General features: G+C 44.7%; 2 protein-coding genes across 5 annotated transcripts; both read right to left on the reverse strand.

Moving 5' to 3' along the window:
• Positions 1–14,919: 14,919 nt before the first annotated feature.
• LOC147019751 (bone morphogenetic protein 2-like) lies at positions 14,920–36,260 on the reverse strand. Of its 4 annotated transcripts, XR_015061507.1 has the most exons (4): positions 25,980–26,378; positions 24,800–25,788; positions 23,775–23,918; positions 14,920–21,177 (listed from the first exon to the last, which is right to left on the reverse strand). XR_015061507.1 is itself a non-coding variant. In XM_085894431.1 (3 exons), the coding sequence occupies exons 2-3, from the start codon at positions 26,347–26,349 to the stop codon at positions 24,854–24,856; spliced, it is 1,305 nt and encodes a 434-aa protein (XP_085750557.1). In that variant the 5' UTR covers positions 26,350–26,359; positions 36,139–36,260; the 3' UTR covers positions 24,682–24,853. The 4 variants fall into 4 exon arrangements, 3 of the variants coding, with proteins under 3 accessions (XP_085750557.1, XP_085750555.1, XP_085750556.1); XM_085894431.1 differs by lacking the exons at positions 14,920–21,177; positions 23,775–23,918 and adding an exon at positions 36,139–36,260 and having other exon boundaries at positions 24,682–25,788; positions 25,980–26,359; XM_085894429.1 differs by lacking the exons at positions 14,920–21,177; positions 23,775–23,918 and adding an exon at positions 26,980–27,101 and having other exon boundaries at positions 24,682–25,788; positions 25,980–26,359.
• A 22,661-nt stretch (positions 36,261–58,921) lies between these two features.
• LOC147019752 (uncharacterized) lies at positions 58,922–61,775 on the reverse strand. The gene is made up of 2 exons (XM_085896699.1): positions 61,033–61,775; positions 58,922–60,936 (listed from the first exon to the last, which is right to left on the reverse strand). The coding sequence occupies exons 1-2, from the start codon at positions 61,228–61,230 to the stop codon at positions 60,001–60,003; spliced, it is 1,134 nt and encodes a 377-aa protein (XP_085752825.1). The 5' UTR covers positions 61,231–61,775; the 3' UTR covers positions 58,922–60,000.
• Between the last annotated feature and the right edge of the window lie 10,314 nt (positions 61,776–72,089).

Genomic DNA, 72,089 nt, shown 5'->3' on the forward strand with positions numbered 1-72,089 from the left:
TGATTAGGCAGGTAAATGGAGATGAACACCTGGTCCTGAACAAAGCCACAAAGGTTGGTCACACCTGTAAAACACAAGGCCAAAAAAAAAAAACCACAAAAGGGAAAGGTCTTCTTTCCCCATTTGTGTCATTGCCATCTGGACCGTCTTTTTGGTGTCATTCCATCGGATTCCTTCAGGGTGTTCTACACGGGGCCTCAGTACATGGAGTAATAGTTCTGAAGCACGTGTGGATTCCAAACACCGTGGATCATTACATAATGCAGGGTCGAGGCACCCTACCCTCCCACTCTGTCACTAAATTGACAGCAACAGAGTTCCCTTTACTGCCAAGCTTTTCCTGGAGGGAAAGCAAAGTGTTTTTCACAGCTCTCTACTACACTTTACATTGCTTTAAAAGAAGGTTGAAAAGCTCAATTTAAAGCAATTTTGCTCTGATACTTCCCTATAAACAAGATGCGGTAAAAACAACTTCTAATGCCTTGGTCTCTTTCGAAACAATGTCTAACACTCAAAATAAAGCCTGCATTTCATATCCGTAAAGCAATGGCACAAGCAACGGGTAGCTTTCCAGTCTCGTAACAGGCATTTTCTTGGGCGTGTATAACAGAACCTTATGACACAATGGCAAATTTTCAGAAATTTTTGGCAGAAACTTTGATCGAAAGTCACGCTTTTTGCCAAGCTCTAATTTCTTACATTGATTTTACTCAGCACTGTTGTTATTGCAAAAGCATCAGCGCACTTCAATTTACATTGAAAACCCCGATGAAAATAATGTTAACAAGTTTTCAACTCAAATGTGTTGAAGTTCTTGTTTGTGGAGGCACAGTTAGGGCGAGCATTTATCCAAAGCATCTCTCAGTGGTTGATCTGCAAACACCACTTGTGATACAAACATCCACAATGAAAGAGTCATATTGTTTCTCTGCCGAGCAGAAGGATGACGTAAATATGGCGACAAAGTAAGGTGGGGAGTTTGGCAGGTGCAGTACACCTGGAGAAGCATAACACAGGCATCCAAAGGTGAGCTCAAAGTGTACAGACCACACCTGTAAAACACGAGCAAAATATGTGTGTGTAGGCATGACAATCTAATAAATAAATATCATTTTCTGTGTATCTGTCTGTCTGTCTGTGTGTCACAATAATCATGCCAAAACTACTGCGTCAATTGCCACCAAACTTAGCACATGGACCAAGTTCTACCTCCTGGTTTCATCTGTAGTCGCGGGGGTCCGGGAGGGAAGGTTGACAAAAATTATCTATGTAAATGTGTCATGTAGCGCCACCCAGTGGTGATGGCAGAGGGTACTACTGTGTCAGCTGTGGAGATAACTTGCATTTTGCACTGTACACGTCCCCAGAGTGGGAAGCCCCAAAGCCAACCTCCACTAACCAGTGGAGGCAGGGGGAGGGGGAGTCTGGAGGGAGGGGATGAGGGTGTGAGTACGGAGGGAGGGGTGGGGTGGAAGGAGGCAGGGGGAGGGGTAGGATGAAGGAAGAGAAAGGATGGGTGGATGGAGGGGAAGGAGTGGGAGGAGGGACCTGGCAATGCTGGCCAATCCTGCTGGTGTGTAATATATTTCTTTGTATAGATATCTTAGTATCGATGCAGTTAGGGATATTTTATCAACTGACTGTGCATGTTCCTATTCACATTTTTTGTATGATCCATGAGGGCATGTGATTTATGTGGATTTGAATAGTATTAGTAATAGTGATATAAGGGATGTTATGAAAATAGGAGCCAAATATCGGGAACCAGTAACTCAGCCATGGAGTTGTATTAGATCTTCCATTGTTGATTGTGTAATGTACTGAATGGAAGATGCTTAGCAGGCAGACACGAGCGGAGGAACAGTCGAGCCGGGCTGTGTTGCACAAGCGCGAGTGCGGGCGTACTCTGCCCGGCGGCTCTCCTTTATTACGTATGCACACGCACAAGCCGCGTTCGACTACTGCATTCCTACGACGCCTCGGGCGGCGCGCACACCTTATATCCCTTGCAGATACGATGACCACTCCGACCACTCCCACACCACCATGCCCTTCCCCGTAGGCCCGCAGACTCCACCACACTCCTCCCCCCTAAAACTATGATTATTAAATAATCACCATTATAAGAAGCATAAACAACACGAAGGACTTCGGTATAATAATCATGAAAATAGAATGAAAACAGCGAAGTATAACAGCACACCACATCATATAATGCGTGAAAGCGGGTTAATGGAGCCGCCCCGACCAGATTCCGAAGACACAGCACCCCCCAAACTCTGGCCGTGTTACCGATATGAAGCAGCAAGGCGAAAAAAACACAGCAGCCCTACCCAGCGGAAACGCCCCCAGGTGGCTCATGCTGACATGGCCCTCGCCAAGGTCGTGGCGATCTTTTGAGCCAACCTCCCCCGGCACCATCAAACGCCTCCGGCCCACTCCCCCCAGGCAGACCCGACGCAGATAAAGATTCCGAGGCCGGAAGCCCGCTGTCTGGAAGCCGTGGCGCCAGCGGCAGCCTTGATCGACCTTGGCCGGGGGCGCTGAACAGCGCCGCTGGCTGTACGCACTCAATGCTCCAAAACAACTCACGCACCACAATCAGTTGAGACGCCAACGCCCGTCTAAACGGCCTTGAGCGAACACAGAGAGCAACCAGAGGTGGGGGTAACGCCGACCAGGGCACCAGTCTTGGTTCCGAGTCGATCTCCGAGACCCACACGGCAGCTAGACGGGAGCAATTCCATTCAAACCACACTTCAATCATAGGCTCGTTATAAATCACTACGAACATCACTCGAAGTATTGCAAACTCATTTTTTCGTACAGCGCGGTCTTTTGATAAACTCCCAGCACATGACAAAGCAACTACCTGCGGCCCGGGACAATGGAAGGCCAACCCAACCTTTTTATTCGCCCCCACATCACATTGATCATAATACCAACCCCATTGACTGATCTCCGCCAAATCCACTTTCACACGAGAACTGCTGGCATTTATTTCAACAACGTTAAACTGCATCACTAGAGCAAGGAAAAACACATATGCCATGAACAACAACCCACAACCCACATCACGAGTCCGTTTCTTGGTTGTCGACTCGATGTCGTGACTCGCGACTCCCTTTAACTCCACAGGCTCACCGCCACCTGTTGAAGCTGCCTGAACAACACCGACGCGCATTGCCTCACGAATGCTGCCGAAGGGCGGGAACTCATCGCGAGCGAAGCGCGGGAACTCATCACGAGAGCAGATACGGCTCTCGCCGCTCCCGAACCGCACATCACCGCCGCAGGCAGCAACGAACGGTCGCTCCCGCTGCATCGACGCGGCCCCCGCCGCCAGAGCCTCGCCCTCGGTACTCGACGAAGGCCTCGAAGAGAGCACTGGCACATCTGGAGGTACGAACCGGAGATCCAGTCCGAGGTGCGCCAGCCAGTCCCGACCCAAAAGGGCGGGCCCCTCCCCTCGTACAACGAACACCGAGAGCCGGGCGTGTCGATCTCGGTAGCGCACTGAGACGTCGGCCCTCGCAAGCGGTGCAATCGCTTCACCGGTGTACGTGTATAACGACAAGGCCGTCTTGACCAGGCGAATACCGCGAAGACCACGAGCTGCCTGCTCACCCATGACCGACACCGCAGCCCCGGTATCCACGCAAAACACAGTCGGTTGGCCATTCACTTCGACCTCCACCGTGAAAGGCGTCGTCATCTCCGAACCAACGGAAAACAGACTCAACCGTGGTTGCATCTCCTGCTCCGGCTCGCCGGCATCGTCATGCCCCGGTTGCAGGCTGATCTCCAGGTCACTGGGGTCCTCCCGCACCTCGTCATCCAAGACCCCAACGGAGGCCCCCGCCATCCGACACACACGCTTCAAATGTCCCACCTTGTGACAATGCAAACACACGGTGTTCTTATACGGGCACATCTGTCGCAGGTGCGGACCCCCGCACCCCCAGCACCCCCGGAAAGCCCCTTCGCTCCCGGTGCGACCGTGCTGCGGTGCCCCTCGTACCGCACCGCCAGGCGCGCGTGCGACCTGCGGCAATTGAGCCATCGCTCGGACTCCGGGCTGCACGACCTGCGGCACTTGTGCGGTCACCGCGTGGACCTCGGGATTAGCCGACATGCCCCAGCTGGAGCTACTCATTACGTCCTTGCCAGCAATGGTGCGGACATCCGTGAGTGTCTGCTCGACAGACGAAGCAGTCGCGACCGCCGAGTCGAATGTGATGTCGGTCAACCGCAGGATGGCTGCTACCATCTTTGCGTCTCGCAGACCAGAAATAAAACGATCTCTGAGCCGTGCCGGACGCTCCTCTGTCGTGAATTTGCACGGCACAGCCGAATGCTTCACCCGTGCTACGAAGTCCGCAACGCGCTCCTCGCCACCCTTAGCGAGATGATCGAACTGGAACCGCGCGAGATGTAACGACTTCTCTGGCGCCAAGTGGGTCTTCATTTTCGCCACGATGTCCTGAAAGGATAGCACGTCATCACTGGGCCTATTTGGAGCCACCAAATCACTCAGCAGCCGGTAGTGCTCCGTTGATAGCGAGGCGAGCAAGATCGCCTTGCGTTTCTCTTCATCCTCTACATCATTCGCACGAAAGTAGCAACCTAACTGTTCAGAAAACAACTCGAACTCATCTCCCCCGAACACGGGTACGCGTCCGTGCGCCGTGCCCCGACCTTCTGCCATGCTCGTGCTGGCGAGACCCTTGGCTCCGTAGCTTGGAACCGCCCGGGTTACTTGCCGCCCTGCACACGCCGATCCGAAGATCCTCGTCAGCCAACTGTAATGTACTGAATGGAAGATGCTTAGCAGGCAGACACAAGCGGAGGAACAGTCGAGCCGGGCTGTGTTGCACAAGCGCGAGCGCGGGCGTACTCTGCCCGGCGGCTCTCCTTTATTACGTATGCACACGCACAAGCCGCGTTCGACTACTGCATTCCTACGACGCCTCAGGCGGCGCGCACACCTTATATCCCTTGCAGATACGATGACCACTCCGACCACTCCCACACCACCATGCCCTTCCCCGTAGGCCCGCAGACTCCACCACAGGTGTTTCTGAATTTGTTAGTAAAATATGTAAAACGTTTAGGTTATCTCCAAATGATTTTAGTATATCATATAAGCCTGGTGTTGGCTTAGTGGTTAGGGTGGCAGCTTGGGATCCTAGGGTCCTGAGTTCAAGCCCTGTTGGGCTGCTGAATTAATACACCAGGAGGTTGACTCAGCCTGTCATCCTTCTGAGGTTGGCAAAATGAGTACCAGTGTACTGGTAAGGGGGACACACTGCATCAGTGGATCAGTGGCATAGCCATGTCTCAATCAATGATGCAACCAGCAGCCACAGGCTGCACTCGATAGAGAGAGAGAGTCTATGGTATGACAGGGTTGTGGAAATTTTGGACAACAGGATTAAGTTTTTCAGTGGTCGAGGCTTGTTTTCCCAGGATAGATCAAGACCATTGTTGAGTAAGCTGGTCAATTCGTAAGGATATTCAGGATCTGCATAAGAAGTATGCTATGGCTCTGGCAGATAAAGCAGCTCATAATTTTGTGGTAGTTTGTAAAAAGTTTAACATTCTGGTTATATTCAGGGAGTTAGATATTGATAGTTATTTTCACGAGTATAAGAAATAGCACATATGCTCCATGTCAAAAGCCTCTCCAAGCCATTATAGCTAAGTATCAGGATGTTTTGAGAAATAATTTTAACATTAAATGTAAAGAGGTAAATTTATGTATTCCCCGTTTTTTTCTGGATCCCTGAGCTTCACAAAAACTCCTGTAAGTATATGTTTATAGCTGTAAGTATATGTTTATAGCTTTATAGCTCGGCAATACACTTTGAAACAATTGTCAGTTATGATTAACTCAGGTTTACGAGTGGTTAGGGAGCAATTTCGGAAATATTGTTTCGCAATGAGTAAAAATTCTGGTATTAACACTTTCTGAAGTATTAGTTCCACTTTCGAGTTTTTAGATAGGATGAGGTTCCTCAATATTAAGTCTGTTGATGTTTTTGATTTTTCTTCCCTGAATACAAATTTGGATTTTGCACTGGTTAAGAATGCACTTTTTTGTGTTACTGGCATGGATTGGTTCGCTATACTCGCCTTTCCACATGTCATGGCAAATATTGATGTCACAGATTTACTGTTTTGGCATGATTTACAACAATCATAATACAAACATTTATTTTCAACAAATTTATATGTAACTAGACGACCCGTGAACCCGTAGGGTTCCCGTTGTGACAGCGATTGATAAAAAAAATCATTTAAAAAAAGATAGCTCCAGCGAACTATACCACCGAGGTTGTTTGCATTGATCAAATACTCCCGAAGAGTACTTGACTGAATCAGGAATTGATTTTTTAATAATTTTTTTCGTTGCCCAATTTGAACGAAACTTGATATTGCACGTCAATGTGAAAAAAAAAAATCGGAGAAAAAAAAGTGGAATAAATTATTGTGCGTAATCTTCTAAACACAATTTTATTTATTTATGAACACGGAAGTATTAGATCAAATGGCGATGTTTATGTTATACTTAAAAAGAAATCGTTCTTTGTCTATACCAAATGTTTGAGAATTTTTAATCAATCATTTCAAGAAAAACAAAAGATAGCTCCAGCGAACTATACTGCTGAGGTTGTTTGCATTGATCAAATAATCCCGAAGAGGACTCGACTGAATCGGGAATTTATTTTTTAATAATTTTTTCATTGCCCGATTTGAACGAAACTTGATACTGCACACCGCAGGAGAATGGTGAGTAAGCCTAAAATTTATGCACTATCGTGTACCATTTTGGCTGTATTTCGGGAACATCCATACATCCATCCATACATACAAGATGAGAGCTTTATTAACATACCAGACAACCCGTGAACCCGTTGGGTTCCCGTTGTGACCGGTTGATGAAAAAAATCATTTCAAGAAAAAAAAAAGAAAAAAGAATAAGATAGCTCCAGCAAACTATACCGCTGAGGTTGTTTGCATTGATCAAATAATCCCAGAGTACTTGACTGAATAGGGAATTGATTTTTTAATAATTTTTTTTCGTTGCCAGATTTGAACGAAACTTGATACTGCACACCGCAGGAGAATGGTGAGTAATGTGGGCTGGAAATTTTTGCGCTATCGTGTACCGTTTTGGCTGTATTTCGGGAACATACATACAAGATGAGAGTTTTAGTAATATACTAGCAAAGTACCCGCCCATGGGCGGGTACAGTTATCTGTTGAATGGCGTTGGTCCCGTCTCGATCGGATGAAATTGAGAAATTGACATTATCTGGTGACCTTGACCCCGTGACCTTTGACCTTGATCCCCTTATGTCTGTTCCCAAGGATCACATATGCCAAGTTTCATCTCATTCTATCCAATGGTTTGGCCATCTATAAAGAACAAACAAACATGAAAAATTGATGTTTTAGTCAATTTATGACATCATAACTCGAAAACCGGAAGTCGGAAGTGAATGTCGTCAATGAACTGTGTCATTTAATTCTGATTATCTGTCGAATGGCGTTGGTCCCATCTCGATCGGATGAAATTGAGAAATTGAAGTTACCCGGTGACCTTGACCCCGTGACCTTTGACCTTGAACTTGACCCCCCCCCCCATGTCCGTTCTCATGTCCCAAGGATCACTCATGACAAATTTCATCTCATTCCATCCAACGGTTCGGCCGCCTAGAAAAGACGAACAAACAAACAAACAAACACACACACATACAAACATATTCTATTTTTTTAGTATAGTAGATAGATAGACAGATAGATAGATATAACATATTCGTGATATATTTATTTGAAATTTAATTTGTGATATAACAAAGTCCAAGTGGTCTAAATGATCAAGGGTCTAAGCTGTCTAATCTGTCTGAAGGGTATAAGGGGTCTAAATGGTGTTAAGGTCTAAGGGGTCTGAAGGATCTTAGGGGTCTTTTTGGTCTTCAGGGACTTTTGGGTCTTCAGGGTATTTTTGGGGCTTTGGTGATTTTTGGGTCTTCAAGGTCTTTTGGGTCTTCTGGGTTGCCAAGGTCTTTTGGGGGTCTTCAGGGTCTTTTTGGGTCTTCTTGGGTTTTCAGGGTACTTTTGGGTCTTTGGTGAATTTTGGGTCTTCAGAGTCTTTTGGGTTTTTTGTGACTTCAGGGTCTTATGGGCAATTTGGGTCTTTGGCTACTTTTGGTCTTTGGTGACTTTTAGGTATTTTAGGACTTTTGGGTCTTAGGGGTCTTTGAGGTCTTTTGATTCTTCAGGGTTTTCTGTGATTTGTTGGGTCTTCAGGGTCTTTTGGGCCTTCATGGTCTTTTGAGTCTTTGGGGGTCTTTTTGGGTCTTTGGTGACTTTTGGTCATTGGTGATTTTTGGGTTTTCGGTGACTTTTAGGCCTTCAGGGTCTTTTGGAACTTTTGGGTCTTCGAGGTCTTTTCGGACTTCAGTAACTTTTGTGCCTTCAGGGTCTTTTTTGTCTTTTGGATCTTTTGAGTATTTGGTGACTTTTGAGTCTTCATGGTATTTGGGTCTTCTGGGATCTTCAGGGTCTATGGTGAATTTTGGGTATTCAAGGTCTTTTCGGACTTCAGGATATTTTGGGTTTTGTGGGTCTTCAAGGTCTTTTTTGGTCTTCAGTGTCTTCTGGTTCTTCGGGGTCTTTTGTGTCTTAAAGGTCCTCAGGATCTTTGAGGGTCTTCAAAGGTCTAAGGGGTCTCGGCAGTCTAAAGGGCCGCAAGGTACATTCCAATAGTATGTAAATAATAGACATACTGTATAGTCACATGGCTGAACGGATGGACAGACAGAGGGATGGAGGGACAGAACGAAGGACGGACGCACGCCGGGACTGAGCTCCTTTCATATATACTGTAGATTACCCCGGGCATGTGAGGTGAAAAGTGGGCTCAAGTAATTGGTTCATGTCCGTCCGTCCACCTGTCTTATCCATTTATGATCGTCAGTTTATGATCGAGGAACAACTTAATTTAAATTGAATGTTACATTTTGAACACAAATCGGAACATTAATTGGAAAACGAGTCTTTAGGTTTCATGTACTTCGTGGCAGTGAGGAGTGAGATAATTATTTTACTCTGTCTGCCTGTCTGGCACTCAAACACAATTGAAAACTAGAAAGAGCAATCAGAGACTGCAGACCCTCGCCAGAACTTGTTTTGTGCGGTGTTTGTGTGGTATTGTGTGGAGTGTTTTGTGTGGCGTTTGTGTAGTTTTGTTTGTGTACTGGTGTGTTACGTAATTAATAAAAGACATAATGAGAACTGACACTTTATAACTGTTGGCAGTAATGACCAGGTACCAAGACGTCCCGCTTTGAGTGGACACCTGACCGTGACCCATGACATTTTTTATTACTATTCAAATGAATTCACAATGAGATTAAAATAATTTCAATTTGGGTCATATGGAAGACCAAATAGGTCCAGTACTACATTGGAGTAATCAGAAGGAACCTGAACAAGCAAAAAGCAAAAACGAAGTCATCAGGAGGGAGCTGGATCGGATTCAAATTTCAGCTGCTTTTCCTCTACCCTCAAACCCATCCGAGCACAGCCAAGTGAACCTTATTCAAATAAATAAATTTTAAAAAGACACCAGATCAAAAAAACTAAATGATTCTGGCTGTCAGACCATGTATCCGATCAAGTTGAAATTTACAACCTGTATTCTTCATCACTGCTAGATCATAGTTGTGAAGTTTCATGTCGATTGATTAAGCGGTTCCAGAGAAAACATTATTTAATATTTTATTCAATCCAATATGGCTGCCAAACCATGTGACCTATCAATTATTCCTTGACAAACTTGTACACCCATGGCTTGGGGAACATATGTGTGAAGTTTCCCCTCGATCTGTGCAGCTGTTGTGGAGAAAAAGATTTTTTTATACGTTTTAGGGTAAATCCAATAATGCTGCCAAACCATGTGACCTATGATGTCAATGTCATGTGTGTAACCCTTTTGTTCCTCATGGAAAGGCGGTCATGCATGTAAAGTTTTTCCTCGATCTGTTCAGCCACTACTCTTTCTTCCTCAGCGCTCGCTCTTCTCCTCAGCCTCTTTTTGCCTCAGCAGCACTAGCTCTTCCTCTGCTCTTTCTTCCTCAGTGCTCGCTCTTCCCTTCATCCCCTTTTTGCCTCAGCAGTGCTCGCTCTTCCTCTGCTCTTCCTTCCTCAGTGCTCGCTCTTCTCTTCAGCCTCTTTTTGCCTCAGCAGCGCTCATTCTTCCTTTACTCTTCCTTCCTCAGTGCTCGCTCTTCTCTTCAGCCTCTTTTTGCCTCAGCAGCGCTCATTCTTCCTTTATTCTTTCTTCCTCAGCGCTCGCTCTTCTCCTCAGCCTCTTTTTGCCTCAGCAGCGCTCATTCTTCCTTTACTCTTCCTTCCTCAGTGCTCGCTCTCCTCTTCAGCCTCTTTTTGCCTCAGCAGCGCTCATTCTTCCTTTACTCTTTCTTCCTCAGCGCTCGCTCTTCTCCTCAGCCTCTTTTTGCCTCAGCAGCGCTCATTCTTTCTTTACTCTTTCTTCCTCAGCGCTCGCTCTTCTCCTCAGCCTCTTTTTGCCTCAGCAACACTCGCTCTTCCTCTTCTCTTTCTTCCTCAGCGCTCACTCTTCTCCTCAGCCTCTTTTCTCCTCAGCAGTGTAAGCGAGCTCTTACTCTGCTCTTTCTTGCTCAGTGCTCGCTCTTCTCTTCATCCCCTTTTTGCCTCAGCAGCACTCACTCTCTCTCTCTCTCTCTCTCTGCTCGTTCTTCCTCAGCACTTGTTCCACTTCTCCTCTGCAGCCTTTTTTTAGTGCGTGCTCCGAGGAACCGTTTCCCTCTCATTGGAGAGAGAGAGCCACATCTGTGTCATGGACCTACGTCATCGAGCAGGGCGGCGTGCATTCTCGGGGGAACTAACCATGCCATGTGCGCAACTGGGCCAAAAAGACATACCTTCGCCATGGTGCCGTGAGACTCACAAACAGAAATTACCCGCTTGGACAACACAAAAAAGCTCTTCACCCTTCATCCAACGCATTGAATCACACACCCACCACACAAAGGGAGGGGCTGATCTAGTCTTACACGATGGAAATAATTACTCTGAGGGACCTTTATGTTGGGTGCATTTACCTTCGGAGCCAGTTTCTCAAAAACTGCAACAATATTGTCAAGGGCTGGGGTCTGGTGGCAAGAACGACCATTAGGTGGAGGAAGTTACGTCGTCTCCCAACAGACTCTGGGAATTGTAGGCCGTCGCTCACAGATGATTCCGTGACACGGTGGGTCGCTCAACAGACCGTGGACGCCAATACCTCAACCGCATAGCGTAGGGTCTTCCTGCCAGGTGTAATCAGTTTACCTAATTAACCACGCAGTTTCGACTACCGGGGAACCACGCCCTCAGTACGCCTTGCCCGAACCGGATCACTCTACCAACTACGGTAGAGTACCAACTACCAACTCCGGATCGGATGCAGCCGAGCGGAACTGCCAAGGACGTACCGGCTAGAATGAACAGATTATCGGGGATAAAGACCCGGCGAAACTCAGATCCAAACCATGCTGGACCAATGAAGGAAAAGACAAAAACGAATTGGGAACATTTCTACCATCATTTATTTACACTAAGCAAGGAAAGTCATGTGGCACAGGAACAAGTTTATTGGTGTGTTATGCAAGGGAAAGGGGGGGAGGGGGGGAGAGAGAGAGAGAGAGAGAGAGAGAGAGAGAGAGAGAGAGAGAGAGAGAGAGAGAGAGAGAGAGAGAGAGAGAGAGAGAGAGAGAGAGAGAGAGAGAGAGAGAGATGGATGTAGTGTGACAATTTTTACAGCAATTTACGAAAGCGGACACAGAGCAGACTTAACGCGAGAATAATAAAAGCAAGAATTCCAATAATCAAAGAACTTATAGTTTACTTATGACAGGTGCCACACACTCAGACAACATAAACCCAATTAAAAGAAAAGGGGACCTTTTGCAGCCAGGAAGGGAGGGAGCTGAGGTCACAGTTCTCGGTACCTGAGAATTTCGGGGGGATGGATGCTCCATGGTGCGGCACCTGACAAAGGTTGAGTTGTTCAGCCACAACCGTAAGTGTGGAGTTAGTGTCTGTGAAGGAGCTTGAGTGGAGAGCGTGGGCCGCTGAGGTGAGATGTGGGTAGACACTTCGCAACAACGCCAACGAACCCACCGAACTCTCCGACCACCAAAGAACTTCCTTCTTTCTTACTCAAGACCATTCTACCAACTCAACCACACAACCCTGGTCTGAGGATCGCTTCGTACTTTATAGATCCCCCTGGGAGGGGAGGGGCCTTTGTGAAGCTGACATCATCGTCCGTCCCGATTGGACAGGGCCTTCATGGGGTCCGCCCTTTCTGGGTTGGGTTTCGGCCAGGCAGGCAAGCCCACCCACTCCACACATGTCTGGACCCACCAAGAAGGAACTACTGCAAGATTTTGCCTCTAAAAATGAGTCTCTGGTTAGGCGAGTAGGTGGTGAAGCGCTTGTCCAGCCCAAACGAGAGGAAGGTACTGTGGCTCCAGCAACAGGGGAAATAAAATAAAAGGGGAGAAAATGATTTATTAATCTAACTAAAAAAACATCGCAATGCACCCCTTTGCTTTCCCACTACACACAAGGGAGGAATCTCTCTGCACATATACGAATGGCATAACTAACTTCGGGACAACTGTATGTTTGTATGCATACGGTTCCTAGAACTGTAACAATATATTTGTGTGTCATTCAGGCCTACCAGTGGTTCCCTGGTTATCTTATCCAGCTGCTACCAGGTGAGCATCCAGGGTATTGCCCCTATGTTTAACCATTTACGACTGAGAAAGGTGTATAGATGGTGGTGGAGAGAGTTTGCCCCACTATTGTAACTTTCTCCATAAGACTGAAACAAAATTTTTGTTTGAAAAACATAAATGGCTAACACTTTCAGAGAAGCAACTAAAGGCACAGGTTTATTGTATTTTCATCGATAATCCAATAAGCAGAGCATCATGGGTAAATTCAAAATGGCGGCAATGAAGTGTTCCCCAAATTTTGCCTTTGACATACGTTTCTTCCAATTAGTCATCGCAAAGTTCATGCACAACGTTAAAATTTACCAAAAGTAATTGGTCATTCTGAAAAGTGCCCACTTCAGTTGGTCATTCTAAAATTGCTGATGAATTTGTTATTAAATAATCCTGGTAGAAAAATGAAACACTTTACTGATGTTTGCCAATAGGATGAGACGATATCTTCGGAACAAACAACAATAATTAGTTGGCATTTGATACTAGAATTGGATGCAGAGGTGTAGTAAGGATAGTTTCTGCTCATTAAGTCTACTGATAGCAAAAATGTGTATCCTGAGGGAGCCTCCTAACTCTCCCCCCTCCCCTGGAGATCAGAATCTTACGCTCACACAGGATTAATTTAAACACGAGTTTATCCTTGAAGTGTCCTTCACTACAACTGCTTAGAAAGTTTCATTTTAACTGTCTTTACAACAAACCAAAAAGTACTTTATTAATGCCAGTACAGGCTCCATTGATGGAAAACAATATCTAATTAGAGAGTTCATAGAACACCTTAGTCCACGCAGTCTTTTGAAAAAAAGGGCATGGGCAGGGTCTGTGAGCACAAAATTTGATTGGTTGAGATGATGTAAAATGCCACAATATTTTGTTCAAGTACGACTAACCTGAAGGGTTTTGAAAGTGCTAAAAGGGCGGTTTGTGTTCAAGAGTGTTCAAGTATGTCATTCAATTGAAATAAAATTACGATTTTGAAAGTTGTAGAAAAAAAACTTTTTGAGGAAGTTTACCGCCATTGATGCAGTGTCTTTTTCACCACCTTCTTCAACACATTGTGTTAATTATTTGAGTTTGTTTACATTATACCATCCTGAAAACAGTAAGTTTCCTGTTTGGAATGATTTTCAATTTCGTTTGACTGTCGGACAGACAGACAGACAGAGTAAAAAAAATTACCTTACTCCTTCCTCTCTGTGCATGCGCAATTGGGACAAGATGCCATACAATTTGCCATATTCAGAGCCAATGTATGCTGAGACAAAGATTCATTTTCCATTTGATGTTCCAATTTGTGTTCAAAATAGAATATTCAATTGAAATTAAGTTGTTTCTCAATCATATACTGATGTATGTAGACAGACAAAGTGAACCAATTGCGAAATCAAAAGCTTATATTTCACATTTACAGTTACAAAGGTCAGTGCAGGGGAGTCCAGCCTTTGTGCACTTACAATTAATGTGTCCTCTGACATGTACCAACACTTATTGAGCTCAACTCCCTGGCTGGCTTGTTGTTCAACTCCCACTGTGATACACCACTCGCTTCACGTGTTGAAATCAAGCATCCTGTAGAAATAAATAACACTTCAAAGTTACCGAAAACAAGTTAATATGTGCCATTTATAATGGCTATAACATGGATAACACAAGTAATTGTTATCCATGTAGATTTGGAATGCAATAGAGACAAGATTTTGTTGTTATAAGTAATATTGTCAATGATTGTCGCTGGAGGTTTTGTCATGTTACCGCAGTGGCCTGGTGAGCATGCTGAGTTCTTGTCAAATATGATGCTTTCAATAAGCTGTTAACAATTCAAGGCATGGTTAGTGCTTTAATCCAGCTACAACCTTCCATGTAATTTCTGAGTAGATTCCATCTGGCTATTTCTTGGTGTAAGTGCCCCCAGCATAACGACAAATTTATCTTCCCCTCGAGTGTCTGACCATGTCCACTGAATGCACTTGGGTCTTTGCAAAGATTGGGCAATCGCATCATAACCAGAATATGTTTGTGATTGAGAAATTCAGTAACTTGCTTATGACACTTGCTTCATGGCATGTTTAATCATTGCAGGTGAATCTGCTTTCTCATGGTGGAAGACTGCTGTCAGGGCAGGTGGGTCTGTCATATTGAGTTGGAGACCGGCATGGAATGTAGCCAATGATAACGCATGACCTTTCTCTATCCACTCCAGCAATGCTGAGGATTCTTGCAGCAATAACTATTCTTTCTCTTTACCTTCAGTGAGGCTGCCAGCGAATTCCTGAAATCCTCTTTTTGGCATAGAGGTCATTGTTGTGGTTGGAGCTACAGCAGGTGCAATGGAGTATACATCTGAAAGGTGTGATTTTGCACACCGAATATTTGTGGTAAACAAAAAAGAGTTCCTTTATGGCTCCAAGATTATGTGTTCTATGTGACTGAATTAAAGTTACACCCATCCAGTGGAAAGATGACTGTTCAGATGTAGAGGCTGGATTCAGATTATGGTCTACAATATCCATGACACCAACAACAGAGTTATTTTTGGAACTTGGTCGAATGAACAAAACTGTCAGTCTGAAAGCACTTGCACATCGTGAAAGTCAAACTGTTTTGTAGCTGGATGACTATCATCATCTAGTTCCTTCAAGTCATGGCTGAGTTCTGGTGACATTCATGATCAGATTTCTCCAAACATCCATATCCTGCACTGCTTCCCCAAATTATGGCAGAGACAGCTTGGTTTTGGCCTTTATCTCATTCATCCAGCACATACAAGGTCTGCCTCTTCCTCTTCTTCCCTCAATCATACCCAGCATGGTTGACTTCTCCAGACTTTCATTTTCTGCATACATGATGTGTCCAAAATATGACAGTTTCTGTTTTCGTATCAGTCCTTCTTGTATACATGGTGGTGTAATTTCTTCAATCCCTGATTTGTTTGTTCTTCTTGCAGTCCATGGACTTTTTAACATTTGTCTCCAACAACAAATTTCAAAACTCAATCTTTCTCCTTTCTCACTGTGCATGACTCATCCATACGTTCCATACACTCACATCCATACATTGCAACTGGGAATTCCTCATCAACACCAGCCTACTCTTGGTTTGTTTTGTTTGTCACATCTTCGTCTTTCCAGTTGTTTGTCAATCCTGACATTGCTGTTCTCCCCAATGCTAACTGTCTATTAATTCCTCATTTACATTCTCCACTCATGCCTGGTGTTGGCTTCATGGTTAGGGTGGTGGGCTTGGGATCCAAAGATCCTGAGTTCAAATCCTGCTCAGATGTTAAATTTATACCAGGTGGGGTTGACTCTGCATGTCATCTGTCATCCTCCTGAGGTTGGCAAAATGAGTGCCAGCTTGCTGGTATCCTGTGTTGGAGTGGTGACCTGTCCAGGATTGTGCCCAATAGCCCAGGAGACTGCTTAGGCAGCACCAATGCTCTGCACAGAGTATGGTCCCAATGGATGGATTCTCCACTCACTTCAATCTTATAACCCAGGACGATGAAACTTTCCACTATTTCCACAATATCATCTCCCAATCTGAACATGTGGATCTTCTCAGTTGATAATATTTTAGTCTATTTCTCTGTCATACAATATTGAAATGCCCAGTTTGTTGAGCTGTTCAATCAGTAGTTTATTCCTCATATGAGAGTGAATGTTCAAACTGTAGTCACCTGGTTGAGGAGCCTCTCACTCTAAAGAATGTCAGACATTGTTCTCCTTTTCCGGTCCCTGCTTAGAGTTGAACAGCATTAATTGTGGAATATTCAAGCAAGCTCTGGCGTCCACAGTGTCATTTATTGTCATGCACACTTTTAGTTTCATTGATACGAGCATCTTGAGACGAACTGACTCCGATTTGTTCTGTTTGCTGGGAAGCACCCTGAAAACTTGAATGCCTCACCTTCAAACATTTCTTTTGGAATTATTTTAGCAATGTTGGCCATCTTTGGGGCTTGATATTTGTAACCCTGAACCAAAAAAGCATCATTCAACATTGTTCGCATGCCTTCCAGGAACAGAAACACAACGTTTTTGCCATCTGACTGTTCTTGGATTGCACATTTATGGAAGCATTCAAGCAACCCATTTTTCTGATGATGAGGTTTGTTTTGTATGTGGAGACATCCAAACCAAGTGCCTTTCGACTCTCTTCACAAACTCTATGAACATCAGCTATATTGAAAATAGAGTTGCACTCTTAAACAGAAGTTTCCATAGATGTCACAACTTCGGCTAAACTCCAAGCCATGGTCATTTTCTCAACTGTCTCAGATGAAAATGCTAAAAGGGTTGGCGCATGCACCATCCTCCTCACAGGAAACACACAGGTTCTAGCTGACTGCAGATGCCTGATGCTTAGGATGACACTGATCATCAAATTCTACCGATTCCTTTCGTCTTTTTGCTTGAGAACACTCCATCATTGAATTATTCAATTTCTAGTGAGATGATTTTTATGCCACAATGCCTTATTGTCCAAGGGTACTTGTACCGTTACTTCTCTAAAGTCGACATTCACTGGGAAAAGATTCCATAATTCTGAATTAATCAACCTTTATAAAGAACTTGGTGTATACTTCTAAGAGATGTGTAACAGGACTTCCGGAAGCCTTCAGATGCCTTCTTCTGACAGATTATGTCAATTGTGACAAATAGATTTTGGCAGCCATATTTTATAATACTGTTCCTGAAAAAGGGAGATGATGTTCAATGAGCAGGCACATTGTTGTTTGAAGAGCAGATGTTGAGAAAGGTGATCCATACGGCAGCCATTTTAAAATCCATGATCACTTCATGGAGACAATTTGATTACAAAAACAATCATTCTGTTGTTCTGTATGCTATATTAAAAACATTGATTTTGGCATTTACATGAATACATGTAAATCTAACAACATTGTGCATATTACAAGATTATATAGGATTTGTTGGTTTTTAAACTTAAATGTGACAGCTCTAATTTTGTCACGACGTTTTCTCGTCCATCGGATATTTTGCAAAACATTGATTTTTTTTTTTAAAAACAATAAAACAAGAAAGAATGTCGAAATCATAATTTTGACATTGAAAGTCACACATGTATTTTAGAAAAACGCTCATCATCATTCAAGATATCTTCCATGTAAATCTGCAGTATTAGTGTCATTGTGACATCATTACGATCTCAAACTCATTCATTATTTTTGCAGCCGAGCATTTTCGGAAAGTGTGATCCCATATGATGTGACAGTGAAAATATGGTGCTTTTATCTGGCAGGTCACGATCATTTCACTTAGCCACCTCACCCACCCTGTATTGTGAGTCACGAGGAGGAAACGGTAATTCAATTTTATTTCAGCTAAAGCGATTGGTTAAGGGGTGTTATGTGCTGACAGGATAGCCTCGAGATACACACACTCACCTCTTAGCTGCCGATAGCCTTTGTTGGAATCTCCATCCAGTTCTTAACTGTCTTCCTGGTGTTTCACAGGCAGGGTGATTTATCAATGTGTGTGCCGTTCCTCGGATGGACATTAAGCCAGGTTGTATTCCGACATTAGTTGTTGGGGGCCATTCAAAAATTCATAACGCATTTGTTGAATCTGACATCCCTTCCCACCACCACTACCCCCTGTAACGTTCCGTAACACTTCAACAGACACCCCCTAAATAGTACGTAACACTCGATGAACACCTTCCCTCTCCCTATTTCATACCTTAATCCTGGGATGCTATTTATCCCATTGTTTTTTTCAGTTACTATGAACTATATTTGAAAAAGTAAAGGTGGTTCAGTGTACCGTCAATAAGACCAGACCGCAGTCAGAATCCCTGTAATGACGTCATTGGTGAAATCACTCGGAATGATGTAATCATTTCCAAATATGTTCAATTGCTTTCATTTGCAAATGAGATCAAGTGTCTGTGGAAAAAACAATGATGGAATTTAAATAAAGCAATTTGCTTTTATCCTTGATGTATCGAATACGTGCATCATTAAATACTTAGATCTTTAAATAAAGAGTGCCTGGAACAAAGTTGTCATTGATTGACGTTGCATTATGTAATGGCCCTGGAAACACCCACCCTTCTCCCCTGCAGCACTCCGTAACGCTTGGACATACACCCCCAGCTCCCCATGCGTTACATAATTTTTGAATGGCCCTTTGGTGGACGTTTTTCGATCCCGTGGTGTCTTTCGTGAAGAGTAAGCAAGTTGTTACCAGTGCTGTCTGGTGTTCTTTGTTATAGGAATGGTTCTAAAAGAGAAAACCAGAATGGATGGGTTCTAAAAGAGAATGCCGATGCAAGTATTGCAGAATCTGATTGGCAATAGCACGTGCTCGAGTCTTGTAATTGAAAGGTAAAGTGAATACTAACGAACAAGGCTGTCATTTTGAAAGTCTGGGATAAGCTCATTATTTTTCCCTTCAATAATCCTCAAAAGGAAAACTTTTTCCAAAAAGTTATTTTTTAAACAACTTCCGCTATTAACTCTAAACTCACATTTGACCCTAATGCTTGGCTATTGGGAATACGGAAACGACTTCAACCACAAATTCCAAAATTCCCCAAATGCCCAGTGCTCATTTTGGCAAAGTCTATTGCTTGTTGTATAATTCCTGAACATCCCACTCAGACCTCCCGCTGGAATGTCCACCGGTTACTGAAAGTGTACACATGAGGTAATTCCCTTCAAGTTTACATTTATAGGTAAATATAGGCAGCCTGAAAATTAAGAGACCACAACCTCTGTTTTACCTTCATTAATGATAAATTTTAAAAGGAAAGGCGAAATGTTAGAGCCAAGACCGAAACCCAAACTTCCCTGAAGACCATCTTGGTTACGAGTATTAAGAGCAGTCCATAAATGTGGACCGTGGATTCCAGGAAGATCGTTTGGTTGGACTTTCTGCACCTACATCACGCTCACATGCGCAGCTCACAAATGGTGTGTGCGCCAACACCCGGAGAGCTAGGTCCTTCGCGTGTGGACACTCATCAACACCCCGAGTTGGAGGGTTGACGTGTTGATGAGAGCCACAGAGTTTGAGGATTCGTCGATTGATACCGGGCCAAACACGAACCTGTCGTGCAGACCACTCGGGTGGGGTCTTTTTTTTTTTAAACGTGCGCACGCTCCAGTCTTATTCCAAGAAAATGATGAAAGAGATGTGAAGGTAAAGTTGGAACAACAATGTAATCAGGAAATTCATTCTCGTGTAATAGCTTTCTGTGGATTTGGTGCCACTTCTAAGGAAAAAATTAAAAGACAAGATTCCGACGAGGGCAACTTGACGTCATACACGCACGTTCCGAGCCTCAATTAATAATGCACAGGTAGTGGACACAAAAATGGAAACACCAATGCAAAGTCACTTAATATGGTATTGGGCCACCACGTGCAGCCAGTATGGCTTGTATGTGCCATGGAATAGAGTCCACCAGCAGATGGAATTCTGCAGGAGTGACACAGCACCATTCTTCCACGAGAAAGTCAATCAACTCACACCTGTTTGATGGAGGTGGAAAATACTGTCTCAGGCAACATGCCAAAATATCCCATAAATGCACGATTGGGTTTAGATCTAGTAAACTGAGAAGGCCATGACATATGGATAACATCAGCGTCATGCTCATCAAACCATTGGGCAACCATACGTGCTCTGAAGATGGGGGCATTGTTATTCTGGAAGACACCCCTCTCGGCAGGAAAGAAATGTTGCAACATGGGGTGAAGATGATCACTCAGTACCATTAAGTAGCGATTGGCATTGACCTTGCCTTCTAAGGAAATGACTGCACCTAAACCAGGACAGGAAAATGCACCCTACAACATTACAGAACCACCAGAACCCTTCACTGTTGGAATCAAGCACTCAGGGTTGTAGAGTTCTTTAGGTTGGTGCCACTCCTGCACTCATCAGTTTGTTGAGAACATGGTGAAGGATGATTCATCTGCCCATTACACATTTCTCCACTGTTTGGTATTCCATTGCCTGTGCTATTTTCACCATTGGACTCACAAATGTGCATTGACAGGTGTGATGAGTGGTTTGTGCACTGCAACCGAACTATGGTATACTGCTCTGTGGAGTTTATGACAGACTGTTTTTGATGAAAATGGCTGCTCGTGTCCCAGGTTGGAATTTACAGTCAATTGATCTGCAGTTGCTCACCTGTTTTGCATTGCACTTAAATTTAATGCAAGGATATCAGGATCATGGAGTATGCGCTTCCACCAACTATTGCCCTTTCCTGATGATGTCTTTTCCCTTGGAGTTCCATGCCGACATCACATTAGACACCGTTGCTCATGAAACATCAGCAAGTTGAGCTGTCTTTATCATTGAAGCTCCTGCAAAACACACCCAAACAATCACCTCCATTTCAGTCACTGAGGTCTCCTCTTGCAGCCGTACTAGCCATAAATATTAATAGGCAATCGGGCCTGTGCAGCATTTTTATACATGACCCTAAGCATGCTGGGATGTTATTTGGTTTATTAATACATTGGCCATACCTGTGTGGAAGCCTTTGCTTTCAATACTGTATATTGGTGTCCCTCATTTACCTAGGTGTTTCCATTTTTTTTGTCCACTACATGTACATTAAACGAGGGTGCCTGCGCCATGGTCCAGTATTCGGTCTCTGTTAGAAAGAGGTGCCAATTGCGTTTGAGATTCAATGCTTACATTTGTTTGTTTACATGAATGGTGGAGTAGTAAAATGCACACACTTACACGCACACACATACCGGTTAAATAATTGTTTATTTTTGCGGGAAAGGGTAATTAGTCGACAAATAGGGTCCATCAAGCACGTGCTTGTTGTTTCACTTGTAAAAAGTGTAATAGATGAGAAGGAGGATGACCAGGGTAGAGGAAGTAATTGGGGGTAAATCGGGTTGAAGGGAGTGGAGGTGTAAAAGAGTCAGAATTGAACCGATGTTCATTGGAAAAAGACAGGAGGGGAAGAGGAAGAGGAGTAATTATTTTTCCCAGTTCATCCCATATAATCAAAGGTGAGGTTCAAAATACCATGATGACGCAGCAAGCTATCATCAATTGGGTGTTTACAGCCACCTATTTAATACGTACACGGATATCTGATCATTTTTGACTCACCCCGATCTCCTTTCGGGATGGCCCATTCATGCCTCTTTCGGGTTGACGGCATGTCCCAGAGGTATGCACACTCATCTCTAAGCTGTCTATCCTGGGTTCGAATCCTGACCCAGCTATAAACTGCCATCCTGGTGCTTCACAGGCAGGGTGATTCCTCAATGTGTGTCGTCCCATGGACATTAAACTAGGTGTTCTATCTGCCAGCATTAGTTGGTGGATGTTAAGGATGCGCAAAATTGTCCTTTGCGAAGAATAGGTGAGCTATCGCCGGCACCCTCAACAAATTCCATATGCCTTAAACAGCAGAGGATTTTGCATCAGCGGCACAGCCGTGTCCTCAGCCAATGATGCTACCCACAGCCTTAGCTGCATACGAATGAAGAAGATGCTCCATACTCTCATTTTTATCTTTTTCAAACTTTGTTCCCTTCAGTCACACTCTTCCCACACTCCACTGCACATTCCTGTATTTCTGTTATTATTCTTCCAACAATTCGAATTTCCTCGCTTTGCCCCCACCGCCGCAACCGTATGTCGTAAATAGATTGTTCTCCTTCAAATCTGCCCCCTTTAACCAGCACGGTGGAACGATACATATTAAACTGAAAGCACTTTCAAGAGGAAGGTCAAAGGGGAGCTCCATGTGGGTTCATCAGATGAAGGTAGAAATTCCATTTCGACCTTCTCAAGGGGTCCACCTGGCGAATGCACCTATGAATGACCTGAACTAAAGAACGATTGTGGTTTTCTGGTTGCATCATTACTGAGTTGTGGTGATGCCACTGAAAGAAGGTCTCCATTGATTATGGCAGGATTTTAGAAGTTAGCTCTGTTAATAGAACACAATGACCGACTGATTTTGAAATGTACCATGGGGTCCAAAAGTGGATCCCAAGGCTGGATTGGATCGATCACCTGTTCACGTCAACACAACACCGTGCTTGGACCCTAAAAGGTGCACTTTCTCAGCTGTTTTCTCACCTGTAGCTCGTGTCACTCCCTGTTGCAAGGAGTGTTTGTTGGAATCCATGGATGAACTGGGATTGAGCCACACCTATCTATTCGTATACCAAGCACCTTCCCATGCACCACCCATCTATTCGTATACCATGCACCTTCCCAGGTACCACCCATCTACTCATGTACCATGCACCTTCCAATGCACCACCCATCTATTCGTATTCCATGCACCTTCCCGGGGACCACCCATCTATTCGTGTACCATGCACCTTCCCATGTACCACCCATCTACTCATGTACCATGCACCACCCATCTATTCATATTCCATGCACCTTCCCAGGGACCACCCATCTATTCGTGTACCATGCACCTTCCCATGTACGACCCATCTACTCATGCACCTTCCCAGGTACCACCAATCTACTCATGTACCAAGCACATTCCTATGTACCACCCATCTATTCATGTACCAAGCACCTTCCCATGTACCACCGATCTCTTCGTGTATCATGCACCTTCCCATGAACCACCCATCTATTCGTGTACCATGCACCTTCCTAATGTACCACCCATCTACTCATGTACCATGCACCTTCCCATGCACCACCCATCTATTCATATTCCATGCACCTTCACATGGACCACCCATCTATTCGTGTACCATGCACCTTCCCATGTACCTCCCATCGCTTCGTGTACCATCCATCTTCCCATGTACCACCTATCTAATCGTGTACCATGCACCTTCCCATCTATTCATGCACCATGTACCTTCCCATCTCTTCGTGTACCACCAATCTACTCATGTACCATGCACCTCTCATGTACCACCCACCAAGTTGATATATCATGCACCCCTCCCCTCACCTATTCGTGTACCACGTACTTCTTCCCACGTACAGCCTTGGTGTATCATTCACCTTCCGGTCCATCAACCACCAATTCATGCACTTTGCCCCGTTTCATGTACCACACACCATTTCGCATCACGTGTGCCTTCCCATGCACCACCTAACACAACAAATCATTGCACATGAAGCGACCGTCCTTTCAGGCACCCGTTTTAAAACAGTTAAACAATGAAAATACACACTACAAGATCATATTCACATCACGATTCGAGTATGCAGGGCAGGCCGTTTGTTTTTTTATTATTATTATTATTATTATACAATAACCTCTGCTTGACCTCGTCCTGCACGATCGTCCACGGTCGATGATATTGACAGCAAACGCTGAGCAGGCCACTGTGAGCCGGTAACACCAAACAAGATCTGAGTTTCACTCCCCTCACCTGAACTCTCCAACGTTTAGCCCCCCCTCCCCTCACCTGAACTCTCCAACGTTTAGCCCCCCCTCCCCCCAATCCACATAACCACCCAACCTTCCAGGATCTGCTGTGTTAACTTGGAATTGATGATGGAGGCTCAAAACAGCCGGTGATGAATGATGGCAATGAAAGCTGCGCTGAACAAGCTCGGGAACCCACACCAGGGTTTCTACCGCTGTTCGAAACTGAGCACGCGTGCATCTTGTACACAAAGTACGTACAACACAATTTGTACTGATATCCCATAAAACGCTTCTTATAAATACATTCTATTTTCTAAGCAGCGATACCAAAAATAAATATTCTCAACATAGAAACCACTATAGCGTTTGTTTTGTTTGTTTTGTTTGTTTGTTATGTACACGTATTTACAGTTTTCTTTCCTTTTTTTTTCTTCTTTTTTTTTTAAGAAAAAAAACAAAAACAAAAACCTTACGTAAAGGTAAAATAGCGTTAACGACTTTAAAATATTTCTCTTTCTCTTACAGTAGATATATAAATATCATTTCAAAAATAAAAACACGGCTCGAGAGGCAGCCGAAGGACTGCCGGTGCGACGTACCGACTTACAGAGAGACAAACCGACAAAGGAAATTGTCCAAGTTCGAATGAGTGATTAGCGGCAACCGCAACCCTCCACCACCATGTCTTGGTAGTTCTTCAGTACCACCTTGTCGTACTCGTCCAGGTAAAGTAGCGAGATGGCGCTCAGTTCCGTCGGGACGCAGCATGCCCGGGGCACCGCCGGGTTCACCGAGTTCACGAGGGTCTGCACGATGGCGTGGTTGGTGGAGTTGAGGTGCTCGGCCAGGGGAAAGGGACATTCACCTTGGCAGAAAAACGCGTGGTAGCCTGGTGGAGCCACGATCCAGTCGTTCCAGCCCACATCACTGAAATCGACATACAAAGGGTGCCGGTTGCAGGTCCCCCGACTGCGGCGTCCTCCTCCTCCACCCCCTCCTTTACCTCTCCCACCTCTTCCACCTCCTCCTGATCGATGCTTGCCCGCACGGCGTTTGCTCCGTGTCCGACCATCCTCTTCGCTCCGGTCCACGTGGGTCGCATCCTTTCGTCCATCGTGACCAAAGGTGACGAGCAGTGGCCGCTGCTGTGCCCAGGTGGCCGATTCGTAGTCGTGCAGCGACCGACTTAGACGCACGTTGTGGCTTTCGTCTCGCCAGGGAGTTAGTTCGTCATTGCCCTGCAACACCTCCACCAAGATGCCATGGTTGTGAGCCGTGGCTGCGGTCCATCGCAAAACCGTCGGGCTAACGTCAAATGCCTCCCACCCACTCTCGTTGGTCCACACGAGGCGGGTGTCAAGCAGACGAGCGACGGACACTCCGTCTGGCGCTGCACCCGGGCGCATGACCTCGTACACATTGATGCGCTGCTGCTTCTGCCGGCGCTGGTGGTCTGGGGATGATCGGGCGCGATATAGACGCAGTTCAGCTGCCGAAATGACCTCTCTCTCGGGTATGCTGCTCATGTTGAAAACGTAGCGCCGTCCGGGATACGACGAGCTCGTCGGAGGTACGACTTCGAGCAATTCTGCCAAAGGGATATAAACAGAAACAGGCAGGTCACAACCCCGAAATGTCAAGCGCAGCCATTAGATCCCTCGGTGCTTGGGGAGTACGGAGGAAACGGATCCGTTTGCAGCGCAAAAGGCAAAAGCGATACAGCAAAAGCGAACCGGAGTTGTTTTATGCAACGACCGAGTGCGATAAACACGGACACACCTTCGTGGTGGAAGCTCCTGGCCGTGTTGGAGAAGAGACCGCGCGGAACGGACAGCCCAGAGGAGCCGTGCGAGCGATCGGCCGGGACCCGCCGGACGCCTCTGTACAGTTCCCACATGTATTCCGGCACCACGGCGTTCGGGGAGGGCCGAGGCCGTCGCTGGAGGCCAAAAAGGTCGAGGAGTCGCCGTTCGAGGATGCGCAAAGAGTCCGCGAGCTGCACATCATCCGCCCGCGATGGCAGCGCCGGATCGCCTCTCCGTGCTAGCCGGAGCCCCGCCACGTCTCGTGGGACGAGGCCGATGTCGCCCCTCGAGACGCGATGGGACGCTAGCAGGGTCATGAGCGTCAAGAGGCTACCGAGAATCATGGTGGCGTGTCTGCAAAGAGCGGTCGGGGTGGGGAAAGGGTGTCAAGAACAAAAAGGGGGTGAGAGCACGGCGCACGGATTCGAACGTGATATCGTGCATGCTGAAGCCGTCGAAATGTCGGGGGTGGGGTCGGACGAGGCGCCGGGGAAGGTGAGCAGCAGACAGAGCCGCAAAGGAGACTCTAATGATAATGACAGGCCGCTCACATCGCGCGATAATAACATAGACAATGGTTTTTGGATTAACAGAAGAGCTGCACGAAGAATAAGACTTGGAAATGGTCTCCCCGCCCGCCGTCCAGTGCCTATTTGCATCATAACGAGGCGGAAAAACAAGACACATAATGTGGGAGCGATCGCCGCGAGGTGGATCGTGGGGAGATAATGCGCATGACAAGCGAGCATGCAATTGCCGGCACCGGAGCGGGTTACAAGTTTCGTTGGACGAGTTACAAAGTAGGAGAGAAGGCGAATCGACGAGGGTCCCGTACGAAGCCATGATCCGATTTCCCCCGTTACCGATCGGTGATATAATGCGCGTTTCCGAGCGCAGCGGGGGTCGGTGGGGGGGGGAAGGGAGGGGGTCACGCGTCCCCTGGAGCAAGAGCGCAAACGCGCGCCTCTACTCACTGATGGCGTGGCTGCCGCGCTGGCACAAGCCATGGTTTCTCGACCAGAGCTGCACTAGAGGTGATCGCGGAAGGAGCACAGGCAAGCGAGGCATGCCATCGCAGGTCTGTCTGGCCAGGCTGAAAATGCCTCCGCCAGTTATATATATATATATATATATGTGTGTGTGTGTGTGTGTGTGTACACATGAAGGTGGGGGAAGAGTCAACGGGCTGATGTCACTGGGTGCAGGGTGGAGAATGGTGGCTGCACATGACGAGCCAAAGTTTCGACAAGCCAAATAATCCGAACTGCTCCTGCGCTTTAACACTTTCTTTCCCCCTTCTTTCACCACTTCGCGCAAGTTTTTCGAGCGTCGTTTACGCCGCGATGAACAATATCAAAGGTGTTTGTAGTTTGAGCCACCAACTCGATGTGGACGGTTAATGCGCACGGGGGGCTTGTTGCGCATTTTCCGTACCAACGTACCGGGGTTCTTGTACCGGCCTCTCTGATCAGCTTGTCAGTACCACGAGCGTCCTCAATGCAGTACCACGAGCACCTCTCTCGTGTACTGCGTTCGTGAATTGCTGGGAAACTTTCATATCAGGCGGACCACACCGAAATGGCGCTCAACAACCACCGAGGGGACCAAATGGTCGTCATACCAGGAAAGCGAACATTGGCCCCTTTGATCCGTGCGTCAAAATAAATAGAGATTGTGCACTTGGAAAGAGTGCGTGCAAAAGTGCCGTACGTGGTGAGGGTGGTGCACACGCACGTTAATGGCTCCCCATTTTCCAGAGCCTGGGACGAATCGGTGCACAAACACATGGGGTCAGTGTATGTGGGCGAATAGAGAGGGGGGTGTGGAATTGTGTATGGTGGGGGGATTTGCACAGGGGGAAGGGCTGGTGGTGTGAGTGTATGTATGAGGGGGAGGGATATTTGTGTGTATGTGTGAGTGGGAGGGGGTTATGTGTGTGTGTGTGTGTGTGGGGGGGGTATTTGTGTGAATGGGAGGGGATGTGTGTGTGGGGGGGAATATTTGTGTGTGTATGTGTGTGCGGAGGGGGGAGGACGTGTGCGTGTGTGAGTGGGGGTATTTGTGTGAATAGGGGGGGGGTATTTGTGCATGTGTGTGAATGTGTGAGGGGGAGGAGGTTATTTGTGCGTGTGTGCGCTGTATGGGGGGTTGGTATTTTCGTGTGTGTGTGTGTGTGTGTGTGTGTGTGTGTGTGTGTGTGTGTGTGTGTGTGTGTGTGTGTGTGTGTGTGTGTGTGTGGCGGGGAGGAGAGGTCGTGGGTACTTGTGTGTGTACATGTATGTATGGGGGAAGGGGTTTGGTATTTGTGCGCGTGTGTGTTTGTGGTGGGGGGGGGGTATAAAGCACGTATGTGTGTGTGCGTGTGGAGGGTGGAGGCGTGTGGGGGGGGTATTTGTGCGTGTGTGCGCTGTATGGGGGGGGGTTGGTATTTTCGTGTGTGTGTGTGTGTGTGTGTGTGTGTGTGTGTGTGTGTGTGTGTGTGGGTGTGTGTGTGTGTGTGTGTGTGTGTGTGTGTGTGGCGGGGAGGAGAGGTCGTGGGTACTTGTGTGTGTACATGTATGTATGGGGGAGGGGTTTGGTATTTGTGCGCGTGTGTGTTTGTGGTGGGGGGGGGTATAAAGCACGTATGTGTGTGTGCGTGTGGAGGGTGGAGGCGTGTGGGGGGGGTATTTGTGTGTGTGTGTGGGGGGTATTTGTGTGAATTGGGGGGTGTATGTGTGAGTTGGGAGGGGGTGTGTATTTGCATGTGTGTGTGTATGTGTGAGTGGGAGGGTGGTGTATTTGTGTGTGTGTGGGGTGTGTGTGTGTGTGGGGTGTATTTGTGTGTGAGTGTGAGGGGTGTGTGTGTGTGTGTGTTTTTGTTTTGAGATGTATTTATTTTTTGCGGGGGTTTTGTTTTGAGATCTATTTGTGCGGAGTGGCCATTGTAGCGGTGGGAGGGGGGCATTTCAGCAGGGGAAGGGTGGGTTTTGCGGAGAGGGGCAGCACGTGCACGGTAGGGCGGGTGGGGGGAGATTTGTGCTCACACAGACGCACAATGTCAGGGTGATTGGGATCCGATCAGTGCGATTGCGATCGCATGCCGCAGCCCAAATCTCGGAGGGGTTTCTTCTCTGCGCACTTTCTGCATTCCTGGCTCTCTGTCAAGACGCGAGTTATTTATTTTTATCAATAGAGCACCCAAGGAAGCCGTGAGATCATAACACACACGAGCGAAGCATTTGCACGATTTCGGAATAATGCGCCTTTTTTACGCACGTCCGACCCGTTTAAATCGAGTCGGGCACGCATTGAGCGGCATAATTATTTTAATAACGAACTCCCATGGGTTCATGATTCAAGTCCGAACAACCCAAGGCGCTCATGTACACGTGCGCTGACGAGCACATCTCGCAGAGCGGTGACAGCCGGGTGATGAAGTAACTAAGTAGCACACGCAAGGACAAGGCACATGAGGTCTCGGCTGGGGACACGGTAGCGCAGCGGGAGTGAAGACCAGCAAAAGGAAAACCGGTGACCGTGTACGATCGTGCTAAATGCACGTCCCCGTTTTGACTTCATTTGCACTCACGTCAAACGCCATTCGCTGGTTTTGACGGCGATCAAAAATGCTAGGCGCGTTACAGGCCGTGCAACTTGGCGCGTCTCACGGAAGGGTGTTATGGACGCTCGTTGGAGGGCAGTGTTAGGGAGCACGTTGCGGAAGGGTGTTATGGACGCTCGTTGGAGGGCAGTGTTAGGGAGCACGTTGCGGAAGGGTGTTATGGATGCTCGTTGGAGGGCAGTGTTAGGGAGCACGTTACGGAAGGGTGTTATGGATGCTCGTTGGAGGGCAGTGTAAGGGAGCACGTTACGGAAGGGTGTTATGGAAGCTCGTTGGAGGGGAATGTGAGGGAGCACGTTACAGAAGGGTGTTATGGATGCTCGTTGGAGGGCAGTGTTAGGGAGCACGTTGCGGAAGGGTGTTATGGAAGCTCGTTGGAGGGGAATGTGAGGGAGCACGTTACAGAAGGGTGTTATGGATGCTCGTTGGAGGGCAGTGTTAGGGAGCGCGTTGCGGAAGGGTGTTATGGACGCTCGTTGGAGGGGAGTGTTCGGGAGCGCGTTACGGAAGGGTGTTATGGACGCTCGTTGGAGGGGAGTGTTAGGGAGCGCGTTACGGAAGGGTGTTATGGGCGCTCGCTGGAGGGCAGTGAGAGGGAGCACGTTACGGAAGGGTGTTATGGAAGCTCGTTGGAGGGGAGTGTTAGGGAGCGCGTTACGGAAGGGTGTTATGGACGCAAGCTGCATGGGGGCGTGTGTGCTATATGGCAGCATTTTACGGAAGCATATTTTGGGTGCATCTAATGGAAGGGTGTTGGAGGTTTGTTGCAGGTGAGTGTTATGGGAGAGTGCTTTGGAAGGATGTTCGGGTGCTTGTTTCTGGCATATGTTGTGGGAGCGTACTCGCGGAGCATGTTATGGAAGTGTTGTGGGCGTGTGTTATGGGAGCATGCTACCAAACCGTGTTATGGAAAGGTGTTGCGGGTGTGTGTTGTGGGAGCATGCTACCAAACCGTGTTATGGAAGGGTGTTGGGGACATGTGTGGCAGGTGTGTGTTACGGGTGTATGTTAAGTGCGCACGCTATGGGTGCGTGTTGCAGATGCGTGTTACGGATGCGTGTTACGGATGCATGTTGTGGGCACGTGTTGCGGGTGCGCGTTTCAGATGCGTGTTACGGATGCGTGTTGTGGGTGCGTGTGCGCGTTACGGGTGCGTGTCACGGGTGCGTGTCACGGATGCATGTTACAGGTGCGTGTCACGGATGCATGTTACGGGTACGTGTTGCGGATGCATGTTACGGGTGCGTGTCATGGATGGATGTTACGGGTACATGTTGCGGATGCATGTTACGGGTGCGTGTTACGGGTGCGTGTTACAGGTGTGTGGTAATCTTGAGTGTTGTGGGAGAGTGTTTTTGGGCGCATATTGTAAGAGCGTGTTTCGGAAAGCTATGAAAAACATTTCCCCATTTTCGTGGCCAACGTTTTGCTATGGGGGAATTTTTTGAGTGTGCACAGGGTTAACGACTAATATTAAATAGCTGGCGATTTAATGCACATTCCGTTTGGGGAAATCTAGGGGCATGGGACAATAATAATACTGCACATCCAGACATATATCTATACTCTCCACCATAAAATAATGGAACACATGAATGTTATTGATGAGACTTATTTATGTGACATGCTTAAGGTGCAAACCTCTGACAGATATAAATGCTGAATAATTACACGGCTATTTCAATGTGACCTTATGACGTTTTGCTGCATTGTGGCAAATTTTTCACATTGGGATTCAATGTGGAAGTAACAATCTCAATACTGGTTATGACCACCTCTGGCAGCAATCACTGCAATGCACTGTCGTCGCATTCACCATATTATCTCTCCAACCTGAGCCCAGGAAATGGCATTCCACACCCGAATCAGCTCTTGTGCCAGCTCATCGAGGGTCTGCGGCTGTCTTGACAAGGATTGAATGCGGTGAACAATGATATATCCCAGAGATATTCAATTTGATTTAAATCTGGTGAGATTAACATTGGCATTTACAAGAACTTTCCTTATTTGAATGGCAGGAGCATTATCATGCATAAAGTGCAAGATCTCATTAATGTATCGATCTTCGATCGGATTATCATGGATACGGATCAAGTTGGTGCAAAACGTTTCAGCAATACCACCCCGGTATCGGCATCATGCACTATCGCATCCAAAATTTGTGGCTTCCTGGACACAGACTGGTGTATATCGCTCATTGCATCTTCTGTCGACCCGTGCACGGCTACCATGCCTTTCAAAGAGAAACCTGGATTCATCACTTAAAGTAACTTAACACTTGCCAATTGCCGTGTCCTTCAGGCATGCTCATTTGACCAACGCAAGTGCGCTTGGATGTGGCGTGGTGCAAGTCTTGGACGATGAACAGGACACACGTGAAGCTTTTGTGCAGGAGGAAGTCATTCAGCCCATCATGACTGCACCGCACCAACCCAGTATCCATCCCTCATCCAAACAAAAGCTACCTCAACCCTTGCTGCCAATATTCCCAGAGACCACAGGGTTTGGCAGCATACCCATTTACCTCCAATGGCATCGAGGTACCTAATCAATTCCAATTGAAGCCAATATCCCCCCTCCGCTGCCACTAACTTACCAGAGACCATTCCATGCATTAAGCACTCTGACTGAAAGACCCCTGTCATAAAATGTCCTACTTTCATCTTCTTTACCCTCGAGTTATGGCCCCTGTTCTTACACTGTCCATTCTGCTGAAAAACTCCACTGCACCTATGTTATTCCAAATACCCTTCATTATTTTAAACATCTTTATCAGATCACATAATCACCTCCTTGACAATGTAAAAAAATTCTTTCTCCTTCAGCTGTTCCTCATAGAGTCCTGGAGTCTAGCTAACCTGGAGTCTAGCTAACCCTGGAGTCAATGTTGTAGCCCTACACCACACCCTTACGATGGCAGGCATGTCTTTTTTCAGATGCGGTGATATATATATATATATATATATATATATATATATATATATATATATATATATATATATATATATATATATATATATATATATATATATATATATATATATATATGTATATAGTGGAGGCTGTCAGAGGTTCATTCAGAGGCGCCCGTAACATGCGTATTATGCATCCATAACATGCGCCCGTAATCACAGAACCATTGAAACTTGAAACAAACACAGTCCCAATGATTGCAAAGGAAAACTAGAACGGGCACTCATCGAGTGCATACCTTCGCCGCCACTACTTTTTTGTTCTTGGTATGAGTGTGGGGAACTGGTTTCATATGAATGGTCTTATGACACAAACCACATATCTATAATGTCATGACCCCCCCGGACTTTCGGGGGCTACGGACTAAACAACAATCAACTCACGTCGTTTTGGCGAGTCTTCACTCGCAAGCTCGGTGAATACAACGTTTCAACAAGAGAAGGTAATCTCGTTTGATGCTGGTTTCATGCAAATCGAATAAGAATTGACTGAGTTATGCCGAAAACCGCATATTTTTCAAGGGCGTGACCCCCCCCCCCGACATTTTACCCCAACCGGTGACATGTGTTATGACGTCATTGTGTCACAAGATTGGGCATTAAATTCTGACCATTTTGGTGCTGGGTTCATGTAAAGCGGACAAGAATTGACCGCGTTATGACAAAAACCGCATATTTTTCAAGGTCGTGACCCCCCTGACCTTTGATCCCAAACCGGTAACAAGAGTATGGGCGTCATTGTATCATATTGCATATCACAAGATGAGGCGTTGAATTCTGAACATTTTGGCGTTAGTTGCATGCAAATTGAATAAAAATTGACCGTGTTATCGTAAAAAGACGATTTTGACCTTTTCGTGACCTTGACCTTTGACCCGAACAATCCCAAAATCTAATCGAATGCTTCCTGGCTAATAACCAATCATCCCACCAAATTTCATGCAATTCGGTTTAATACTTTTTGAGTTATACGAATCACAAGATTACAAATAAATAAATAAATAAATAAATAAATAAATAAATATATACACGCCGACCAAAACATAACCTTTCGCAGAATGCGAAGGTAAAAAGGAAAATTACAAAAAGAGATATCAGCAGATATACTCTCACAAATGGGAGAATAACAAAAGAGCAGGAAGATTTAAAAAAGAGCTTGACAGGACAGGGATCAACAAGGAAGGCTCTTTGGAATGGCTAAGAAGAGGTCAAATTAGTTGGGATGGAGAATGAGTCTTCATCAATTCCCAAGACCAAGGAGATTACACTCATGTCTTGAAGAAAATAGTGGGATTGCACCAATTGGATAAATGTGGGTTTTGTTGGGAAGAAACAGAAAGTACCAGTCACTTCCTTTCGGGATGTAAAAAAGTCATGTCCGAACAGCTGTACACAGAAAGCCATGATAGCGCCTGCAGAGTAATCCACTGGCACATCTGTAAACATTTCAACATCCTGGTCCCAGAACAATCATGGAAACACAAACCAGATCCGATCCTCGAAAATGAACATAAAATACTGTTATGTTTGAGGGGGGGGGTATGCATTCAAAGGGTAATTAGGATGTTTAATTAGGTATGCCATGCTGTTTGAGTTTACCAGGATCTCGATGTAATAAGTAGCAATTCAGTGGTGATAAGTTGTCTAGTAAATGTTCATTTCTTCAAGGGGGAAATGATAATTGTCACGTAATTAGATAGGGACACGGGATAGGGTAAGTGTGTCTGCGTAAACCCCTTTTAGTAGTCCCTGGAGGCTGGCCGTGACGTCACAGGACAGGGCTGCGGATGGCTCTGCCCCGTGATCACAATTGGCGGAGGGCGACGGCGGTGGGCCAATAAAACGGCTCGATTGGAAGTGACGAGGACGGGAGGATAAAAAGGTTCTGTTCGGGGTCGAAAAGGAAGAGGAAGAAGATCGGGACAAAAAGATCCTGTTTTTTTGGTGTGGAGGCTGTTGCGCGGGAAGCGTACTTGTTGTGCTGATTCAATCGTGTTCTTCATCGTGTCTTGGAGCCTTGCTGAGCCTCGTGCCTCACCTTGGTTGGCTCTGGGGTTTTGCTGACTCGGAGTACGGGGTCGAACGGCGGGCGGACCTGCCTCCCTCTCCTGCTCGCAATTTGGCGCCAGAACTGGTTCCCTGGCGGCTGTGAGCGGACTTGGGCCAGGACCAGGAGGTCGACAGCACCATGGTTTCTCCTGCCCCCCCCCCCCCTGACGAGAGCAAGGCCAGCTCGTCCGACGCTGATCCAGGGACAGTTGCGTCCACACCACGGTCCACCCTGACCACCAGAAGTAGCTACGTTTTGTGTGTGTGTGTGTGTGTGTGTGTGTGTGTGTGTGTGTGTGTGTGTGTGTGTGTGTGTGTGTGTGTGTGTGTGTGTGTGTGTGTGTGTGTGTGTGTACTTGGCGCCTTAGAGGGTTTGAGATCTGTATATTCATTGGAATTGTCTGTGTTTTCCCCACGCCCGATCCCACACCATCCCGTCGAATCGCCCCGGATCCCTCTTCTTGCCGAGTCTTGTTATTTCTGGTTAATAATAAAAACAAATAAACATCATCAACTCAGTGAAAAGCGACTCGTGCCATCTTCCTCGTCCCGTTTGCGGTAGAGCGATTAGAACCGCCATGTTTGGGTTATAAATAAATAAACCGCCTCCATCGTTTCGGCTCATTCTACGTTGGCGGGACTGTTCAAGTCCCGTGGACGTCACAATACTTACGCACGACAAGATGATCCCATCAAGTGTGGACATTGCAAACAAAGCATTTTGTCTGGACATTGTACTCAAACACAAAAAGGAAAAAACAGTATTGTTGATCGAGGTTTCTGTTCCCAATTACTTTGGACTAACTGCCACAGAAATTCGAGAAATTGTCAAATTCCAAGATCTGAGAAATGATGTCAAGAGGATGTGGAAAATTAAAAAAGCTGAAATTATAGCAGTGATAATTGGAGCTACAGGAATGATGAAGAAAACCCTTACTGAGTACTTTAAATCATTCTGGAGAATATCGCTACAAACGAGCTACAAGTGGAGGCTGTCAGAAGTTCAGTGAAGATTCTGAAAAGAGCCCTTGGAACAAGGCTATGACAACAAAACTTGAAAGTTTGGTTCGTGAATCATGATCCTTTTCCAAAAAATAGGAGGTGGAGATTTTGAGTTGTGGGAGAACTCTCTCCCACCTCCTGAAACCCACAAATGGAGATAACAACCAAGGAAAAAAAAATCACAGAACCATTGGAAAGTGTCCATAAATGAAAATATAAATAAATGAAATAAATAATTGAGAAAATAAATGCAGGTGAGCGATCCGAGACAATGGGAAAGCACAGTAAGTTTGCATGGTGATGGACATCGAAGTCGATACACTGGGAAAAAATGAGAACCGTTGGAAAGCATCTATAAATGAAAAAAAAAAAAGATTAAAAACATTAATGCAGGTGAGCAACCCAAGACAAAGGGGAAGCACTATTCGTTATTGCTTACAATGTGTAAGCATACCCCAAGAGTACATATATACACATAAACCCACTTGGTCTCGTGGTTAGAATACCTGGTTTCCACCCAGGTGGAAAGGGCGGAGGAGCTCCTTGTGAGCCAACGACCATCAAAGGGCGGAGGAGCTCCTTATGAGCCAACAACCATCCATATCTCGTGCCCAACTGTGTCTGCGGACGTCCTCCTGCAGTTGGGTTACTTCTTATTAGGAGGTTGGTGGCAGGATTTGCACTCCGGCCACCTTAAAACCCTTCATTCTGCAAAACACAAAGAAATCTGAAAACGCACTCCGTGGGAGTACCTCCTGTGCAGCTTCCCTTCGCTGGGCAGCTCACCGGGTGATGGGTTGGGGCAAAGCCTTCGGGACCCCCAATCTTTGATGATAGGAGGGAAACCATGGGGTAACATTCCCGAGTCAGATTGCGGGAGAGTGTGTCGGAGTGGTGCTGAGGTGTCGTCCACCAGACGGCGGTCTCCTTGGGTTAACCTGAGGCGGTCCCTTCGGGTGGGTGCCTGGAATGTCCTCTCCCTAAGAGAGGATGATCACCTGTCTCTGTTATCATCTGAGCTCAAGTGTTTGGACATCAGTATTGCAGCACTCTGAGGTTCGGAGACCGGATTGCGGCGAGATCGTAGTCCAGGAGCCCAGAATAGAAGGTTTATTCAAGTGAAAAGCGCCGGAACGTTTGACCTCATGGGATGACGGGGTCATCCACCGACATCACAAAAATGCATTGCTGCCGGGTCTGACCCATGGCTTCCCCCCCCCCAAAAAAATCACTCAACTAGTGACGTCATTATCACTGAAGCATGCCCAGTTCAAGCTGACCCCATCCAGTGAGTTGATAGAAATGGAGAAAAAAAGTATTCATCAAGAGAAACTTGACTTCGTGTGGCTCCTTCAGTCTTTCACCCAGAAGTTACCACTCTTCACTGGCTTCTTCTCCCAATTTGTCACAGACAACCTGCCCCAAACTGCGATCACATATATGGACCCAATCTCACATCCCCCAACAAGAAACGATGTAGTGCGGAAAACCATGGTGCACTCAGTCAAAGTTGCAGAAGAGACAAACCAGGGATATGCTGTCATCACATATGACCTTGCTGTTGTACTGAAGGCGTACTCCATCCCAGCATTGCAAACTCCAACTTTTGATAGAGTCATCATATTGCTTGGAAATTTCCATCTTGAGCTGGCCTTCTTTGGAGCCCTGGGAACCTTCCTGGCTGACTCTGGGGTTGAATATCTGCTCACCGAAGCTGGTGTCTTGGCTGAGGGCTCACTTGCTGGCTTCATGAAGGGGAAGTTTTATAACAGATGTACCAGGATCCACCAAATTCTTGCTGCTATGATGGAACGAGCACTGTTCTCTAAGTACCTGGAATTAATGGAACATCTGGAGGGATCCTTTGCACATGAATTGATGTCTGATAGCGATAGCACTGTCGAGAACTGTCAACGTGTCACTGAGAATGCCGCATTCGAGGATCTCATGAAGAGATATGAGGTCTTCTTCCATGACGCCATCAATGGAAAATATGGAGGAACAGCATCATACTGGGCTACCTATGTATATTTCATCAACACGGTGTATCGACAGCTGCAAAGGGCCGCACGGACCAATGATGTAGATGGATACATCCATATCCTGCCAAGTGTGATTGAAGTCTTCTTTGCTTTGAACCCACCAAATTATGCTGGATGGGGATCCCTCTTTCTCCAAAAACTCATGAAAATGGACCCCAAGGCTCGAGAGATTCTGGAATCTGGTGCCATGTCAATTCGGCGTACAAAGAAATCCTACGCCAGGTGTCCAGTTGATCTGACATTGGAGCAGACTGTCAACAGGGATGCTGCTTCTCCCATGGGAGGCATTATGGCTTTCACAAATTCTCATAGTGCCTTCAGGAGGTGGTCCATCATTCTCACGCAACGAAGCATGGCCTTTACAGAACTCTGTGAACTGGTCAGTCTCCAACCAGGGGAGAAACCAGCGAATCAGCTGAGGAAATGGAGAATTGAACATGACAATGCTGACATGAATGCCCTCTCCAACACCTTGGACAACACATGCAACCCATTCGCCACTTATTCTCCTGCTGATCTCATCAATGTGTCATCAGGGAGAGCAGCGAAGGAGGAGACCAAAACATTCCTACTTGGAACACTGGAATGGGGGAAAAAACTTCGACTTCAGTTCGAGGATGGGTGTGTAGTCGATGGTTCACGGTTTCTGAAGCCCGTGGCAAGGATCAAAATGTTGAACTTTGCTGCAGAGAATGTGACGCAATCTAAGACCGCAGCACGAAGAGCGAATGCGGCAGAGGGAGTCGGATGTCTTTGGACGAATCTTAGCTATTGCTGCCGAGACAAGCGATGCACTTGATCTGCATTACATTCTTAGCTACCCGGTTACTGAAGTACCACTTTCTCTTGCCCATAGCGATGGAACTCCCCTGAAGACAGACAAGGCATCTCTCACAAAGAAACTTGAAAGCAGACAGGAAGTGTTTCTCGATGACAAGTCTTCCCCCAATAACAGCCACAGTGATTGATGGTGGTATTATCCTCCATGAAACCGTCCTGCAGCACAGCAAGTCTACATATGCAACCATGGCAAATAATCTTTTGGCAAAAGTATGTTTGTATCGTGGGGAGCAAATCCATTTAGTGCTCGACAAGTACCAGTCACCCCCAATCAAAGATACCGAGCGAAACCTGCGTCATTCAACTACTCCTCAATCATTCATCATTACTGGACCTGACCAGGCTCAGCAGCAGAGTGGCACAGAGTTACTCAAAAGTGGATCATTCAAGGAAGAGTTTGCCCAGTTTGTAATGGAGGAATGGAAGAAGCTCCAATATGGTTCAATTCTTGGAAGAAAAACACTGTATGTTTCACATGGTGGTGTGTGTATGGAGATGAAGAACAACGAGGATGATGTGCTGCAAATAGAGGAACCGAATCACCTCCAATGTCGACATGAAGAAGCTGACACACTCATTACGTTTCACGCAAACAACATTTCCACTGGTAACATTCTAGTAAGGTCCACTGATACAGACGTCTTCATCATTCTGCTTGGGCTTTCTGGAAGGTCGGAAGGGATAAACATCATCATGGACTATGGATCTGGCAACCACCGAAGGTACATTGATGTCACTAAACTAGCTGACATTCTTGAGAAGAAACAGACTGGTATCACTGAAGCACTAATCGGCCTTCATGCCTTGACTGGTTGTGATTTCACATCGTGTTTCTCCAGAAAGGGCAAAGTGAAGCCCTTCCAGAAGATTGAGTCAGATGCAGCTCATGTGATGGCATTGCGATCTCTAACAGCTGAGGAGGTAGACGTCCAAGCTGTTACATCCTTTGTCTGTGTGCTGTATGGCTTCAAAACCTCTGACATTAATGAAGCCAGATACAAGGCGTTCATGCAAATGGGTGGTGGTGACGAAAAGGAGCCCCTTGCCAGAATAAAGAAGATAAACTGTGCCTCTCTTCCCCCGTGCGGCAACACACTTGGTAATCATATGAAAAGGGCGCACTATGTGGCAAGAATCTCTAAGAGAGCTGATCAGACAGATCCAACTGGTGGGGCGAGTTCAACAGACTATGGTGGAAGTTGTCTGAAAACTGCTTTGAATGAGACTGGTATCCAGGAAATTCAGTTCCAGAGTCCCTCACAGGCCCACATGAGGATGATGGGGATGATGGGGATGGTGTGGAAGATAACTCAGAAGATGAGGAAGAGTTACATAATGCTTGGAGTGAGGACAGTGATGAGAGTGACGAAAGTGATAGAGAAGACTTGTGATGCCAAGAAGATATCAAGTTAATGATGTGAACTGCACATTTGCAAGTTTTCCATACATCGTTGTTCAGTAATGGCATCGCTTAATGAGCGGGTGGGCTACACATTTCCCAGTAATAACACAGGTGGCAGGGTAATGATTGACCATAAAAATAACGGGATAGACATCTTATTTGTGATATTATCACGCACAGTTTTTCAGATAGTGAGGTTTCGGTAATGGCGACGCTAATTTAGTGGATGAACCATGCATTTACGTGGTAAACTATTCATTTTCTAGCAATATGCATAGCATCGGGGTAATGATCGACCATGAAAACATAGGTATGGACACCTTATTCGTGATATTATCATGCATAGTTTGCGAGATATTGAGGAAATTCGGTTTTTCGGTAATGGCGTCACTAATTGAGTGATTTCGGGGGGAAAGCCACGGGTCAGACCCGGCAGCAATGCATTTTTGTGATGGTGGATGACCCCATCAGCCCATGAGGTCAAAAGTTCCGGCGCTTTTCACTTGAATGAACCTTTTGGGCTCATGGACTATCATGGTGGGTGGTTATACCAACTATTGGTCTGGTCCCTCTGATGGTTACCATTCCCAAGGAGTTGCTGAAGCTGTGTCCAATAAGCTGACTCCAATGATAATTGAGGTAACACTGGTCAACAAGCATATTATGAGACTAAGGATTCGTCACTCCTTAGGTGTCATTCCCCTGGTCTCTGTTTATGCTCCGACTGAGGCGAGTGATCTCACCGTGAAGGATGCATTCTTCGCCACGCTCGAGCCTGTGGTTGATCAGTGTCCCAGGCGAGATATTCTTCTTGTCTTGGGGGATTTCAATGCAATGACTGGAACTGATTGGGATGGTTATGAGACGTCTGTTGGTCCCGATGGGTCAGGAACTATGAACCAGAATAGCACTAAGTTCCTTGACTTTGCAAGAAGTCATGGACTTATGGTGGCCGGTTCATGGTTTCAGCGCCCACAAGCTCATCGCTGGACTTAGTATTCCAACACTGGCGGTGTGGCAAAGGAGATTGACCATGTCCTCGTTGATGGTCGCTCGAGGATGATCCAGAACTGCAGGGTCTACCGGAGTGCTCAGTTCCTCAATACTGACCACCGGCTTGTTGCAGCAACTCTGAAGTTGCACCTTAAATCCAGGAAAATGGTACCATCCCAGCCTTGGCTGGATGTTGGCAAGCTCAAGGATGAGAGGGTAGCTGAGGAGTTTGCAAACAAGCTGAGAGGAGATTTGGGGGGTCTGGGTGCTTTGGGAGGTCCTGAAGAGTTGTGGAGTGCCTTCAAGACCACTATCCTTGATGTTGCCGGTGGAAGTCTTGGAACTCACCATCGGGCAAAGAAGAATTTTGTCTCTCAAGGGACACTGGATACCATTGACCAGAGTCGCAGGGCCAGGCTGAATGGCAGAGCTGAGCTGTTCAGGGAGCTGAGGCGTAAAACTGTACGTGCGCTAAGGGTAGACAAGGAGGCCTATGTGCGAGGAATCTGTGAGGGAGTAGAGCATCACCTGTGGTCAGGGGATTCTCGTTCACCTTACAGGGAAATTCACGCATTGCGTTCATCCAAGCCCATCCCTCGGTGTACTGCAGTGAGAGCAGAGGGTGGTAGGCTCTTGACAGAGGAATCTGAAGTGAAGTCCCGCTGGGCCGGTTACTTTGAGCGGTTCTACCAGGCTGATCCACCAGCTGTCGAATTGGACATCAGGGGTGTTACAATCCCTGTTTCTGACCCTCCAATCAACCATGGTCCACCTTCACTTGTGGAAACGCAGGCTGCCGTGAACCGGTTGAAATGGGGTAAAGCTCCGGGGATCTGTGGCATTCATGCTGAACTTCTCAAGGCTGGTGGAAATGCTGCACTCGTGTCATTGCATGCAGTTCTGTGCTCTGCTTGGAACACAGGCATCATCCAAACTGACTGGAAGAGGGGCCTTGTTGTCCCTCTCTGGAAATAGTATAGTGGCCGAGACCGAGAAAAATGAGTCGATCCCTGCCGGTGGTATAACAAGCTGAAACCGGTCATATTTGAACCGTATTGATGCCTAGTTTTTGAAAACTGAGATTGTAGTTGTTGAAATTCTGCACAACACGGTGAATTCATCCCTTGAGTGTGGGAACAAAAGAAAAAATGGCCATTTTCAATAATTCATTATTTACTTCAATAAGCATAAAATACATGTCGAATGGTTGATTATTTCAGGGTATTTCTATGTATTGGACACATTTTAAGATATTTCAGGTGGTTCTATGCTCCTAAGGTGGATAAGGACCCACAAAATACCCCCAATTTTGGCAGTTTTTGTGCAATTTTAGCAAAAACTTGTATGTTTTCTTTTATTAAATGCCCAATATATGTTTTAAAGGTGCCAAATTTGATTATTTTCATCAGGCAGGATGTCTCATTAAAGAATATGTCATTTAAACTATGATAGAATATTCACAACCAGGTAAATTAACCCTTTCTCTGACAAGTGCGCAGTTCGAGTGAAAATTCTCATTTTTCTAAAATCGGCATCTTTTATGCAAAAATGAGCTGTTGTCGTGGAAAACTATGAAAAATATCAGGGTTACTATGAGAAATTGATATTATGCAAGGTATTCCATGGACTTTTATGTTGCCAAGGGGTAAAAGATCCTCCGAAATACCACTAATCTGGCATTTTTTTAACGATTTCGGCCAAACTCATGACATTGTAATTTTCGATGGTATTTCATAAGTTTTGAGATATTCTGTGCAGTTTGTCATGAGCAGGGAATTAAAAGGAACCCAAAATACCCCCACCTGTAGCATATGTACTGTAAATAAATACAATTAATAATGATAATGACAGTTGGAATTTTCTCCCATGATGATATTATTAGTTAAACCAAGACACCATAGGTGGCATTGCCACTGCTTATCTTTTGATTTTGGCATCATGACACCTGTGCCTCTGTCATGCATGGCTCAAACATGTCAAATCTTCTTATCAACTTCAAGACACTGACCTCAAGAAGGAGGATCATCATCCATTGTATTGGTCAAATTAAGCCTATTAAACAGGTAGGATCTTAAAAAGAAAACCAAAGATGTTCTCATAGTACAAGATCAGAGGATTAATGAAACGATGTGCTGTACGTGATGGTGTAGGCCCTATGTGTATGTGTAAACAATGTGTTGTACATGGTATTAGCATGGCCATGGAATGCCACATATATGAAAAGTGAAAGTGCTCTGCATGCTCAGTGGCTATATATCCTTCGTGTTGGCTCCCTTCAGTAAGTGTATTGTTGTGGTTGACGAAATTCGCAAACCACCATTCAGGTCCCTTAGGTGAGATATCTCTGTAAGTATATGTATAGTTAGGCCCAAACCCGTTGTTTAGAGGGAATAAATGTCATTCATTCGGGCTGCTACCCTTCTAGATAGCCGTTTTTCTTTTACTATCTTTATTTTGGACCAGCCGCCATTACTACCATTACTACCACCACCAACCACGTCTCAACAGCCATCACACAACAACCACCAACCGCAACGCCGCTTCACAACAACAGCCACGACCCTTGCCGTCACATCTCGCTCTCGCAACCATCGCATCACCGCCATTCCCGCGCCGCTTGTGGGCGCCGATCCTGGACTCGTGCAGGGCGCGCACCGAACAGCGGGTGCAAAAACACCAGCCTTTCCGAAGCAATCGGATCAAAAACGACTCACGCCCACTTCTGTTCCGTCCTATCGGCGAGCGTGGGGCGATTTGGCCCCGCCTCCAGGTGCGTCGGAGTATAATCGCTATATGCAGATTCATGGATCAAAAAGCATTCACGCCCACTTTTCCTCTGTCCAATGGGGAGCCAGCCAGAGGTAAAGGGTCGAAGGTGAAGGAGCGAAGCCACGGGGGCTATAAAGGGCCGCGTTCGCTCGTAGTTGAGTCAGTCAAGTTGAGTTGGGAAGTGGAGTTGGAAAGAGTCAGTCAAGGAGAGTGGAGAAGAGAAGCGTCGGAGAAAGCAGTTGGACGGAGCTGTGGAGAGTTGGAGAGGTGGCGGCGGCGAAGGCAGTCGAGGGGGCGCTCGTGTCAGAGTCGGGGAGCTGCGGAGAGGGGAGGACGATAACGCGACGGAGGTCGCGGTGGAGACGCTCGTCGCGGGACCCGAACCAGCGAGATATCCTCATCCCCCCCGAGCATCAACAACCCCCTCCTGTTTCCCCCCGCGCTGAGATAGTGCGAGAAGGGGGCCCCGTTCCCACCCCATTCCAGACACTGTCCGCGAGGCCCGCGGAGTCGGGGCGCCACCGCCATTTTGCGGCTCATCACCAGACGGGTAGGCTCGACGCGGTCTCGGCCCCAGGCCCGTCTGCCCCCCTCATCGTGGAGGGTGGTCCCTTTTTCTTTTGCTTTGAGTATATGTGTTGTCGGCGCCGTCTGTGAAGTAAAACTGTATAAGTGTTGCCGTGTGCTCGGTAGTCGGTGGTAGATCTGCATTGTGTTTTGCTTTTACATTTGCTTTTTGTGCATTATTGTGTGTTTCTTCTTCTTTTACATTTGCTTTTGGTGTATAATTGTATATGTGTGCTATCCGTGTGCCATCGCGAAATAAATGTGCTCTATGTTGAACTGTTTCTCCCGTTTCGCTTCGTCTTTTCTCTAATTGAATCTCCATCTTACTTCACGTAAAGGGTTGGTCGTGGGCTAAAACGCCCGATAATTAATCGAACCGTCCAGGTTGACGATAACGCCGCTCGGTTATCCCGATAGTACGGAACGGGTCGCTTAAAGTGGCTCGTGTCCGAAGTCGACCTGCGGCGAGGTGCGATCGCCCGGTCTACCCTCCGTGTGGGTACTTAGGTAGGTCGAATTTGGCGAGCAACCCTATCCCACGCGGGGGGCCGATTGGCACGATCGTGGTGAGGCCGAAAGGCCCACCCGTGACTAGTTCCCGGCGTTAGTCCGAGAGGGTCACGACGGGATTGTCCGTCCGGTGGGCGACGTGCCGCGATTCGAGTTACGTGGCCGTTCGCACGCCGGCAGGCGCAAATCCGCAACAGTATGTTGTGTGAGGATAGCTGGAATCTTTAATTGAGTACTGATCAGGCTCCACGCCCGGTAAACTGACCCTTATTCATAGGCCTAATTCCCCACGGTGATTCACCGCTATGGCATCTCAAGTTGAAATTTAACACCCTTCTCTTGCAGGGAATCAAGATGGATCTGATTGGAGAACCCCTTGAGAAGAGAAGACATCTGAGTAAAAGTTGTGTAATATGTGAACAGACTTTAGATGAGAAGTCAGTGGACAATCCATTCATAAGAAATCCAACACTTGACGGAGTAAAAGCTGTTCTTCGAGCTGCAGAAATACGTCAGGACACTGTGCATGACAAGTTGCTCAAGATCAAAGATGGCATTTTAAACCAGACCGTTACCGTGAGATACCATAAGAAATGTAGGACATCTTATACAACCGCAAGTAATCTCAAGTATGTACAAAATGAACTTGCTACTGCGAATGATACGGCTGATAATGCTGGTGACATGGTTGAGAGTGGTCCATCCCGAATCCGGCGCACAGACACTTCCACGTTTAACATAAGAACTGATTGTTTCATCTGTGAGAAATCATACAAAAGAGCAGCAGACAGGTTCCAAACTACCGCCAGTTTCTGAAAAGTGGAGGCAACAAGTCCAGCCTCGCAAACTTCATCTCTCAACATACATTGGACAATTACGAACAATTACCAAACGAGAAATCAATTATTCTGGCCGGTGGTTTCGGTGATGGCAAGCTGGTGAAAGAAGTACAACCACTCGGAGTCTCATTCATTGACTCTCTTCAGAGGACACAGGTGGAAGCGGATACTAGGATAATCCTCCATGCCATCAGTCTCTCACATGACCATTCAAGGGTCATTGTTCGCTGTGATGACAAAGATGTCCTGGTACTGTTGATCTACTATTCCAGTAGAAAACAGCTGACTGACAAGGTATACATGTACGCTGGGTATTCTGGAAAGGAGAGATACATTCCAGTCCATGAGATAGTTACTCAGTTAGGACCAACTGTTTGTGAGTGTCTCCCTGCCATACAAGCTATCACTGGGTGTGACACCACATGTTCTTTCAACAGAATTGGGAAGTGAACAGCTTATTCTACACTGATCAAGAATGCACAAGCATTGTCAGATATGAAAGGATTTCATGAGGCTGATATAGACACTTGTGTTTCATTGTCATGGAAATTTGTGCTTCTGATGTATGGCAAAAAAGGCAAAGACTTGGATTAATTGAATGATCTACATTTCCATTTGGCCACGACCACAGACAAGCCAGCACCTATGCTTCCCCCAACCGAGGATGCATTCAAGCAGCACATCCTACGGGCCAAGTATAACACCAAGATTTGGTGCGACAGCCATGTTGCTAACCCACCGTTGATATCACCAGTTGGTCATAACTGGTCCGCTTGTGAAGGTGGTGGAATTACCCAGACTATGTATACTCAAGATTCCGCTCCAGCTGAGGTTCGAGACTTAACACACCTCTACTGTACTGACAAAAACTTTGAAAACGGGAGGATGTGCCCTTGTGTCCTTGCAGGAATAGTGTATTGACATGTGTCGCTGTACTGACTGCAACAATCACAGCAATGTCGTACAACAAGAAAATGAAAATGCAACAGAGACAGACACTGTTTTCGATATTTAGATGCATGACCAGCTGATTTCAGATGTGATCAGTATTGAAAGATTCATGAGTGGGTTTCACTGTGCAACAATATCAACATATTAAATAGATTTTCTCAAAGGTGTGAATCTTTTTATCTGGGTTCAACTGCAATTTCATTCAAGAGACAATCTGACTGGTTCATCAAATCAGACTTGGGACAGTTATAACATGTAATGACAATATCATGCGAAAAAGAGGCAATTGTGGCATAAAATTAGCAAACAAAAGCCGATTTGGAGGTATTCCGGGGGTCTTTTACCCCTTGGCAGCATAAAAGTCCATGAAATACCTTGCATAATAGTGTTACGGCTGTGGAAATTCACAAATCACCATTCAGGTCCCGTAGGTGAGATATCTCTTAAGTACATGTGTAGTTAGCCCCAAATCCGTTGTCTAGAGGGAATTTATGTGATTCATTCGGGCTGCAACGCTTTGAGATAGCCGTTTTTCTGTTCTATCTTTATTTTGAACCAACCACGTCTCAACCGCCATCACACAACAACCACCTTAACCACCACGCCAGCCATAGTCACCAACTACAACCACGCTCCAACCCTCAGACAACAACAACAACGCCAACAGCCATGACCTTTACCTTCACAACTCGATCCCGCAAACATCACATCACCGTCATTCCCAAACGGCACCATAACCATCAAACCACCACCGATAAATCCTCCACCACCCTCACCTCTCTCCTTCTACGGCCATTCCCGCACCACCTGTGAACACTGAGCGTCGGGCTGTCTTGGGCTCGTTGAGCGATACGCACCGAGCCGCGAGGCAAATAGCGGCCTTTCCGAGGGAGAATTCGGATCAAGAACGCTACACGCCCACTTCTGATCTGTCCAATTAGCAAGCGCAGAGCGGCTTGGCCCCGCCTCCAGGCGCGTCTGTGTGAAATCGATATATGCGAATTCTAGGATCAGGGGAGGTTCATACCCACTTTTCCTCCGTCCAATTGGCGAGCGTGGCTCTGCCCCCGAGGTCATCTTGATCCGGATATTTGCATATTGTTTTCTCCTGCCGGCCTATAAAACGGCGAGCGCAAGGCGAATCGTGGCAGAGTGTGGCAGTGTGCGGAGATGCGTGCTTTCCGGCACGCATTGTGCGAGTGAGACCCCCCGTGTGAGTGAGAGGGTCCGTATGAGAGAGACAGTGTGTGTAAGAGAGCGGTACGAAAGGGAGATGACGGTGGGCATGTGCGAACATGCAGCCGCGTCTCCCGGGGTGAATGTGATTCAGTGGAGTCTGATCGTCGTAACACGCAGGTGTGCGTGGGTCGAATGTCGACGACGACGGCGACAGAGAGACAAGGGCCGAGTAGCGGCCGTAGATGTATCGGGGACCACGCCGGGTTTACTCAGCAGCGAGAGCGAGGTCCGTGCTGTGCAACGCATGAGGTCGCCACACGTGCGCTTGCGGGAGTGAAATCCGGTCCGTAAACGCCAGCGGTGGATGTTGCCGATCCCGCGGACGGACAAAGGGTAGGCAGGATACGGATTTGGACTGGATGGGTTCTCCACGCGGGCGGGTGTGTGAAGCTCCAATGGGCAGAGCACATGTGTTCGCATGGGGAACCCCTCGAAATGCGAGGCTTGTTTTTTTATGCACAGGGTGACGTCATGGCTGCGTGTCGGGTTGGAATCCGGCAGGAGGGTGAATCCCTGCCAGATGGTACCGTCCAAGAGGGACGAGGGACGCGAACAGCTGCCATGACGTCACGCCACAGGTGCGCGGCTGTGAATTGCCGCGCTGGTGCGCAGGTTGCGAGTCGCCGCGCTGGTGCGCAGGTTGCGAGTCGCCGCGCTGGTGCTGCGCAAAAGAAAAAAAAAAGCAAGCCTCGCTTCCGGTGAACAGGATTCCCGGGCAAGGGGTGGAAGACCCCCTGGCCCGGGCACAGGATGGCACTAGCTTGGGGGAAGGGTTAGCTTAGCTAGACCGGCTCCATGGGGCAGGGGTAAGTCCTCATGCGGCCCGTGGAATGGATTAGTTAGAGGGAATTTGGTTGAGATTTAGGATGGAAGAAGGGGATATTTGGATTTGAGGCCAGTGACAGATGTGAGTGTGTCGTGGGGACGTAGCTTAGCTACGTAGTGTTAAATGGGACGTGCTGTAGTTTAAGGGACAACGTGGGAGCACGAGTTAGTTAGGGGATGCAGTGAGAAGGATGGCTGAGTTCAGCGATGGAATGTGTGAGAAGAAGAGTGAAACTGTACATGTTGAGCGAGTGAGGCCAGCGGGTCTGAGTGAATGGAGTGATTGGGGAATGCATGGTGCGATGAGTGATTGGGGTGAGGAGTGACCCCCGCCCAAGGGACCCGGGGTCAGTGAAGAGTGAGTTAGGGGGTTAGACAAATTCACAAAATGGAAGTCGTTTTGCTGTTGGTGGGAGTGTAGGCTCGATACCTATTTGGAGGGATGCAGGAGCCCTGTTGACAAGCTGGGAGCGTGGCTGCGAAAGGTGAGTATCGCTGAGTGGGAACCCCGGGCACCGGGCTAGTTGGCCGCGGTAGGCCAAGGGCCCATGGGGGGCCGGGATAGCGTAGTGGAGGGAATTTATGTGATCCATTCGGGCTGCGATCCTTCAGTTAGTCGTTTTTCTTTCTCTATTAATAATTTGATCAAGAACAAAACAAACCAACAACGACGCTTGTGGGTTTTTCCCGCCATTTTTCCCCGCGCTTGGTGTGAAGGAAGGGGGGAGGGCAGCTCGCCGCCGATTGGTGGATGAACAGCGTGAGGCAGTCAGGGTGAGGGAACGCCCCTTTTCGGAAACCTTCTCGAAGGAAGGTGGAGCCGAAAACGGGGTGGGGCGAAGGGCGGAGCCGGCCCCTACAAAAGGGACGAACGAGTTGGTCTTCAGTTGGGTTGGTTCGGAGTTCAGTTAGTTGGGTTTTTTGGTTGGTTGCTCGGTTGGTTCGGAGTTGTGTGGAGTTCGAAGTGAGCCTTCTGGTTCGGGCCGCGAGCTCGTGGTTCCTGCCCTGTTCGACGATCCTCACGCGGGCTCTGGGACCCCATGCACGAGCGCGGGAAGTAGCGCCGAACGAGCCCCATCCGTTCCCCCAAGAGCCCCGTCCGAGCTGTCAGGCGGACGACGCGAGCTACGTGCGGGAGAAGGACTCGACGCGCCCAGGGAAGTCGCAACTTCCTTTTCTTTTGGGGTTTTGTGTAAATGTCTGTGGGTGGCGCCAGTCTGTAAAGTAGAACTGTGTAAGTGTTGCCGTGTGTAAGTCTTATTCGGTATTAACTCTGCGTCGTTCTTGCTTTTGTTTCTTTTGCACGAAAACTGTATGACTGTATATACGTGCTTGCTTTGTGTCTGTGTGTGAGAATAAAGTGCTGCTTGTTGAACCGTTTTCCCGCTTCGCTTCGTCTTTTCCTTTTATTGAACCTCCATCTTGCATCACGTAATGGGTTCGTAGTGGGTTTAAAACGCCCGGTCATTAATCGGAACCGTCAAGGCCGACGATAACTCCGCTCGGTTATCCCTGTAATACGGAACGAACCGCTTAAGCGGTTCGTGTCCGGAGTCGGCCTGTGGCGTGGTACGATCGCCCGGTCGACCACTCGCGCAGGTACTTGGGCAGGTCGAATTTGGCGAGCAACCCTATCCTGCTCGGGTGGGCAATTGGCACGATCGTGGTGAGGTTAAACCCCCACCCGTGACTAGCTCCCGGCGTTGTTCCAAGAGGGTCACGACTGAATTGTCCGTTCCGGTGGGCGAGGCGGCCGCCATTCGAGTCAAGCGGCCAATCGCACGCCGGCGGGCGTGAATTCGCAACGATATACATATACATACATATGTATATATATATATATATACATATATATATATATACATATATATATATATACATATATATATATATACATATATATATATATACATATATATATATATACATATATATATATATATACATATATATATATATACATATATATATATACATATATATATACATATATATATATATATATATATATATATATATATATATATATATATATATATATATATATACATATATACGATATTTCAAAAAGTGATGCAAATTAAAATATTTATTTACAAAGAAACAGAAACTTCAGGAATGTGAACCAAACATTTCTTGAAAGCTTATGACATGGTATTTCCCACAACTAATTGCTATTGCTGTAAGTCACTGCTGGAGTTACTGAGAGCCCAAGGTCTGAAATTGACACTTATGCAAAATCCTTGTAATTGACGTTCTCGAGGTGTGCCCCTATGCGGTTCAGACAGGCATTGATCCTGACTCCAAATTTCTGTCCAACTTTCCTGTCGGTCTCATGTGGCACTGTCTGGAGGTAGTCTGACACCTCCTACTTGGGATCATCCAGTGTGGCATGGCGGTTGGCATAGACAGAGCCCTTGGCAGCCCCCCAGAGCCAGTAATCCAGAGGGGTCAAGTCTAGGCTATGGAGTGCCCAGTCATGAGCGGTACCCAGGGCAACGAGGTGATTTCTCAAGAGCTGCCACAGGAAAGTGATGGTGTTACCAGCTGTATGCAGGGGTGCAACATTCTGCATAAACCAGGTCATACTGAGCTGGTTTGGGGTGACCTTTTGGGATAGATCATTGTGGAACTTCTGGAGCATGGTCCTGTAGTGCTCACCGTTGATCGTCACCATCCTGTTTTTGTCATTCTCAAACCAGTAAAGCCCTAGCTTTCCCCATCTGGCACTGAAGGTGCAGAAGCATGTGACCATAGGCCCTTTCAGGTCCCTCTCAGTGGTCTCCTCAGGTGGTTCTGCCACCATAAAATGTTGTGGATGTTAATGACACCATTCAAGTGTAAATGGGCTTCATCACTGAACCAGATCAGGTTGACCATTTTGGGTACTGCTCCGTCTTGTGACTGAGCCAATTGCATATATCAAGTCTCCTTCTCACGTCATCTTGACTCAGTTTATGCCTAATAGAAATGATGTATGGGAAAAGCTTCAGTTCCTCCGTGAGGATATGCCAGCCTGTAGTGGGGCAACTTAGCATAACAATTGTGCATTTTGTGAGGAAAGCATCAAATTTGGCACACTAGTCACCTATCATATTATGAACAGATTTAGATATTGGGCCATCTCAAATTTTTGATGGCAGTGGAAAATGGCTGCCACAGCCATCAGCGGCTGAATTTGAGATGGCCCAATATCCAAATCTGTTCATAATATGATGGGCTACTGGTGTGCCAAATTTGGTGCTTTCCTCACAAAATGCACAATTGTTATGCTATATTTAGCTAAGTTGCCCCACTACTGATGCTGGCTTGATGCTCAGCTCCTGGGAGCGCCGGCAGTGGGACTTCTTGAGACTGTCCACTGCAGAATCCCGCACGGGGTTGATGTTGGCCTGGCTCTTGGTTACTAATGCTGGCCTGCCACAGTTGCCCTTGCTCTTGTTGTGCACTGTGCTCTTGTGCTCAAAATGTTTCAGAATACATTGAATGGCACAATTTATGGGTCCATCACGTGTTCTGAGGTTGTATTCCCAGCAGAACCTCCGGCAGGTGTCTACATATGATTTAATCTCATATCAGAGCCACCACTTTTGTCTTCTGCTTCACTGTCAATGGCATAGTGGAGCTCGGGAGCTAGAAATCCCAGGGAACAAATACTACGATAACACCACCAAACACTAAAAAGGAAAATGGTACAGGTCAAAAAACAAAGACATAGCAGGAAGTCAAAGTTGTAATAATCTTTTTGAAACACCTTGTATGTGTATATATCGGTATGCCATTTTGACGACGGCAAATAAGCCCGAAATTCAGATAGCCGGCTCCGTTTGATGCTTAACTGAAGTTGACCATGTAATCTTTGTCTGTTTGACAGAGTCGCCGGGCCGAGCCTCTGGGTTAGAGGTGATGCTTTAGTGTAGGACTATGTCCAATGGATATCGGGAGCATGCTCGTCACACTCCATATGTATCGATTTACCCGCCGATCACATCCCGTGCCTTCGAGTTGAATGGTTGCTTTAGCAGGAGCAATCGTCTGGGTGGCAGATGGATGGTTGTTCTTTGCGGATTATGTGGTTTTATCATGTGAGACATAATCCACGGCGATGCTCACAACAACAAACCATTCTGAAAAAAAGAAATATCTATATATATATATATATATATATATATATATATATATATATATATATATATATATATATATATATATATATATATATATATACACAAATTTACAGTATATTCAGAAAGTATTCACACCCCTCAACTTTCGTAACATTTTGTTGTGGTTCAAGCTGAAATTAAAATGAAATAAAATAAAAAAAATTGTCACCGATCTACACAAAATACCCCATCATGACAAAGTGAAAACTTGTTTTTCGAAATGTTTACACATTAAAATGAAAAGCTGAAATGTCTTGCGTCAATAAGTATTCAACCCCTTTGCTATGACACTCCAAATTGACCTCGGGTGCATCCAATTTCCTTTGATCATGCGTGAGATGTCTCTACAACTTGATTGGTGTCCACCTGTGGGCAATTCAATTGATTGGATATGATTTAGAAAGAAACACACCTTTCTGTGGAAGGTCCCACAGTTGATAATGCGTATCAGAGCAGAAATTCTCTGAGATCTAATTGTGAGGAGGCATATATCTGTGGAGGGGTATAAAAGCATTTCTAGATTGTTGAAAGATCCCAAAAGCATAGTGAGCTCCATCATTAGAAAATGGTAAGAATATGGAATGACCCAAACTCTTCCTATAGCTGGCCATCCGACCAAACAGAGCAACTGGGCAAGAAGGACCTTGGTCAGGGAGGTCAAGAACCCATTGACAACTCTGACAACTACAGAGTTTATTGGCTGAGATAGGAGAACCTGCCGGAAAGACAACAGTCTCTGCAGCACTTCACAAATCCAGGCTTTATGGGAGAGTGGCCAGATGGAAGTCACTCCTGAGAAAAAGGCACATGACAGCATGCCTGGAGTTTGCAAAAAGGCAAGTGAAAGACTGAGAGCATGAGGCAAAAGATTCTGTGGTCTGATGAGACGAAAATTGAACTCTTTGGCCTGAATGCAAAGCATTATGTCTGGTGAAAACAGAGCACAGATCATCACCCATCTAACACCATCACTATCATGAAGCACGGTGGTGGCAGCATCATGCTATGGGAATGCTTTTCAGTAGCAGGGACTCGGAGATTGTTAGGATGGAGAGAATAATGAATGGAGTCAAATACAGGCAAATCCTTGAGGAGAACCTGCTTCAGAGTGCAAAGAACCTGAAACTGCGGCAAAGATTTACATTCTAACACAATGACCCCAAGCATACAGCGAAAGCAACACTGGAATGGCATCAGAACAAGAGCATGAAAGTCCTTGAGTGGTCCAGCCAAAGCCCAGACTTGAATCCCATTGAGAATTTGTGGAAAGACTTGGAGATTGCTGTTCACCGACCCTACCCATTCAACTTGACAGAGCTTGAGCAAATCTGCAAGGAAGAATGGGAGAAAATCCCCAAATCCAGATGTGCAAAGCTGATACAGACATACCCAAGAAGACTCGAAGCTGTATTCACTGCCAAAGGCACTTCTACAAAGTATTGACTCAAGGGGTTGAATACTTGTTGATGTGACATTTCAGCTTTTCATTACTTTGTAAAAATTTCTAAACATGTTTTCACTTTATCATTATGGGGTATTTTGTGTCGATCGGTGACAAAAATTGAAACAATTCATTTTTAATTCAGGCTGTAACAACAAAATGTGACAAAAGTCAAGGGGTGTGAATACTTTCTGAAGGCACTGTATATATATGTAGGGTGAATATACTGGTTCTGGCTCACTTTTCCCCATGTAAATGAATGGGGGATTTTCAGCGATTCATATTTTTTTCCCTAAAAATAAACCCCCTTTTTATCCCAAGGTATATTTATTTGTCTCCCCTTTTAACCTGGGGACACTTTTTTTCAAATAACCCATGCAATAAGATAAAGATTTGTTAAAGGTGATTCTAAAGAAATATCTGAAACGCCTAAGCCTCGGGACACTCTTTATCAAATAACCGATGCATATTGTTCAGCTCACTCATTGAACCTATAAACATTTGTTCATTCTCAAATTCCTTCAATAGTTTAATTTTCTTTGCACAATAATCCCCATCTAAAATATTGAAAAACAACACATTTGAATCTTTATATTTTTTAAGATACCCCTTTTGTGCCATTACGAAATGATAAACTTCTCTTAATGCTCTTGTTTGACCACCTCCTGAGCCACATATCATTTTGAGATTATAGTAAATTGTTTTTTCATTGTTCAATTGATAACCATCAAAGTTTTCAGTCCATTCAAGGATATTCATTTTTTTCTTTACATCCTCTAACTTACTACTTTTGAAATTGATTCGCTTATTTGTTTTATTTACCTTTGCTTTAGTTATTTTTTCAATAAGACTTATTTGATATTTTTCACATTCATTATGTTTTCCATTTATATACCAAGACTGAGATTTTCTCCACTCTTTAGTTTGATTAATACTTGGTTTGACCATTTATATATTGCGAAAAAACGCAGCGGTAGCCCTTAAAAAACCCTAACCCATCTTCCCATCGTTAAAACACAATCTATTTTATACACTCCATCATACAATATCCATATGGAACACAATCTATTCCATTATCTAAAATAAATCTCTTATCATCAAAGGCTCCTAATGTCTTTTTATTTACTTCTTCACTATATATGTTATGTTTATAACTTCTTATTGTATTCATTTTCCTATATTCTTCTTTCTTATTCATCAAACAATTATAATAATTTCTAAAAGTTATTGATTTCTTTATTACATATTTCTTTATTCCCTTTAACCTCCTATCAATCTGATCACCATACTTATAAGCATATGCCTTTGCTCTCAATCCAATAAACTCACTCATTACTTTTCCACTCAACTCATCCTTAAACTTACCAATAACCTTTTCATTATTTTTGGAAAATAACTCGCTCTTCTTGCTGAAATTACTTGTATCATATACTCCAATATTTTTCTTCATATTTTTATGAAGATATTCATAAAATATACTCAAAAAGAGAGACGAGTGGAGGATTTCTCCCATTTCTAATTCCTTTATTTGCTGGTTTAAGTGCGGTTGGAGCATTGACGGGTGGTATTTCAACAGCGGTGAAAACTGCCAACGAAAGGAAGGCTCAACTCCAGGCTCAAAAAGAATTGGAAAGACATAACAAAGAGTTGGAGAAACAAATTAGTGGAAGTGGTGTAATTATAGATTTTGCTGAAAAACTTGAAGGTCTGCCTGATAAAGCGAGATTGTTAGTTGGAGATATGCTTTCTTCTATAGCACAAGCAGGTGTAAAACTAATGAAAAGAGGTAATGGATTTTATCTTTCTAATAAATAAATGAGCATTGATGAGTGGTTTAAAGAATTTGGAAAGAATACAACATCAAATTTACAACTTGTCAAATATTGTAAGAAATTAAAAATTCATCATGTGGTTATTTGTATGAGAGATGAATTAACAAATGTGCCGAAACATACAAAGAATATTATTATGAACTTAGAAGATAATAATGGGAACGGTTCTCATTGGGTTTGTATTTTTAATAGTCAAGACAAATATTATTTTGATAGTTTTGGTCTTCCACCACCTGTTGAAGTCATAAAATTCTTACAGAATGGTGTTTATCAAACATTTCAAGTCCAAGAATTAAATTCCAAGTGTTGTGGTCAATTATGTCTATATGTGTTATTTCAACTCAACAAAAATAAAAAATTTTATGATAATATTTTTAATCTAATATAAATGACTTATGTTGGTAAAGATGGTTCTATCTTTGGTGTATCCCAAGAACTGGATATTGATTTATCAAATTATTACACAAAGGCACAGGCTGAACGACATAAATATAATATAACCAAAAATATTAACATGAAAAATGCTTATAAATTAAAAAATTATCCAAGCCCGACTGACACGAATGACTTGGTGAGATGAAGCTATTTATCACAATATACATCTTTAAATAAAACGGCCGTGTATTCCAAAGATACAGAAGTGTTGATATTATCTCCAGGTCATACAGAATACACAGTTCGAATTAAAATAAATTTTTATAAAGAAGGGCGTATCGTTTGTATGAGAATAGAACAATGGGGGTATGATATGAATGATTTAGGGTATAATTGGTCATTTAAAATTAACCTCGAAGACCTGGAACAATTAAATCAGTCTCGTAAGGAAGAATATTATCCACTTGGTATCGAGAATGAGTTTTGTGGGGCCACGATTAGTAAACAACAAATAAAAGAATTTAATAAGGGTAAATATAATAATGGTTTTGCCCTTGTTTATATCATGAAAACAGAAAAAACAGGATTATATATAATAAGTAAGGAAATACAAAATGATTTAACTATGGGAAGATGGGGAGGTGTTTCGTGCCATAATATTATTCTAACATATATTTCTAATACATAAATGACAGCAAGAAGGCTTCGAGAAAATTATCATTTCTGTGTCCAAGCATACCTTCAAGAAAAGGGTATTCGGTATTTTAATAAATATGTTCTACAACATAAGAATGAGGTATTTTCAATAAAAGATTGGCATTATGCTGATGTTGATAAACCAACAACTTTAGATTTAATTAGAATGTTAAATAATGAAAAAATTATAAAGTTAAGAAAAGGTAAGGCTCTTTTAGAAATTCAAAAGAAATTTTATTGGTTTCCTGTTGTAAAAAAAATTATTTTGGATACAGGAATAACAAGAAATCCTGATGAATACATGTATGATATTCTATGGGGTGTAAGCGATTCAAGGATAATAAGGGATGAGGAAGGAGTTGAAGAAGAGAGGGAAGAGGAGGAAAAGGAGAAGAGAGAGAAGGAGGAGAGGGAGAAGAAAGAGGAGGAAAAGGAGAAGAGAGAGAAGGAGGAGAGGGAGAAGAAAGAGAAGGAGGAAAAAGAGAAGAGAGAGAAGGAGAGGGAGGAAAGAGCGAGACTAAATAAATATGAAAACCAGTGAGATTAAAAAAAGATTGGGGGTATTACAGAAAATAACTCAACCCACCGAGGAGGAAAACAAAGAATTGACAAGTCTATTTGAAATATTTTCTACAAGACTATTGACATCGACAAGATATTCATTTTAATTCAAGTTTTTCATTTTTTTTCTTAAATAAATGGAGGAGAGAGTGAAGGCATTTCTAAGGATTCTTCATGTTTTAAAAATTAAGATTCAAATGTGCATGTTGGAAACTAAAAAGGTTTTTGCACTCTGCAGGAATTTTTCTCATAAATGAATGAGTTATTGTCTCAAATGTAAAAAGAAAACTAATACTAAAAATATTTCATATATTAAAAGTAAAAATAACAGGGTTATACAAAAAGGTATATGTTCGGTGTGTGGTTCAAAAAAAATCAATTTATCTCCAAACACAAACGAGGAGGAGATGTACAAAAGTTTTTATCAGGAAGTAAATTTACAACTCCTGGAATACCAGGGGAATTACATCTACCAGGGTATTCTTTCTGTGGTCCAGGAACAAACTTGGATAAAAGATTAGATGAGGCAGACAATCCTAAATCATGGAGTAAACCCATCAATAGAGTTGATGAAGTGTGCATGAGACACGATATTGATTATGGGAATACCACAACGTTGGAAGAAAAGCATGAAGCCGATAGAGAAATGTTGTATAATTTGTCTCTGATACAAAATCCAACCTTGATAGAAAAAGTTGATCGGTTCATTGTGAAGAAGATGATCAGTGCTAAATTGAAACTTGGACTTGGAAATTCAAAAAACTTATAGGCTCTAATGATGTCATTAAGACTGAAGAGCAATTAGCTGATGAATTACATAAACCAATATTCACAAAGTTTCAGAGAAGGAAAGTTTATTCCAAGGAAGTAGATTATATCTGGTCTGCTGATTTGATTGAACTCAATAATGATAAGGGGTACAAGTATGCTTTAACCGTTATTGATTTGAGGAGTAGATACGCATGGGTTGTACCATTAAAAAACAAAACAGGTAATACTCTTATGTTCGCCTTTCAACAGATATTTAATAAAAGTAAGAGAAAACCTAAAAAATTGTGGACTGATGAGGGTAGAGAGTTTTATAACAAGACATTTATGAATTTTCTAAAAAATAACAGTATTACATTATACAGTACCTTTAATGAAGGGAAGGCAGTTGTTGTTGAACATTTTAATCGTACCTTAAAAGAGACTATATAAAAAATTCACACAACTCGGTTCACAACAATGGTCATCTTTTATTCAGGATATTGTGGATAAGTATAATGACACGATTCACACTTCAACAAATATGAAAACATCAGAAACATTTACAAAATTAAAATATGAAAGAGAGATTAATGTCAGAAAACCTAAGTTCAAAGTTGGTGATATCGTAAGAATATATAGGTGGAAATCTCATTTTGAAAAGGGTTATACTAAACGATGGACGAACGAGCTTTTTAAAATTGTTGATGTAATAGATACGGTTCCTTGGACTTATAAGATATATGATTTGGAAGGGGAAGAGATTTAAGGTTCATTTTATTCACAGGAATTACAAAAGACAAAACTGAGCAGATAATACCCATTGGAGCAATGGGTTGTCCCTTCACTCCCTCCTACTATACACCGTTGTGGACACTCGCGGGCCAAGTCCGAGGTGTATAACAGTATATAATGTGTGTCAAGGGGGGACGTTCTTAGATCTGTGAACCCCAAACACAGAATCCTCAACTGAATAGTCAAGGCTTAACTTTGTTTGTTGGTGTGTGTGTATGTGTATGTGTATGTGTATGTGTATGTGTATGTGTATGTGTATGTGTGTGTGTGTGTGTGTGTGTGTGTGTGTATGTGTATGTGTGTGTGTGTGTGTGTGTGTGTGTGTGTGTGTGTGTGTGTGTGTGTGTGTGTGTGTGTGTGTGTGTGTGTGTGTGTCCCAACGCTCACATTCAAAATCTCAACCCCAACCCTCACATTCAAAATCTCAACCCCAACCCTCACATTCAAAATCTCAACCCCAACTCAATCCTCGCCCAACACAATGTCTTTTTCAAAATGAGATTTCCACGTATATATATATTTCTTTACGTCTTTTTTTTTTCTCTCTTCTTCCAATTCTGTCTTTTAAGGCTTTCAGGTTTGATGACGTAGAAAGGGGGAGTAAGCCTGCACTTTCTTGCCAGAACGAACAATGTATATTTTTAATATTTTTTTCTCTTCTTCCAATTCTGTCTTTTAAGGCTTTCAGGTTTGATGACGTAGAAAGGGGGAGTAAGCCTGCACTTTCTTCCCAGAACTTTCTTGATCTTGCTCCCATCAAGGACCATCCGACAAAGAACTACATCGATAGGTTTAGATCCCAAAGAGTGATAGCAACTCCAAAAGTCTCCAAAATATAAATAAATAATAATAATAATAATAATAATAATAAATAAATAAATAAAAGTCTCCAAAAAAGTTTCAAGTCTCCAACATAAACCCAACTTTCCAAGTCTTCAAGGTATAACCACATTCCCGTTGAGTTTCCAAGATATGTATCACATTGTGAGTTATCAAGCCAGAACCCACATTTCAAATATTCAAAATAAAACCAACTTACAAAGTCTCTTAAGGATAACTCATTTCCTGATTTTTTCAAAATTTGTGAGTCTCCAAGGTAGGCCCCATATTTAGAACCATCTTGGCAGAACCCTTTTCCTGAGTCTCCAAGGTAGTTATTTAAACCATCAAGGCAGAACTCATTTACTGATTTTTTCAAAATTTGTGAGTCTCCAAGGTAGGCCCCATATTTAGAACCATCTTGGCAGAACCCTTTTCCTGAGTCTCCAAGGTAGTTATTTAAACCATTAAGGCAGAACTCATTTACTGATTTTTTCAAAATTTGTGAGTCTCCAAGGTAGGCCCCATATTTAGAACCATCTTGGCAGAACCCTTTTCCTGAGTCTCCAAGGTAGTTATTTAAACCATCAAGGCAGAACTCATTTACTGATTTTTTCAAAATTTGTGAGTCTCCAAGGTAAAACTTGTATTCTGGCTCATCAAGGTATAACTTGTTCAGTGGGTATTGTCTTGATAACTCACAATGAGTACTATTGCTGTAAAACTCTTTTTCAGGATTTTGCTGGTCTCCAAGGTATAACTCTTTGGTTGGGTCATCAAGGACGAACTCGTTCTGTGGGTCTTGGTTGCTCACAAGGTCTTCAACCAAGCCAACAATTTCACCCCAAGTTGTAGCAAAAGCAGTATTTTCATTTCGTATTTCAGATACAATTTCCTGTGAGAGAAAATAATAATGTATTAATCAAGTGATTTAATTATTAAATGAGTATGCTTCAATCAAAGTTTGAAAATAGGAAAATAAAAATCTTACCTCAACAGATAAGAGGTTTGAATCCAGTTCATCAACTTGAAGGTTTAGTTCCATACAAGTCGGAGAGTTCCAAGGAACCCCAAAGTCATCCCACTCAAGGTCTTGCTCGTTCTGTGGATCTTGGTCGCTCACAAGGTCTTGAACCAAGCCAACAATTTCGCCCCAAGTTGTGGCAAAATCGGTATTTTCATATTGCATTTCAGATACAATTTCCTGTGAGAGGAAATAATAATGTATTAATTAAGTTATTTAATTATTAAACGAGTCGATGTTTAAAAGGAACTAAAAATAGGAAAATAAAATCTTACCTCAATGGATAAGAGGTTTGAATCCAGTTCATCAACTTGAAGGTTTAGTTCCATACAAGTCAGAGAGTTCCAGGCAAGCACACAGCACACCATGGCCAGCAAAAAAATATGTTTAAAATGGAGCCTGGGCTTGAGGCTTTTATAGGGAAAGACTGGTGGGTGTGGTTTCCTTTGGAAATTCCCTGGGCAAGCCTTCGTTGGGAAATTTTTCAAAACCATAACATGCTGTAATTTTCTAGTGATTTCTTTGTGAGTCAGAGATGAACTGGAAATGATGTAAGAGTAGGTGGGGCTTAGCAAAAGTAGGCGGGGCTTAGGAGAAGTGGGCGTGGCTTATAAAAATACCTCATGAAAAGTAGGCAGGGTTTAGGAAAAGTGGGCGTGGCTCATAAAATAACTCATGGAAGTGGGCGGGGCTTAGCAAAAGTGGGCGGGGCTTAAAGAAAAGTGAGCGGGGCTTATAAAAAATTCCCCAGAAAAGTGGGCGGGGCTTAGAGGAACGTGGACGTGGCTTAACAAAAATAACCTGTGGCTCAGGAGGTAGTCAAACAAGAGCATTAAGAGAAGTTTATCATTTTGTAATGGCACAAAAGGGGTATCTTAAAAAATATAAAGATTCAAATGTGTTGTTTTTCAATATTTTAGATGGGGATTATTGTGCAAAGAAAATTAAACCATTGAAGGAATTTGAGAATGAACAAATGTTTATAGGTTCAATGAGTGAGCTAAACAATATGCATCGGTTATTTGATAAAGAGTGTCCCAAGGCTTAGACGTTTCACATATTTCTTTAGAATCACCTTTAACAAATCTTTATCTTATTCCATGGGTTATTTGAAAAAAAGTGTCCCCAGGTTAAAATGGGAGACAAATAAATATACCTTGGGATAAAAAGGGGGTTTATTTTTTGGGAAAAAAAATATGAATCGCTGAAAATCCCCCATTCATTTACATAGGGAAAAGTGAGCCAGAACCAGTATATTCACCCTACATATATATATATATATATATATATATATATATATATGTATATATATATATATATATATATATATATATATATATATATATATATATACATATACATACACATAATACACATAATACATATAATACATACATACATATATACCACACACACACACACACACACACACACACACACACACACACACACACACACACACACACACACACACACACACACACACACACACACACACACACACACACGGCGTGTGTTTGTGTGTACAGACTGTGGGATAGCATCCAATTATATCTACCATTTGGTACATTTCCATTTTGATGTTCTGCAGCACCAATCAATCAGTACTCTGCTCTGTTATAAAATCGACTACATTGCTATAGATTGAAAGAGTATAAATATGGCAAAGTCTGACCAAATGGTACAGAGGTTGTGCATTTAGCTTTTAGCTGCGAGTTTGCAGGGTTCATCCCTGGCTGGACTATAAACTGTCAGATCGGTTATTTGCTGGCAGGGTGCTCCATCACACAGGGTGCTGTCCATTGGATAGACCCTTCTGCTGTCATTAAGGTCAAGTTTAAGATATTTTAACGTCCTCATTATAAAAACAGATTTACATTTGTCCATGGTATAAAAATATTGAGATTAATTGGTGGATGGTAAAGATCCCACGGTCTCTTTTGTGAAGAGTAGGTAAGTTATCGCCACCACTCTGAAAGTAATTACACATTTCTAGCCAACCTATTCATGAAAGATTTGGGGGAAATCTTACACACTCTATAAACTGGCTCCTCATACATACTACGAGACATGGCGTAGCGTAGACAGGAGTCGTGTATAACTGCCAAGGACTCGCAATCGGATCAATCGATGAACAAACTGATGATAGTAGTAGCAAACACAATAACTGCTTTAGCCCTTAGTTGTTGCAATCTTACAAGCACATTGAGAAATCATTTCATGGTCAATAATTTTATTTGCTGGGAAATCACTGCCGTGTTCATACAGTAAGCATGTTCATGTTCCAGCTCGATTTACAATGAGCCATAGGACCTGTGTATAGTTCGAAGAGTGATGTTCTACGACCGATGGACTCGCAATAGTCAAAGATTGCTAATCGATGTTGAGCAGTTTCCCATGGAGTGACACTGACAGTTTCACTTCGAGGTACTGGTTTGTGTTTGATTCCCGACCCAATTATAATCTATCATCCTGGTGCTTCACAAGCAAGTCAGAAGTGGATTCCATCAGCGATTGGATGGGATGCTAAGCCGGGTACCTCATCTGCTACAATTTCTGCTCACGGACGTTAACAATCCATGGTGCCTTTCACAAAGAGTAGATCGTTGTGTGCCTGCACCCGAAACAAACTCAAACTTCCTGTCTCGACGAGATTGAGTGCTGTGAAAACAAAGATAAATCAGCCAGTGTATCCCTTGCTTGGACACTACAACAGCACCGACATCCTGGAGAGGGTATGATCGCTCACTTTCGAACACTGTTTGAAGGAAGGAACCTTTTCTTTGTGTCCTTTGAACTGTAAAAGGACCATTGCCATGAAAATGCATCTTGCAACATCACAAGCCTGAGTGAACGCTTGTGTGAACCAAACTAAAAAATCTGATACCTTTCATGATATACAATGAATATAAACAATTTAACTTCTTTGTTTCGCTATATGGAATTTTAAAAAACATACTGTTAGACCCCGCTATTTGTGGGGGATACGTTCCTGGAAAATGCCATGAATGTAAAATCTGTGAATTTTGGGGCAATGTTTCAATGGGAAAAAGGGGGATAGGTTCCCATGGTTCATGATTCATAATGGAAAATAAAAAAAATCCTGTAAAAAACCGTCAATACACACACAAAAAACCCCCCAAAAAACACGAAAAATAACACAAACATGTGAAAAAAACGTGAATACACCTGCAAAAACATGAAGCACAGGGCTACGAATGAATAAGATGGAATTTAAGATGTTGTCACAATGTCAGAATTCATTCTTCATAAATAGCACTGCGAGATAGCTCTTCCGGGAGCCACCGACAGTGTGTGCATTATGGTGATGATGCCATGCATTCATCTGAGGTCCATTCCATTCCATCGGGACCATACTCTGTGGAGAATGATGGTGCTGCCTAAGCAGTCTCCTTGGCAATTGGACACGATCCTGCACAGGTCACCACTCCGACACAGGATACCAGCAAGTTGGCACTCATTTTGCCGACCTCTGAAGGATGACAGGCAGACTCAACCCCACCTGCTATTAATTAAACAGCAAAGTGGGATTTGAACTCAGGATCATAGGATCCCAAGCCCACCACCCTAATCATTAAGCCAAAACCAGACATTCATCTCAGGTCGGAGAATATATATATATATATGTGTGTGTGTGTGTGTGTGTGTGTGTGTGTGTGTGTGTGTGTGTGTGTGTGTGTGTGTGTGTGAGAGATGGTGCCTGTCCTCACTTAAGTTAAGATTGCAGAAGAATTATATCGGGATAACTCTGCTCTGTGTCTGCTATTGCAAGCTGCTTCTTTTATTGTCGCACCTCACATTTCTTGCTACCTCAACTTTCAAACAACAATAAACTACATTCACTGTGCCACATATTTTTCCTCGTCTGCCTGTGATAAATCAATTTGTAGAAATGTTCCCAGCTCGTTTTTGTCTTTTCTTTCATTGATCCAGCATGGTCCATATCCTCGCCGAGCCAGGCCTTTAGAAGATCCGTTCCTCTTAGCCGGTATGTCCTTGGCAGTGATGCTTGGCAGCATCTGATCCGGTAAAGTGATCTGGTTTGGAAAAAGCGTACCGAGGGAATGTCCTCCGGTAATTAGATCACATGATTATTTTTAGGTAACCGGATAAACTGTAGACGGAGGACCCGAAGTCACGTGGTTGAGTTATTGGCATTCACCGTCGGTTAACGACCCACCGCATCACGGATTTATCCGTGTGCGACAGCCTGCGATTCCGGGGAGTCTGGTGGGAACCCGAGATAGCTTCCCTCCCTCGTGGTTTCTCACCCAGACCCCAGACCCACAAAAAAATATATATATATGTATATATATATATATATATATATATATATATATATATATATATATATATATATATATATATATATATATATATATATATATAAAATTCAAATGAAAATAAGAGCAATAAATAATATAATATGCGATCATCAAGTGCATGGCCTCACTTAAAATCAATCGATGAAACAATGATCGACACATTTTATATCTAAGAACATGAAATTTAAATTTATTTGTGGTCTTTAGCAATGAAAGGCTGCCAATATAGCCTCGAGGTGTGCACACTCACCTGCGAGCTGTCTAGACCGAGTTTGAATCCTGACCCAGCTATAAGCTATTATCCTGGTGTTTCACATGTAGGGCGATTCGTCGACGTGTGTTACGTCCCGAGGGTGGATGTAAAGTCAGATTATCCGTCTGCTAATGTTAACACTGCAGATGGTGGAGTTAAATATCCCAGGGTGTGGCCCAAGAAGCGGATTTATCACAAGCACCCTCAGCAAGCTACTCATTCCCGACACCTTCAGACGAAATTCAGGCTTGGCCAGCCAGTTCATGAAAGACGGGCCTAAAGTCAGCTTCCCCAGCTGACTGCTCAAAATTAATTGGGGCTGAGAAGTAGTAGTAGTAGTAGTAGTAGTAGTAGTAGTAGTAGTAGTAGTAGTAGTAGTAGTAGTAGTAGTAGTAGTAGTAGTAGCAGTAGCAGCAGTAGTAGAAGTAGGAGGAGGAGGCAGCATTTCTCTTTGCTCTGCCAGAATGGTACCTCAACCAATCTCCCTCCAAAATAATAATTTCATAATAAATGTTATATAACCTGAGAAATCATAATAACATTGGATTTAACCAATTCTTCATTTAAGTTCCCAATTACAAGGTTTCAAGTGAGAGGTAAAATTTTGTATCCAATAACAATTCCTTCGCTGGTACAGTTTAAGCACTGGTTTTTACCATCTAAGTCCCGTTTTAAACAAGGAAACACCGCCTTCATCCTTCCCACAAAATATTTCTGGCAGGACAATTTCCCACCTCATCCCATCAAGGGGAATAGTTCGAAGGATCACTTCTCTTCATTTGCATGCAGCACAAGGCGGGGTAGCATCATTGACAGCCGGCATGGTTGTGCCGCTGATGCAATGCCCTCTGCCGATTAGGGCACAGATTTGTAATTTGGCCATGTTGCCTGTGATAGCTCGCAGATTCTTCGCGACTGACACCATGGGATGCCGGTTTAATGTCCACTCGAGGGACGGCATACACACACTCATTGATGAATCACCCTGCCTGTGAAACACTGGGGTGACCGTTTATAGCTGGTTCGGGATTTGAGTCCAGGCTCGAGAACTTGTAGGTGAGTGTGTGGAGCTCTAGGGCCATCCTGTCAGCCCATTGTATCACTAACGTCATCATTCTGAAAGTGCCTGGAATACTGAGGAAGATAAAGTAAGATCTCCATTTTGATTCTCTTTTGAGATGAAGAGATGCTGGTGTTTTGGACAGAAGAGAATACACAGGCTGGACTTGCCTCAAGTTCAAGGAACGAAAAGGTGTTGCAGTTACATTTCAGTGCACCTGTTATCCAAAAGCGTTCATCCTTCTGTGAAGCAATGTCAGGATAAAACAAGAATGCTGAAAAACAAGCAAAATGAGGGACTACGATAGGAAAAGTGAGGCAGCTCCAAAACAAAAGTTAGTAGTCCAAGGAACTTAACGCTGCCCTTGAGGACAGGCAGACATCATACATACAGTTTTGCAATAATGTCACCCACAACCAAGTAGGGAAGTAGAAACGATGATGGCTTGTGAACAATTTTTTTAAATTACCTGGTGGATTGCTTTCAAGTTATGGAACACCTCAGAACAGTTAGACCCCTTGGAATATAATAGTTTGAGGTGCGAACAAGGGTTACATTTGGCTCATGGACTTGAGCCATAATGGCGACAGTATGGTGCACTTTTAACTATATTGTACGACTAGCAAATACCACCCGTCGCTTCGCTGACGGTAATACAAAAGAGGGGAGGGAGAAAAAAAGGGGGAAGAGGGAGAGAATTGTGGGGGAGAGAGAGCAGGGAGAGTGAAGAGGTGGCAGGGAAAGGAGAGAGGAGGGATGGGGAGCGAGGAGGGGTGGGGGAAGGGAAGACAGTGTGAGGTGAGAGGAAGGGAAGGCAGACATGCAGTGGAGCGTTAATTACGATTCATACCATCTCATAAAAATGATTCCACATAGAATAACAGTGAAGATGGAAACAAAATACTCTGAAATTCATTTTCTACCGGTCTTACTATAAACACGGTCCGGAGACAAAGTCAAATCTGAAAACAAACTCCTGTCTAGACAAGTCCAGACATAAATATCGCACAGACGCATCCAGAGAAAACACCGCCTGGACGTGTCCGTATTCAAGTTGGCTGGAGACAAACACCGCTCAGACACATCCGGAGACAAATTCCCATCCAAACACAAATACTGTACAGACATCACCACCGTCCAGATACAGAGACAGAAACAGACAGGCAGAGAGATATGGAGGTAGGGGAGATAGCAGAGAGAATATGTGATGCTTTTTGAACAATGCGCACGCACACACACACACACACACACACACACACACACACACACACACACACACACACACACACACACACACACACACACACACACACACACACACACACACACACACACACACACACGCGCGCGCGCGGCTATTTTTGGGAAATCGGCAGGTTGGAATGAGTGCGATTACCAATAACCACACTTACTGGATACAACGCAGAAAACTTGAGTAGCTTTCACCAAAATACAATGTTGCATTTATATAGATGTTTCCCGGATACGTTCACAAACATTATTCTTTGCAAACAGCTGCGTGTGCAAGGTGAAAAAAATATTTGGCACCGTAATTTAGAAAATACATTAATACGGCAAACGGCTCAAAAATCGGGTGTTATTTCACAACTCACTCAAAATGATGGAGCACTAACCACTCACTCAGGGTGACGGAGCACGAACCACTCGCTCAGGGTGACGGAGCACGAACCACTCGCTCAGGGTGACGGAGCACGAACCACTCGCTCAGGGTGACGGAGCACGAACCACTCGCTCAGGGTGACGGAGCACGAACCACTCGCTCAGGGTGATGGAGCACGAACCACTCACTCAGAGTGACGGAGCACGAACCACTCGCTCAGGGTGACGGAGCACGAACCACTCGCTCAGGGTGACGGAGCACGAACCACTCGCTCAGGGTGACGGAGCACGAACCACTCGCTCAGGGTGACGGAGCACGAACCACTCGCTCAGGGTGACGGAGCACGAACCACTCGCTCAGGGTGACGGAGCACGAACCACTCGCTCAGGGTGACGGAGCACGAACCACTCGCTCAGGGTGACGGAGCACGAACCACTCGCTCAGGGTGACGGAGCACGAACCACTCGCTCAGGGTGACGGAGCACGAACCACTCGCTCAGGGTGACAGAACACGAACCACTCACGCAGGGTGATGGAACACGAACCACTCACGCAGGGTGATGGAACACGAACCACTCACACAGGGTGACGGAACACGAACCACTCACACAGGGTGACGGAACACGAACCACTCACACAGGGTGATGGAACACGAACCACTCACGCAGGGTGACGGAACACGAACCACTCACTCAGGGTGACGGAACACGAACCACTCACTCAGGGTGACGGAACACGAACATGAGAGCTAACACACAACGCACAGCAAGGGGGGCGTGAGACAAGAGGGGTGGGAGAGGGAGGAACAAAACAGTGGGGAACAGAGACATTAGGAGATCTGTGGAAGGGAGAGGGATGGGGCGGGGAACACGAATAGATTCCAATTTAACCTGATCTCAATTTACACCATCTTATATTGGATTCGCAAGATATCCCTTATTGGCGGGTTTTCCGTGTGTGCGTGTGCGTGTGCGTGTGCGTGTGCGTGTGTGTGTGCGTGTGCGTGTGTGTGTGTGTGTGTGTGTGTGTGTGTGTGTGTCTGCCACGCGAGGCTCCACAGCACAAACCAGCAAACCGATTTCGATGAAACTTGGCGAACATGTGCCATATGGGCTAGGAATCTGCGCGTTTGAGTTTCGTTGCTAAGCAACCACCCGTTGCTATGCAGCAGCCGAAAAACCACGTACGGTATTTTCAATACTTGTCCTACAGTTTTGAATGTGGAGAAACGAGACTTCGGAATTAAACACTTCGAGATATTTCGAAAATTTTACTCGAGCCGATATTTGATTTAGGTTTTATTTTTCAAATGGTAGTCCTTCAAAAATCGGGTGTCTATTTACCGTCATTTTTTATGAGGGGCTTAGGAAAGTGGGCGGAGCTTATGGAAAGTGGACGTGGTTGAAGAAAAGTGGGAGTGGCGAACGAAAGCAGGCGTGGCTTATGGGAAGTGGGCGTGGCTTATAAAATGGGCGTGGCTTATGAAAAATAATGTGTGGCTCAGGAGGTGGTCAAACAAGAGCATTAATAGAAGTTTATCGGGTTTTCCATCTGTCTGCGTGTGTGTGTGTGTGTGTGTGTGTGTGTGTGTGTGTGTGTGTGTGTGTGTGTGTGTGTGTGTGTGTGTGTGTGTGTGTGTGTGTGTGTGTGTGTCTGCAACGCAAGGCTCCACAGCACAAACCAGCAAACTGATTTCGATGGAACTTGGTGACCAGGTGCCAGATGGGCTCGGAGTGTGCGCGTTTGAGTTTCGTTGCTAAGCAACCACTCATTGCTATGCAGCAGCCGAAAAACCACATTTTAAGAACCCAAACGGTATTTTCAATACTTGTCCTACAGTTTTGAATGTGGAGAAACGAGACTTCGGAATTAAACACTTCGAGATATTTAGAAAATTTCACTCGAGCCGATTTTTGATTTAGGTTTTATTTTTCAAATGGTAGTCCTTCAAAAATAGGGTGTGTGTTTCCCATCATGTTTTTTGTTTGTTTGTTTGTATGTAATGGACAACTCTGGAGGCCAGAGGAGTCAACCGATTTTGATGAAACTTGACAGGTAGGTTCATACCAGGATCTAGTTCTATGCTTTTGAGCACCGTTGCTATGGACACCACCGTTGTCTAGCAACAGGACTTTGAAATTTTATAAAAAACCTAAAAAATTAATTTTTTCGAAAATCAAAAATGGGCTTCCAGGCTTTTATGCGCACTATAATCAACCTCTTTGTCAAAACTTTTCAGCCCGATCCGTCAAAAAATGTATGACTAGTATGCAATTATTTCGCGACAACCCATGTCACCTACTGGCTTGTCTATCTATATATTACTAAAACTCTCATCTTGTATACATGTATGTATGTGTGTATGTTCCCAAAATACAGCAAAAATGGTACATGATAGCGCAAAAATTTTAGTGCCACATTACTCGCCATTCTCCTGCGGTGTGCAGTACCAAGTTTCATTCTAATCAGGCAACAAAAAAATAAACCAATGTCACCCGCAGGGTGACCCGTATCTTGCCAAAAGGTGACCACGTGTGACTTCTTCAAGGTCATACTGAGGTGAACAGAGCTGCTATCCACCAGGAGCGACTCCTTGAGGAATATCTGCCTACGAGAGATTCCGATGAGAATCGTTCTCCAGAGTAACCATGAAAAATATGCGTTTGCCTCATAACGTCACCAAATGACGTCATAATGTCTCAAGCTTGACATATCTAGAAAGCACTCATCGAGGTGTTCAATTTGAGGTACTACACGATATGGTTCCTAAAACTTAAAAATTTGACCTTGGGGTCAAATATGTTTGACCTGAGGCACTAACCAAGAAGGTCAAGGCCAATCACCACCAAAAATTAATCAGCTGAGCGCCAGACCATGAACTATATTCCCATGAAGTTTGAAGACGATCCGATCAAAATTACTCAAATAATAAGGGTTTCGTCGACTCCCCTGATTTGTGACAAAGTGACCTTGACCTTTGACCTTGACCTTCAAAATTTTATGTGCTGAAAGGGACCTCTATAGGCCTCTGATATGCGAAGTTACAAAAATTTCCAATGATAACTGTACTCTGCAGAATTTTTTATATGTGATTACAGACAAACAAAAAAATAAATAAAAAAAATTAAAAAAAAACACACAAGCTGACTAACATATGTTGCAAAAACTTCGTTTTGGCAAGATAATTATTATAAAAAATCAATTCCCAATTCAGTCAAGTACTCTTCGGGAGAATTTGATCAAGCAAAAAACCTCAGTGGTATAGTTCGCAGGAGCTATCTTGTGTTTTTTTTCCTTGAAATGATTTATTTTAAAATGACAAACATTTAGTGTAGATAAAGAACGATTTATTTTTAGTCATAAAATAAACATCGCCATTTTGATTTAATACTTCTGTGTTCATTAATAAATAAAATTGTGTTTAGAAGATTACGCACAATAATTTCTGCGACTTTCTTTTCTCCGTTTTTTCTTCACATTGACGCGCAATATCAAGTTTCGTTCAGGAGCCTGGTGTTGGCGCAGTGGTTAGGGCAGCGGCTTGGGATCCAAAAGGTCCTGAGTTCAAGCCCTGTTGGGCCACTGAATTAATACACCAGGGGGTTGACTCAGCCTGTCATCCTTCCGAGGTCGGCGAAGTGAGTACCAGTGTACTGGGCCGGTGTATACCCCGGTTAAAATAGGTGTACCATATCCCTGTGTCGTAAGAGGCGACCAGGGTTGCATCAGGAAGGGCATCCGGCG

The sequence above is a fragment of the Eptatretus burgeri genome, chromosome 9, assembly GCF_056783735.1.
Source record: "Eptatretus burgeri isolate ZD-2024b chromosome 9, Ebu_testis_v1, whole genome shotgun sequence".
Lineage (NCBI taxonomy): Eukaryota > Metazoa > Chordata > Myxini > Myxiniformes > Myxinidae > Eptatretus > Eptatretus burgeri.

Excerpts from the sequence above, each read along its gene's own strand:
- LOC147019751 (XM_085894431.1), bottom strand. The coding sequence starts at position 26,349 with ATGATTCTCGGTAGCCTCTTGACGCTCATGACCCTGCTAGCGTCCCAT. Across the intron at positions 25,789-25,979 it reads CAGGAGCTTCCACCACGAAG|AATTGCTCGAAGTCGTACCT; the intron begins GTGTGTCCGTGT and ends TCCCTTTGGCAG.
- LOC147019752 (XM_085896699.1), bottom strand. The coding sequence starts at position 61,230 with ATGCAATATGAAAATACCGATTTTGCCACAACTTGGGGCGAAATTGTT. Across the intron at positions 60,937-61,032 it reads CAAACCTCTTATCTGTTGAG|GAAATTGTATCTGAAATACG; the intron begins GTAAGATTTTTA and ends TTTCTCTCACAG.